The sequence below is a fragment of the Homo sapiens genome, chromosome 8 (assembly GCF_000001405.40).
Source record: "Homo sapiens chromosome 8, GRCh38.p14 Primary Assembly".
Lineage (NCBI taxonomy): Eukaryota > Metazoa > Chordata > Mammalia > Primates > Hominidae > Homo > Homo sapiens.
In genome coordinates, this window is record NC_000008.11 from 21,510,486 (window position 1) to 21,582,574 (window position 72,089).

At 44.2% G+C, this 72,089-nt stretch overlaps 4 annotated features.

Moving 5' to 3' along the window:
- Positions 19,350 to 19,519: an enhancer, noted in NCBI's record as "experimental_102756 CRE fragment used in MPRA reporter constructs". NCBI's record gives its function as "activates a minimal promoter by MPRAs in K562 erythroleukemia cells, with activity observed for the introgressed 8:21387431 variant allele {active_cell/tissue: K562}" and the evidence as "EXISTENCE:reporter gene assay evidence [ECO:0000049][PMID:34662402]".
- Positions 38,701 to 39,202: an enhancer, noted in NCBI's record as "H3K4me1 hESC enhancer chr8:21406697-21407198 (GRCh37/hg19 assembly coordinates)". NCBI's record gives its function as "activates a minimal SCP1, AML or CMV promoter by ChIP-STARR-seq in primed H9 embryonic stem cells {active_cell/tissue: H9 hESC(primed)}" and the evidence as "EXISTENCE:reporter gene assay evidence [ECO:0000049][PMID:30033119]".
- Positions 39,203 to 39,702: an enhancer, noted in NCBI's record as "H3K4me1 hESC enhancer chr8:21407199-21407698 (GRCh37/hg19 assembly coordinates)". NCBI's record gives its function as "activates a minimal SCP1, AML or CMV promoter by ChIP-STARR-seq in primed H9 embryonic stem cells {active_cell/tissue: H9 hESC(primed)}" and the evidence as "EXISTENCE:reporter gene assay evidence [ECO:0000049][PMID:30033119]".
- Positions 49,502 to 50,701: an enhancer, noted in NCBI's record as "CDK7 strongly-dependent group 2 enhancer chr8:21417498-21418697 (GRCh37/hg19 assembly coordinates)". NCBI's record gives its function as "activates an origin of replication core promoter dependent on BRD2, BRD4, P300/CBP, MED14 and CDK7 cofactors, with strong dependence on CDK7, by STARR-seq in HCT116 cells {active_cell/tissue: HCT116}" and the evidence as "EXISTENCE:reporter gene assay evidence [ECO:0000049][PMID:35650434]".

Here is a 72,089-nt window from a genome sequence, read left to right on the forward strand (position 1 = left end):
CTACCAACACAGATAATTTCCTATGGGACAAAAAATAAATAAATGCATCTTAGAGGATAGAACCAAGAGTCTAGGGAGAAGATCCAAGAGCTACAGAAAACAAGGGCCTAGGTATCCCTCTCAGGGAGCAGAACTAGACTCTCATCAAGGAACATTCTCTGACCCTTGTAAGGGAAGCCAACATCAACATGTAATCAGATAGACTTCATCATTGCTGTAGACCAGCAACTGCTTTGTTGCTCCTGGTCTCTCCATTTTAAATAGGACTGGCTCTTGGGTCTATCCAGTTCCTAAACCACTGCTGAGTTTTAGGGGTGTTGAGACAGAATGCTTGTCATTTAAATTCAAAGTCTCTGAATCAAGAGAAGCTGCACTTGGGGAGCCACACTGAGAGGTCTTATCTGTATCTGAACCTGATGCAGATCATGAGATAATACACTTCAAGCTTCATGCCGTAATGAGATGAAACTTTTGGGGGTCTTGGGAAAAGTGAATGTATTTTGCACATGACAGGGAGAGATTTGCTGAGGCTAGAGGATAGACTGTGGTACGCTGTTTCTAAAGATGGCCCATTTCTTCCATCCATGTTGCACATCCCTTTCTATGTGACTTTGAAGTTCCTCCCACTGAGAGCTGAGGCTCACTTCTTCACCCCTTTAATCTCAGATGACATTGTGACTTGCTTTGGGCAGTCAAATGTAACAAAAGTTATATGTAACTTCTGAACCCAGGCCATAAAAGGCCTAACAGCTGCCACTCTCATCTTGGAAAGCGGCCTCACCGTGTAAAAGAAAAACAGATTATTCTGCTAAAAAAGGAGAAACCATGTGGAGAAGAACCAGACACCCAGACACCCCAGACAGAACATCACTTCTGTTCTTCTCCATGTGGCCTCTCTAGTAGAAAGCCTGGGCTTTCTACAGTGTGGTGGCAGTGTTCCAAGAGGGCAAATCTCAGTGTGCAAGCATTTATAAATCTCTGGCTTGCATCATATTACATCACTCTTACCTAAAAGCCTTAGGTAAGAATGTGTAAGTGAGGCCAGACAAGCGAGTGAATCCAACCTGGGTCATCCAGCTGAGCTGCCAGATCACTGCAACCATAAAAGTGGGCCCCAGAAAAACCAGCAGAAGAACCAGCCAGCTAAGCCCAGTCAACCTTTCTGAAACTGTGAGGAAATAAATGATTATTGTTTCAAACCACTAATTTTTTGACATGGTTTGTTATGTATCAAGAAACAGACTAATAGTTCACTTAGCATCTTGTGCTATACCAAAGCCAACAATTTGGCCGGGCATGGTGGCTCACACCTGTAATCCCAGCAGTTTGGGAGGCCAAGGCAGGCAGGTCACCTGAGGTCAGGAGTTCAAGACCAGACTGACCAATATGGTGAAACCCCGACTCTACTAAAAATACAAGAATTAGCCGGAAATGGTGGCAGGCACCTGTAGTCCCAGCTACTCAAGAGGCTAAGACAAGAGAATTGCTTGAACCCAGGAGGCAGAGGTTGCAGTGAGCCAAGATTGTGCCACTGCACTCCAGCCTGGGTGACAGAGCAAGACTCCACCAAAAAAAAAAAAAAAGCCAATGATTCATAAACACTTATAAATGCACAGTCTCATCTGATTTCCTCCTTAGTGTGTGTGGTAGATGTTGCTATTATCTCCATCTATAGATACAGCATCTATAGAGATGCTATTATCTCCATCTATAGAAATAGAGGCTTAGAGAGGTTAAGTAACTATTCAGGACCACACAGCCTGTAAGTGAACCAGGATGCAAATTTTCCAACCCCAAAAGCCAAGGTACTATTTGTCTTTTAAATTCAAAGTCTCTAGATTAAGTGGAGATGCATCTGAGGAGTTATATTTGGGGAGTTTCATCTGCTGCTGAAACTGATGCAGATTGTGAGGTAATGAACCTCAAGTCTAATACTATAATGAGATATAATGTTTTTTGTCATGCCATTGGTGACTTTTAGATGCTACAGTTAGATAACATTAATGTAGTCTGGAATGCAAAACACTAGAACTTGAAGACTTTGCAAACAGAAGCTTTTCTGTGTGTAGGTAGACTAGTACAGGATGCAAAATAGACAGACTTTAATAAGAGCAGCAAGCACACCTCTACCTTCAGGCCTTTTAACTTGCTCTTTTTTCTGCATGGACCATTCTCAAAGGTATCTCTGAAACTTGCTCCTTTAACTCCTTAAAGTATCTGTTCTACATTGCCTTGTCTACAAGGCCTTCTCTAGCTGTCTCTGCCCCAGCCCATGCACAACCTATTCCTTTTCCTGCTTTGCTTTGCTCCATGGCACTTACCACCCTCTGACATGTTATTTGTTTTATTGGTTTATTTGTTAATCAATAGGATGTAAGCTCCATGAGGATAGGGATTTTTTATCTGTCTTGTTTAATAGTGCATCTCCAGTGCCTAGAGCAGTTCCTGACACGTGGTAGGTACCCCATATGCATGTGTTGAGTGAAGGAATAAATAGAACCTGGTTTTTCACAGCTTAGCAGTAACATCTTAGAGATACTTGAATTATAGAAGCCTATGTCTAAAAACTTTTATCTCCCTGGCTCTGTGGAACTATGTTTTGCGAGCCTCTGGTCAAAACAACCTCTCTTCACCCTCTGACTTCTGAAGGAAACTGCTCCCTGTCTTTGGCTTCTAACAAATGGGGCTCTTTAGTCCTGTTGCCCCCAATATCCTGAGCTCTGGACACCAGAATTTCAAGGCACTCATTTTTCTCTGTCTTTCTTTCCTGCTTTTCTGTATTTTCATCTGGCCTTGGCCACTGCCCCAGCTCTTATCTAACATGAGCTCCTGGCTGCACAAAGAAAGATGCAGGCAATGAGGTGATGAATAAGAAAAGGGGAAAACTTCTTTGCAAATTCCAAACAATGAACATCGAGAAATAAGCATTTCTGGGTGCTTTCCTCCCATGGCACAAATGGAGCTCCTGAGAAAAGAGGTGTGGACTCTTGGACAAACTCTGCCACATGTACTTGTTTCTTCCCTGTACCTTTGTTTATGTTGCACACACACATGCATGTCTACATGCACAGACACACATATGCATGCATACATGCATGCACACACGCACACCCCTACCTGAAATGCCAACCTGTAATGCCAGATCAACCCCATATCTCAAGACACATGTCTTCCTTGCTGCTTATTCTCATCACACCACCTAATATTACTTTTTCTTCCTTGAAATCTCTAACATTTATAGTCTATAACAATCTCTATCACTGAGGGTCCCAGCAGGAAACAGATGGCAACTCAGCAGGGTATTTGAAGAGATGCTTTATGGAAGGTCTGTTTACAGAGGATGGAGCAAGAGTTAAAGTGACTGGGTTATTCTGGGTGCTCTGGGAGGAAGATGCCAAGACACCATTAAACATGCAAGGGTTTTTTTTAGGGGAAATGCCTGTGACAGAAAATGGGGAGGGGCCCAGGGAAAGCTGTAAGAACAGTCAGACCATGATGCAAGTCTGACCTTGAAGGAAGGACAGAGGAATAGAAGGTTAGATGGAAGCATCCTAAAGAATGATGCAATCTAAGGCAAGTTCAGGAGTCCTCAAGCCAACACTGGTCACCAGAGGAGTCCCTTGCCTCCCAAGAATGCATCTTCCTTAGTGTACCTGCCACATTCATTCTTTAGCTGAAAGCAGCCCATGGGAAATGTAGCCTTTGTGAAAATGGGATGCTGGATCTCAGAGACACAGCAGCTGCCTTTCTTGTTTATTTATGTGCCCTATAGTTAGAATTCCTCAAGGCACATTCTCATGGCTGCTACAGTCCACCGCTTGCACTGAGCAAACCTTCTCCACACAGATTTGGGCAGCAGCTGGTTTCATAATTTCATGAGTCCAGTAGGCCTTTCTTCCTAAGTAAGAACCAGGAGAGGGAGGTTAGTAGGATGAACTATTGCCCCCTCTTTGCAATTGACCTTAGGGCCATAACTAATGCCATTCTCCCCTTTCCCCACTGTCCCTTTTAAAGTTTCCTCAACCTCAGCTATCTTGGTGGTTTACCTGGATTCCACATGTATTCTTTCCTGTTCCTATTGTGTAAAAGCAGATCTGATTCTTCCTGCTAATCAAGGACACTGCCCCTGCTAGGATCATGACTCCTCCTATGATGGTAAGTGGAGCCACTCCTGCCTCTACAGGTTTGTTCTGGGGCCCTTGCTTCCTTCTTATGGAAGACATAGTACCATAAATGCCAATGGTTTAACAAATGGACTGCATCATGAATAATGATATCTCATTCCTTCAGAATGTTTCCTTTCAGCTGGGGCTTCAACTGTGCCTCTGGAGGGCTGTCCCAGTGTTGCAAGAGCATGGCTGCCTATGAGCAGGAGTCTGTGATAAAACCATTGGTTCCCTAGTTATGGTCCCACATTATATGAGACCTACATTCCCTAGTTATGGTCCTCACACCTCATTCAAGGTGACATGGATCCTCTGGTCAGATGCTGTGCTGTTATGAGATTCCATGCCTATGAATCACGCATTCTGAAAGCCCCCAGATAAAAATGCTGACTGAGATTTTGTGGGCAGGAAAGGCAAACCCAGCCCCAGAAAAGATATCTCTCCCTGGAGAAGGATTCACTGGCTCTTCCAGAATGGAAGGGAACCAGTGTAGTCAACTTCTCACTAAGTAGCCAATTGGTTTCCTTGAGAAATAGTGCCTGGTTGAATTGGACTCTGGCTAACAATGTGGACCTTCAGAAGCAGCAGTGGCGAGATAAGCCTTGGTAAGTGGAAGTCCATGCTGTTAAGTTCACACATATCTTCCTCTCTAATGCTGTAGCCACTCCACTCATGAGTCCATCGTGTCAATGTGGGGTGGCTGATTATGAAGGCAGGCTGCAAGGAACTGAACATCTCTGCACCCCCATCCCCTCCAAAATTCTTGTTTAAATCCTAACGTCCAAGGTGAGGATATCAGAAGGTGGGGTCTTTGGGGGATAATTAGTTCATGAAGGTGGACCCCTTATGAATAGTTTAGTGCTTTTATAAAAGAAGCCCCAGACAGTTCATTCTCCTCTTCTACTCTTCTACCATGTAAGAACACAGCAAGATGGCACCATCTATGAACCAGGAAGTTGATCTTTATCAGACATGGAATCTGCTGGTTCCCAGGGCTAGGACTTCACAGCCCCCAGAACTGTGAGAAATAAATTCCTGTTGTTTATAAGCCACCCAGTTCATGGTATTTTATTATAGCAGCCTCAACAGACTAAAACACTGGCCAAGGTTAACAGGTCAAGTCCTTTTGTCTACTCAGTTACCCAGTTGATAGCAGATACTTCATGGTGAACATATGATTCAAAAATCCTTATACTTGGTACCCATTCCCATATGTCTATCACATGCTTCTACCCATGTTGCCTTGCCTCTAGTCCTTTCCTTTTCTGACCCCTAACCAGGTAATTGACCACTTTCCTTTCCATACAAAGTAGATGACCAGGTGCACTGCTCAAAACTTCACCCACTGGGAAGATTTTCCCTCCCTACTGCCTTTTGGGGTCACCCTAAATGTGGGGGAAATGCAGCCACTGCCCATTTTTGGCTTGCACCCATGTAGAGTTGATCCACCTATAAACCAAGAGTAAACTATATTGCCTTGTCTTCCAGCTGATCATACAGGATTCCTCTCTATGGCCACAGGCAAAAGCTGGGAAAGTCCAACTGTGGTGGGTGACCAGGAGGTCTAGCAGGTTAGTCATACCCTCAGGTCCTACTCAAGCTCAACATCACATGTAATATTTCCACACCACAATAGATGGCTACTGGGCCTGTCTGACTTTATAACTTGGTAGCTGTGACAGAGCCCAGCTCATAACAGGCAGTTCTGGATGCATTGTCACTTGGTGTCCATCCATGTTTTCACTAGCATCCAGTAACATGCCAAGACCTATTTCTCAAAGGATGCATGATTCTCTACTGCAGATGGCATGACATGGGTCCACGGTCTCAAGGGCCTATGCTGTGGTTCTCCCGCCAGGGCTTCCCCACCTACATTTTCACCTTTTCCTCCTCCAAACCATTACTCCCTGTCCCCTTTCATCTTTTTATTTTAATCTCAAGACTCTATTCATTGACCTATTTAACATTGTATTCATTTTCTAGGGCTTCCATAACAAAGTACGAAGTGACTTAATTAAACAACAGAAATTTATTGCCTCACAGTTCTGAAGGCTGGAATCAAAATCAAGGTGTGGACAGGGTTGGTTTTTCTGAGGACTATGCAGGAGAATCGGCTCCATGCTTCGTCTTAACTTCTGCTGGCATGCTGGCAATCTTGATGTTCATTGTCTTGCAGAAGCACTCCCTCAACTACTGCATGAAACTTCACATGGCCTTCTCCCTTTTTAGAGGGACGCCAGCCACATTCGGTTAGAGGGCCACCCTATTCCAGTATGGTCTCATCATAACTAATTACATCTGCAACAATCCTGTTTCCAAATAAGGTCACATTCTGAGGCCACGGGGGTTAGGATGGCAACCTATAAGTTTGAGGAGATGCAATGTAACCCATAAAAAGCAACTTGATGTTCTCTCATCATTGAGCACCTCCCTCTGATGCTTCCTTTGCCCTGGGATGGAGACAACTGCCTCCCAGATCAGCCAGACATTGCTTTTCTTCAAATGGGGAGCTCTCAGTTGGACTGGTGATGAGCAGGAAGCCTCAGGCGCAATGGCCTTCAGAGCCCAGGCCAGGAACTTGGCTCACCACAGGCCTTGCCCTATCCCGACCCTCTCCATCCCAGGAGAGTGGAGTGCCCTGAAGCCTCAGCTGGGCTGGACATCTAAGATCCCCTCCCAAAGCCTGTCAGTTGATGCTGGCTGCCAGGCAGCCTCTCAGGTGGGGCACTAAGCAGAGCCCCTTCATGTGACCTCTCCGTGTGTGTTGGACTTCACCCACTGAGGAGTGGGTTCTGAGAGGAAGTGTCCCCAAGGGTGAGTGTTTACAGAAGAGAAGCAGAAACCACAAAGCTCCTAGGACCTGGCCTTGGAAAACCCAGAACATCATTTCCACCACATTCTGTTGATCAGGCAAGTCACTAAAGGCAACCCAGATTCAAGGGGAGAGGAATTTGTTCCACTTTTTCATGGAGAAGTGTCAAGGTCCCATTGCAGAAGAGCGTGTCCCCTCTCAGTATCAAATTCTCCCTTTGCAAAATAGTGGCTCTAAACCAGGATCATCTCCCATCCCCTTTTATTCTTCCAAGAAATTACTCCTGCCAGTTCTTCAATCCTCAAGAGAACCCCATTCTCCCTGACTCACTTCTCTGTTCCCCTACACACCCAATATCACATGTACCCTTTCTCTCTGCCCCTTCTTAACTTGGGCCATCCCCTGGCCATAGCCTCTCCCAATGCCCCCTCATCTTGGAATAAGAGCACCAGCACCACCTCTTCCTGCCTGGGGAGGTCAGGTCAGCAAGTGACTGGACGCGAAGGTGTGGTAGGCACCTGTGACGGCCCAGGTGTGCCAGCAATGTCTGGCAAGGCCACCCTTCTGAATCAAGAGCAGAATCCAGAGAAGGAAAGCATGTATCTTGTGAACATTTATTATATGCCAAGAGTGAGTAAGCAGGAAGCTTATGGCCACCATTAGTGTACAATGAAGCAATTCCAGAGTTGATAACGTTTCAGCAATTTCGCATCTACAAAACCCTCTGCCCAAGGGAAGCCAAATCTTGCTGTGTATGTGCATGTGTGTGTGTGTGTGTGTGCTCAAGTTTCAGAAACTCCAAGTGTCTTTGGAATCTTCATATGGATCTAGGAATTCCATGGGGTCCTAAGACCTAAGCCATGTATCATGGAGCTCTCTGATCATTGCCTTCCTGGGAGGCCACAAGATATCCAATCTTGTGCACCGGATGAGCTCCCAGAGTTAGCCCTCTGGCCAAGCCCTGGGAGTGATCTGATTACATCTCAAATGTCTCAAAAGTGTCCTAATAAGAACTGAACCGCCCTGCTAGTTTCAGTAGAAAGGATCCCTGTTCCCATCACCATTCCTTTGTAAAGAGGCCAGCCCCAGAGAACACTTTCATTATCTAATCATCTTAACTTGCATAATTATTTCCCTAAAAGTACAATTAGCAGATACACATCTGGGATTTAAATATATAGATAGCACAGGCTAATAAAAATAATTGTATCACATACGGGAAAAGAAGCTGAAAAAAAAGAAGAGAGACAGTAAAAGATTTAGGAAAAGACACAGGCAGAAGTGAAACAAACAAAGCAGTCATGAGGAAAAGCGTGGGGAATTAACGGGAAGGAGAAAGGCAAAGGAGAGAGAGATGCTTAGAAGATAAGCGGTAAAACCCCATGAAAAAGCATTACTGACCTTCCATCCTAGCAGCAGGTGGGGCCAGAGCCCCATGTGCTGGTCAGAGAACCCCATGGAAAGAATCCCAGCCAGTATCTCCAACTCAGGACACTGCTCCTGCCCCATCTTCCTCTGCCTCCCCAGTGCCTTATCCTCAGTGCCTCCCTCACTGCCTCATCTCTCCAGGACGACAGCTTGTCTGATGATGAAAATGCTGCCTCCTAGGCCCCACCCTTAGTTCCAGAAACCAGAGCTTTTAGAGAAGTAACCTTTCCTACCCCGGTACCCTGGTGGGGCTTCTGGACACTGCACTGCAGGCTGAGCCCCATGTCCTGGGATCCCACGTGTCTGGGAATGGGCATCAGGCAGCCAATTGCACTCACTCCTCCTTCTTACGGCCCTAGAGGACATGAGCATGCAATTCAGAACGTCCTCGGAGGACCAGAAGACCCATGGCAGTGATGAAGTTTCTCACTTCCTACAGTCACAGAGGAGACGTGGTGAGGACTAAGCCCAGGGTCTGAGAGTAAGGGCTGCAGAGCTGTGGAGTCAGTTAACTCTCATCCCTACCAGACCTCTGATGACAAGGTAAGGGCACTGGCAAAAAAGCAGTGGCACTCAGAAATCAGATGGGGAGATTTAACTGACAGAGCAGACAAATTCCATCTGCCAAATTCCCCTAAACCTTCCTAGCTCTCCAGGGTGGGGTGTTAACAGCTCCATGCAGGTGGCCCCAGGGCCATGCACCATCCATCACATGCTGCCCACACTGTTGTCATCAGTCCCTTCGTAAATTAAGCATCTTAAAATTATCCCAGGGTGAGTATGCCAGCTGTTTTCTATGGGTGCCCTAACTGATACAGGTGTTAATAAATGTTAAGAGGGGAATGGAGTTCTATGGCCTAATACATTTGGAAAAGTCATGGCTAATGAGGTTTTCCAACTGCAGAGTTTAGTCAAATACCAAAAGTACTGATGCTTTTTATTCCTGTTTCAGTAGGAGACTGAAAATAATTGGAAACCCTAATCCAAAACTAAGAAGTTAGATGTTAGCTAATCTTCATCTCAGTCTGGTTCCCAGTGCCTGACAGTAGAGTTAAGAGTATTTTATGTTTCTGAGGAAAAACAACAACAGAAGCTGATACCAAACACATGAAAGGCAACCCCCAAATGAGATTTAGTTCAAGAGATGGAGACCAACTAAAGTGGAAGGGTAGAATTTCCCAGGCCCTTGGGTGATGTATGGGGATAGACAGAGATGGGCATCCTGGAGCAGTAGGACTTGAGCCCCAATCCCTACAGTTCCATAGGGTGGCCTGAGTTCCAATGGAAGCTCCAGTATCCTGATGCCCAAGGGAAACATACATGGAGTCAGTGGCTTGAGAACCTTGGCCAAGATCCCTGTGCCCAATGTTGGCATGGAAACAGCAGAGCCATCCACTGTGCAGGGCTCTCATCAGTGACTATAAGGGACTTGTGGCCAGAGAATCATCCCCAAACTTCCTATGGCTGTCATCTCCCCAGAGACCCTGTGAAATCCCAGACAAAGGGGAAACATAAGTCTGATTGATCTGTTGCCAGTCAGAGGGAAGCAGAGGTCATCCCTAGATGCCTGGCTATGACCCCTGTATTCCACCATGGTGCAGATGCTTTCCATCACAGTGCAGGTGCATTCCATCATGTTGCAGGTGCATTCCATCATGGTTCATGGGCTCTTTTCAGTAGGGCTTCCAATCTGCTTGTTGATTTAATGGCTTAATTCCAAGTGGTTGGAAAATAGCCCTAATGCAAGGATAACGGGCAGAAAACTTTAGGGGCGGTGTTCCTTCCTATATTAGCCAGTCACAGCTCTCACTGTGCAGTCCAAATGGCACAGCCAATTTGTCCAAAACTGATAAATTAGGTGCAAAACCAACCAAGTGTTCCAATCACTCCTCATCAACTAATATCTAGAACGAAGAGCAGTTCTTACCTACCCACCTTATGGAAATCTATTTTCTGGCCTCCTTCCCTCTCTCCCAGAGGGATCCTCTGTTCCTTGTGCCCCAGGATCAGCATTGGACTTGATAGTTCCATGTGTCAGACCTGGAATTACTAATTAAGTCAACAGGTCTTCATGGAATGCCTGCCACATTAGGCAACAATGGGCATACAACAGATTGCATAGCATTTTTTTTGTACCAAAATGTATACTAGGTTTTCTGATTAAAATGCTAAATTGAGCGTGCGAAACCCTCTAATGTGATGAAATAAATGATAAAAGCCAGCAGGGAAACAGAGAATGAGACAGGAGTCAGTAGCAGATAAGATATTTCAATCCACTTTTTCAAGGTGGGGTGGGAAAAGAGGAGCAGCAACTGTCCTTGCAGAGTTGAGAAAGCTGTGCTCTGAGAGCCTCAGAGGGTGCCTGTGAGGCAGGAGCCAATTCACCCAGCAAAGCCCGCAGAAGGCTTGGCGATGGGAGGCACTGGGTACCTCAGAGACAGTGGAGGGGCTGAGCTGAGAAGGAGATGTTGGTTGAAGTCAGTGTGTAGAACAATTAGACCCCCAGGTCTCCTCCAACCCTGAAAAGCCACCTCTCTATTTATCCTGCCCAGATGGTGGAGCAGAGGCTGATCCTGTAGTTCTATTGAACTGGAAAAGCTACAGGTACAAGTGCAGGAACACCTGAAAAAGCAGAAGACAGAGTCGAGTCTCACAGTTAGAAACAGACATGAAATTCTCTATCTTGAATAGTGAGAAACACACTCTCTAACTCTGTTTTTCCACCCAGGTCCAAGAATCAAAAAAGGTAGGTATACAAATAACAATAGAGATGAGATAAAAGAAGGAAAGAGAGAGAAAGAGACAGACAGAGAGAGACAGAGAGAGAGAGAGAAGAGAGAGAGAGATCCTGGTAAGCAGCTGACTTTTTTGAAGAAAGAATTCTCCTGTCTCCTCACACCAAAAAATAAAAAGATCTATATCCTGCTTGGTGCTTGATCACCCTACAGGAAAGCCAATAATAAGTCCTCCTCCCCTAATATGAATCATACACACACACACACACACACACACAGAGAGAGAGAGAGAGAGAGAGAGAGAGAAAGAGAGAGATAGTTTCCAGTGATTTTTTGGTGATATAGATGACAATCATGGAATATGGAAAACAACAACGAAAATTAATAGAACAAAAAACTAAAGAAAACAATGCAGAGAGCAGATTAAATTTTCCAAAAAACTTTAATTAATATCACTTAACGTAGAAGAGAAAATATTGCAGCCATTGAACAAAAAAAGGATGTAATTTTTAAAAAGAACAAAGAACAGAAAACACTCTTGGAAGATAAAAGTGTGATTGCTAAATTCAAAAATTTAATAGGATAATTGAAAGACAAAGTCAAAGAGATCACCCATAATGAAGGAAATAAGAGACAAAGATGAAAAGTAGAAAATAAATTTAGAGGACAATCCAAGAAGTTCAACAATTATCTAGTGGACATTGCAGAAACAGAGAACAGACAAAAATAGAAGAAAATAATCTAATATGTGCTACAGAAACATTTTCCAATGAACTGACATGAGTCCCCTGTTTGAAATGATTCTGATTGCCCAACATATTAAATAAAGACTTCTCATCAAGGTTCCTCATCATGAAATTTTAGAAAAACAGGGCTAAAGATAATATCTTAAATTCTTGCAGAAAAGAAAAACATAACATCAAAAGATGTGAATTAAGAATGACAACTGACTTTTCAATAACCACAGGAGAAGTCAGAAGACAAAATTCTGAGGGAAATGTATTTTCCATCTAGAATTGATTTTCCAACTAAACCACAAATTCAGTATAAGGATAGACTAAAGACATTTTTAGACCTCTAAGGTATATTCAGCATTTCAGGAAGCCCCTAGATATGTGGCAGAAGATGTGGAGAAGAAATCCAAAAAAGAGGAAAACATGGATCCCAGGAAGCAGGGCTCCAGACAGGAGAATGGAAAAGCTAAGTCCTCAGATGATAGAAAAGGAGAGTCCCAGATGGTGGCTTTGCAGCGGGCCCAGAGAGCAGTTCCAGATGGAACTGGTTCTATGGAACATCATAGAACCATAGCAATTGGAGGTCTAGTGTGATTTTCCAGTCTCCTGTGGATGCACCGCATTGTCATGAGTCTTTATGTGTGTGTGTTCCTCTCCTATTCACAGCCTTCCCTGATCTCCTTCAACTCTAACCTATTCCCTTCCTCTTCCCCTTCCCCTCACCATCGTCCTTCATAGGGTAGGCAGTGTCTAACTTCAGATCTTTCTGGTTCAAAGCCAACCCCTTCACCTCTGCTCTTGATCATCCTTTCCCATCTCAATCACTTGCACCCATTCACTTTGCATTATATAGGCATCTCTTTCCCCATTTGCTCCTTCCTTTCAAGTCTAAAAATCTATGTCACTTGAAATTATCACCTTATCTTTCCCTTTCTCTTCTATTCTGAACTTCTTGGGGGTGGGGGGAAAGGTCTGCACTCAGTGTCCCCACTTTCTTATCTCCTAGTCACTCTTTAACGTAAACTTGCTGTAATGTGTTTCTGCCCACATCTAGCCAGGGACATTATTCTTGCCAAGGACACCTCCCAACTGAAACGAATGCTTCTCAGCTTTCATCTGACTTTATTCTTTGGCGCATGTGGTTCCTGTGACTGAAAATTCTTTCCTTTCTCTCTCTCTCTGTGGGCACATCCTTTTTTGCTTCTTTCTCCTTCCTTTTGGACAATCCATCCACTCATCCAGAACACACTCATTGAGCACCTACTCTGTGCAAGGCTGGGCACAGAGCTCACAGGCTGGTGGAGGAAACAGCCATGGAAACCAGCACATTCTGTAAAGTGTTACAGATGCAGCGATGGAGGTCACAGGGGATCCAGGGGAGCACAGAGGAGACAATTGCTCCCACTTAGGGGAGAGCTTCGGAGATTGCTGAAGGATGACTGAGCACCCTCTGGAAAGACAAGGAGAGCTGTGCAGACCTGGAGGGACTGCAGAGGAAGCAAATGTTGGTAGTCCCACATGGCCTGGGACCCCAGCCCCTGGGAGATGTGTGGAGTGGCTGGACGACAAGGGTGAGAGGTCTTCTCAATCACCTGGTCCTCGTCCTCCACTAGCTCCCTGAAGACGCTGTCCCATCATGGTCCCCCTTGTCCCTCTTTTCTTCCCCGCTCACAATCCACTCCCTGGGGGTCTCTCATTCACCGCTGTCTAGATGCATGAAATTAAACCCATTCTCCTCCTGTGCTCTCTGTTATGGTTAATGGTGTCATATCTCTCAGCGACCACAGACACTTAGGAGTCATCTGGACTCCCCCGTCCTTCCCCCCACACCTTGCCCCAGCAATATCCAAGCCCCATCAATCCCCACATCCCTCTCACATCTGCCCTGTGAGGGCTGTGGCCAGGCTCTCAGCATCTCCAAGGTGAACTATTATGAAAGCCTCTTAACTGCCTCAAACCTCATCCTCCCTCTCCATGCAAGCCACCAGGGGATCTTTCTAAAGCTCAAATAGGATAAAACTCTCTCCTTCACTTCCTCTCACCACAGCAGGCCACCTCACACTTTCCCAAGGGAGCTCCCCTAACCTAGCAGAGCTGGGGGCCACACTCCCTCTGAGGGCACCAGACTGGAGCCCAGTCTGAAAGTTCTGCCAGGATCCACTCAGGCTGGTTCCAGTGTTATGATAATTCTTTAAACTACCTATTTACAGAATCACTCAACCTCCTCCCCAAAGATGTTTAAGTATAATTGATACCCCAGGAAGATTGCTCTGCATTTATTTCTCCTGGAGCTTTGCATTCTGTTTGGCACAGCACCTCATGCCACCATATCTACCCATTTCCCCCACTGAGGAGCAGGGGAATGGCAGCTTCTCAGACCAGCACACAGGCCCTTCCAGTCTGGACCATGCCTGGCCTCCCCTACCACCTCTCACCATTACCACCTCTCACCTCTCCCCACCTTGGACTCTGTTCCAGCAATACACTTCTGTACCTCAGACTCTGTTCCAGCAATACACTTCTGTACCTCAGACTCTGTTCCAGCAATACACTTCTGTATCCTCACACTCTAGAACTGGGCCTACATAGAAAAAAAATTTCAGTAATTATCCTCCGGTTTGGAAATTGTCTTCAACCAGAGGGCCCCTCTCGCTTTAAAACTTCAGGGCTCCCAGCCTGCACTGGACTTCTAGAAAACTCACCAAATTGTATTGTTACTTTTATTAAAGTAATAAATTTCTCACTTTTTATAAAGTGTACATGTTCTTGTTTTCTTACAATAGTAATACAAGAAAAAAACAAAAAATGCAACAACCCTCAACCCTCAAACTCTCATTGCTGCCAGAATAAGCCAAAGTTAACACTTGAACATCGTTTCAGACCTACTTCTATTCTCAAAGCTTTGTGATTTTCCATGTGTCCATCTGTGGCACAAAGCAGTGAGCTCCTTAGGGGCCCGGTCTTACATGCCCAGCACCCACAGAATGCCTCATGTGTGCACTGAGGGGTGGGGACTCCCTAGAAGTTATGTCTCCAGCAGCAGGAGACCCCCCCCCCAACCGTGCATGAGCCTCCCCTCCTTCATTGACCATCGGCTTTGAGCCCAAAGCCCTGGGCTCTTCCAGTCCCCCAGCTCCACCTCCCCACTGCATCACCCACCCTCCCCACCTATTCCTAAGTTCCGCTCTGGGGTACAGATTTGGCAGATGAGACTCTGGTGACCCTTCTAATTACAGGGGAATTGACAAGATTCGGTGAAGAAGTGTATATTTTTAGCCATGGTGAAGAGAAAGGAGATCAAGAGAGAATATGGTCTGTCGGAACTTTCCTCAGCTCCTGCTCCTGAGCTCAGCAGGCTCCCAGGGTCTTGAACTTGAAAAGTTTTGGAAAGCAAGCAAGCAAGAAAGAAAAAGCTCTGGGGAGGGAGGGGAGGAAAATGGTTAACATTGATGTGAGAATATCTGTTTTGGAGAAATTTGCAAAACAGTGAAATGTGTTTACTGTTCAATGTGGGAGCACTAACAAGAAATAGATACAGAGGCAACGTGACGCTAACTGCCTTTGACACTGGTGATGGCCCTTTGGTTGGAACAAATTCACCCAGTGCTGAAATGGATTATTTCACACATCTGTTGTCTTGAGAGCCACCCTTTGCAAATATTCTAATGCCCAAGTTGGCTCATCTGTCCACTTACTGATTTATTTGAAGGCAGATTGGTGCGGAGAAGTGTCAGGCAGGAAGAACCCTGCAAGGATCCAGGGGCTGGAGGCTGGGGAGGATGAGGTCAGCTGATGGGAATCACACCCAGCTCCAGGACCTTGGATCAGGTGGAGCATCGTGCTCTAGGGCCATCTTGGAGCAACGATTCCCAAGAATCATTCTGACCTGCCAGTCAGAACAATGCCATTCATTTAATCTGCCCTGCCATTGCTATTCATTTAATTTTCACAGCATACAAAGGGGAGGGAACTCTTATCCCAATTTTACAGATAAAGAACAGAGGCACACAGATATAACGTTGCCCAACATCAGTGACACTGTTTGGTGGCAGAGTTGGCATGTTGGCTGAAGTCCTGTGTCCCCCACTGCCTGACACTTTCATATGTCCTAATCCTTGAGAAAGGAAATCAAAGCCCTTCTCTCCAGTCAACAAAGCCACACTTTGTCAATACAGCTCATGAAGGCCACCCACACTCGCCATCTCTCTCTCCACCTGGGCCTGGCCTGCAGTACTCCCCCACAGGCAAGCTGGGCCCTGGGCCCAGTTTTCATACAGACACAGGGTTTCAATTTAAGGGGTTGGGAGACTAGGCTAATACTGCCTATGATATTTAGAATAATAGTGTCTAATTACATCTTTCTAGTGACTGATTTTTTTAATGCTTCAAATATATTTTTGAAAATAGGCAGCATTGATATAGTTCATGAATGACAATCAGGTACCCACATCCATGACAACTCGCAATGACTGGTTAACAGCTTCCTGGGATGGGCTCTGAGTTGAGAAGGGTTCTGAATTCCAGGTTCTGTGGGAAAGAGTCCTGGAGTAAATGCATACCATTTTCTATGAGCATGAAATGATTAAGGGATGGCTTAATGGCTGCATACAATAGAGTCACATTATAAACACATTTAACTCAGATGCATGCAATCATTCAGATTCTACAAAAAGGCAGAGAGAAAGAGCAAATTTTTTAAGTGTGAGTGATTCTACCCATCCTTACATTCAGTTATCACATCCCTTTGAGTGAGGAAAGAATGGGCTGTCAACCTCCTTACACATCTCCTGGCATGAGCATCTTACTACACTAAATGGGATTCTGGTGTTTGAAAGAAATAGCAAGCATTTTTCTAAAACACACCTGATAAAACAAAATTCTCATAAAAGAAATCAAAAACTAAATGAAGAGATGTTCCATGTTCATGGATAGGAAGACTTTATTGTCAAAAAATCAATTCTTTCCAACTTGATCTCTAGATTCGATGCCGTCTCAATCAGAATCCCATCAACTTGCTTTGTGGATATTGACAAACTGATTCTAAAGTTTATATGGAGAGGTAGAAGACCCAAAATGGCCAATGCGAAATTGGAGAAGAACAAAGTCAAAGGACTGAAACTACCTGACCTCAAGACTTACTATAAGGCTACATTAGTCAAGACGATGGGCAAATTGATCAATGGAACAGAGGGGAGAATGTAGAAATAGACCTACACAAATTTAGTCATCAGATCTTTAACAAAGGAGCAATGGCAACACAATGGAGAAAAGATAGTCTTTGCAAAGGAGTGCAAATTAAAATAATAGGATACTACTTACTACCTATTACATTGGAGATTATTTTTAATATGGAAGTTAGGACAACATGCCTTGATCACAATTTTATAAAACATACCACAACTTTTAAAATATCCATCAATTCCACTTTAATTATTGGTGATTTGCACAATGTAAAATAACAAGAGGTGAATAAAATTAAACTAATAGATATGTTCACTGCAGCAATAATAACAATAATAGGAAATTCTAAAACAACCACAATATCCAATAATGAAAAGACAATTCAATTTAGTACAATGTATACGGTCATTGAAAATGATGTTATAAGTATTTAATAATCTGAGAAAGTATTTATAATCTGGACAAGGCTATATTGCATTGTTGCTTTTGTGTAAATCCTGTAGGATTTTCTACAAAGACAGTTACATTAACTGAGAAAAAAAGTTCATATATGGTATTAAAATCATAAAAAAGCACACTTTTATGCTCTCCTCCCAATATTTGTTCATAGTTTATTTCTACATATTTGAGAAACTACACAGTACATTGTTATTACTTTTGCATTAAACAATAAATTACATTTAAAGATATTTAAATAATAAGAAAACCTACTTTTATGCTTATCACTGTAATTACCAGTTCTACTACTGTTTATTTCTTTCTGTAGATCCAGATATTGAACTGGTATCATTTGTCTTCTGCCCAAAGGATTTCCTTTAACATTTCTTGTAGTGCAGATCTGCTGATAATTAATTCCTCCAGCTGTTGTATGTCTGAAGAAGTCTTTATATTCCTTGTATTTTTGACAAATATTTTCACTTGATTTAGAATCCTAAATATGAAAGATTTTTCCCATGTACTGTAAAATAGTATTTCACTGGCTTCTGGCTTAAGTTGTCTCCAACAAGAAGTCTGCTGTCATCCTCATCTTTATTCCTCAGTATGTAATGTGTCTTTTTTGCCCTTGCCTGCTTTAAGGATTGTCTCTTTACCACTGGTTTTAATGAATTTGATTATGATGTGCTTTGCTGTAGCTTTCTTCATATTTCTGATGCTAGGATTTCATTGAGCTTCTTGGATCTATGGGTTTATAGTTTTCATCAAATTTGGGGATTTTTTGGCTATCATTGCTTCAATTTTGTTTGTCTTTTCCCTCCCACTCCTATTTTCCTTTATGGACTACAATTACATGTATATTAGACAGCTTAAAATTGTCCCACAGCTCACTGAAATGAAACTTTTTTTTCAGTTTTTTTCTCGTGTGTTTCATTTTGATATCTTCAGGTTCATAAATTTTTTATTCTGTAATGCCCATTCTGTTATTTGTATCTGGGGTGCTGTTCATATTAGACATTATAGTCTTTATCTCTAGAACTTCAATTTGGAACTCTTTTTATCTTGCATGTCTCTAATGAACATTCTGAAATTTTCTTCTACCTTGTTGAATACGTAGATAAAATATGCTAAGTGTATTAATGTCTCTATCTATTAATGCTAACACCTGTGTTGTTCAGGAGTCAATTTAGATAGATTGATATTTCTTATTATTGTAGCTTCTATTTTCCTGCTTCTTTGCATGCCTAGTAAGTCTGTATTGGGTATTAATCATTGTGAACTTTTCATGGTTGGGTGTATATTTTCACATTCCAATAAATACTATTGAGTCATTTTCTAAAATGAAGGTATGTTAAATAAAAATAGTTTGAATCTTCTAAGTATTGCCGTCAACTTTTATTAGGCAGTACCAGACCAATTTTTAGTATAGGTATAATTTTTTCCCATGAATGAATTAAAGGTCTTCTGAATATACTACCTTATGCTCAATGAATTGGGTAGAATAGTTTGTGGGGGGTGTGTGTGTGTGTGTGAGTGTGTGTGTGTGTGTGTGTGTATGTGGTGGTGTTGTTTATTTTTTACTGTTTCTGGTGGGAACAAGACTAATTCTGGCCCTGTGTGGGCTTTGATATTGCTTGTTCTGATCTCTTCGGGTCATTCCTTCTCCAGCTTCAATTGTTTTCTCATTCAGGTGTGCTGACCAGTACTCAGCTGAAGACTTATGAGTGACCTACTGAAATCCACAGAGCTTTCTCTTTCCCTCACTCCTCCCCAACTTTGAAGCACACCATCCATATGTTTGCATACATGCACGTTCATTCTCCCACTCTCCCCACAGCCCCACCCCGCCACACACACACTCTTTTCTCTCTGGAAATTGCCCCGGCCCAGCTTCCTTGATATCCCCCAGATCCCAGCTTCAAATTCTCAACTCAGGGAAAACCCTGGGTTCCATGTGGTTTTCTTCTCTCTCTGCTACGGCCTGAAATCTCTCTTCAGGTGGTAACCTGGGGAAACAATCGATATTATGTCATCTGTTTCCCATCTCTCAAGGTTTGCTGTTGCCTGATCTTATGTCCAGTCTTGAAAACTGTGGTTTTATATCACATGCACACATATGTGTAGATGTGTACGTATGTATGTATGTATACATTCCTCCATACATATATGTATGTTTCTGTGTATATATACACGTACATACACACATACATATAGTATTTTTTCCTTTTTTCCATTTGTTTCAGATAAGTGTATAAGTCAGGACCTTGTTTCTTTAGCCAGAAGCAGAGATCATGATTTGTATAATTTTATTTTCCAAGAGGTGTAAGCTCTTACAAGCCAATATAAAGAACTTTCGCCACAGAAATTTTATATGTGAACTTCTAAGAGAGAGAGACACAGAAAAATAGAGATTCTCTATGAAAAACTACTTTTTGTAGTATACAAACTAGGACTACTTAAAACAGAGGAAAAAGTTAAATGATAAAATTAAGGCAGCTGGCCTGTAATCCCAGCACTTCATGAGGGTGATGCAGGCAGATCACCTGAGATTTTTGAGGACTTATTACTACAAAAACTGGTTGGCTTTATATTAAAATGATCATATTTTACATATATTGGGGTAAATAAAATAGATTAAATAAAATATATTTTTAAAAATAATTTCACTGGTTTCTTTTTAATCTTTAAATTTTAATTTGTATGTGTGTACCTCACATTGTATTTCTTTTGGACAAAGCTAATTCAGAATATAAAAGAACTCTTGAAAATCAACAATAAAAAGATGGGAATCTCAACAGAAAAATGGGCAACAGATACAAGCAGGTAATTTATAGAAGGAAAAATGAAAAAATAATCCAAAACAAGCATATGACTATCTGCTCAAAATAATTAAGAATAAGAAAAATGCAAATTAAGAAAACAAAAAAATACAGACTGGAAAATGTAAGAAAATTGAATAATGCCAAGAGTCACTGGGGATTTAAAGAAGCAGGAACCTTCTTGCACTGCTGGTGGGAGTGTGGATGGGTGTAGCCATTGGACTGCACAATCTGCCAGTACATAGTCATATTCAATATAAACACATGTTATGGCCCCCAAATTCTACTTCTATATCTACATATCCCAGATAAATTCTTATACAGTCACAAGGGCACATATATAAAGATCTCTTTGCAGTGTTATTTGTGGTAGCCAGTAGTAGGAGTCAACCTGGGTGCACATCACTGGGAAGGAAGACATATGCTATGTTGTAATTATTCACCATAGGGTACTATGCAGCAGTTGAAAGCAGTAGGTTATACTTATATATAGCAATGTGGATGGTGAAGAATGTATGAAACAATGTGTGTGTATGTGTGTGCATAAAAAACAATACACAGTTTCAGGAACAGAGCTTAACATATATTAAATCCATTAGAATATGGCTGCCTACAGGGTAGGGGAAATAGGAATAAAAATAGAGTTTATGGATAAAGGAGGATAAATAAACATATACATACACACCTTTATGTTTACAACAGAGGGGCCTTGTCTGAACCAGTAATGATAATGTACCTGGAACTGGGAAATATAATAAATTCAACCCTCTATTATCTTCCGTTGCAAAAAAAAAAAAAGTGGGAGACAGCCATTTTTAGCTATGTTTACAAATAATAGTCAAGAAATACTGCATTTTGAGCCCCTAATTTATCTGAATTTCCTTGCATCCAAGGCAAGAAGAGAAATACATTGAGTTACAAATCTGGGTTATATCAAAATGAACACAACTATTTGTCAGATGAGACAAATCTTGTCCATGTAGTGAATTCCCAGAAAAACATCTACCTTAGACTAGCACTAGTGATTTTTATGCTATGAGACCTTTAACAAGGAATTGAGCAGGGGTGTGTGAGGTGGTGGGTAAGGAGATAAAAAAAAAATAAATGCAGAAGGAGAGAAAAGACAAGGGCCAAGGGACTCCAGTTTCCATTTAACCATATTAATCTATTACAGGTATTACGTTTCCACATAAGCTTTTATTTGAAGAACGGATTCCGTGATTAAAAAGAAAAAAATGAGAGCCATTCTCCTAGGCCTCTGTATAAGATATTGAACAACATAATGAACAGTATCTTCAACAGCAGTTATACAAAAGTTGCAGAGTACTCTTCATATCACTGCTTCTTTTATCAACACTAGATGGAAACTGAAAGCATAATATTAGATCACCGTTTTCTGAAAAGACATTTCTATGGGAAGCTAAAATAATGTAGTATAGCATATGTCTTCCTGGTAATAGAACTTGGTAGAGAGAGAGTACACTTAGAGAACCCAGAATAATTGACGGTTAATGTCCTGTGGACTAACTCCCCAAGGTCCTTGTCAGGCTGCTTTCAGAAGATTTAAATGACAGGTAAGTGCCCCAAGTTACAGATATGCTCAATTGTTGACTGAAAGGGAGCCATCTATTTTAAAGAAAATTGAAATATTAGTAAACACAAAGAACTTGCTTTGTATTCTTACCCAAATGGAGAGCTCCCTAGCTCCCCTCAATACACCTACATGCATGCACATGCACACACAAATCCCACACTCCTGCATGGAAGCGGATTGCAGAGGCACCTGTGGGTGGGGTCAAGCTTCTTATAGGTAACTGTAAGCAGCCTTCCATCTTCACAAGTACTTGAATAGTGGCCCAACTGAAGTCCCGTGAAACAACTCCCAGTAAAGGGAAAACATGGGTTTTACCTAGGCAATTCTAAGAACAGCCATAACCAATTAGCTGCTATGAGACCACAGAAGACCCTTGATGTTGTCCTAGTTCTTCTCTTAGATCATCGGAGGGTGGGACACCAGACCTTAGGGTGGTGTCTGAGATGCTGGACTGGATTCAGGGGTAAACGTAACTGGATTGCAGGCTATGTTACACCATTTTTGTGTTGCAATAAAGAAATACCTGAGGCTGGAGGCTGAGTGCAGTGGCTCATTCCTGTAATTCCAGCACTTTGGGAGGCTGAGGCGGGCGGATCACCCGAGGTCAGGAGTTCGAGATCAGCCTGGCCAACATGGCAAAACCCCATCTCTACTAAAAATACATAAATTAGCCAATAATGGTAGTATGCACCTGTGATCTCAGCTACTTGGGAGGCTAAAGCAAGAGAACAGCTTGAACCCAGGAGGTGGAAGTCTCAATGAGCCAAGATCATACCACTGCACTCCAGTCTGGGCCACAGAGCAAGACTCTGTCAAAAAAAAGAGAGAGAGAGAGAGAGAGAAAGAAAGAGAGAGAGAGAGAGAGAAAGAAAGATGGAAGGAAGGAAGGAAGAAAAGAAAAAGAAGAAAGAAAGAGAAACAAAGATGGAAGGAAGGAAGGAAGAAAAGAAAAAGGAAAGAAAGAAAGAAAGAGAAAGAAAGAAAGAAAGAAAGAAAGAAAGAAAGAAAGAAACAAATAAACAAACAAACAAACAAACAAAAACAAAGAAAGAAGGAAGGAAGGAAGGAAGGAAGAAGGAAGGAAGGAAGGAAGGAAGGAAGGAAGGAAGGAAGGAAGGAAGGAAAGAAAGAAAGAAAGAAAGAAAGAAAGAAAGAAAGAAAGAAAGAAAGAAAGAAAGAAAAATACCTGTGGCTGGGTAACTTATAAAGAGGTTTAATTGGCTTACGGTTCTGTAGGCTGTACAAGAAGGATGGTGCCAGCATGTGCCTCTGGTGAGGGCCTCAGAAAGCTTACAATCATGGCAGAAGGCAGAATGGGGAGCAGGCATCTCACAAGGTGAGAGCAGCAACAAGAGAGAGGGAGATGTGCCACACACTTTTAAACAACCAGATCTCAGGAGAACCCACTCACTATGATGAGGATGGTACCAAGTCATTCATGAGGAATCTGTCCCTATGACTTACACTCCTCCCACCAGGCCCCACCTTCAACATTAGGGGTGACATCTCTACATGAGATTTGGAGGGAGAAACATCCAAACTATATCACAGGCAGCCAAGCATTGACTCAAGAGAGACGGAAAAGTTAGCCCATGAACTTCAAGCTTGTGGTAATTAATAGAGTAGCTAATATTGGACTAACACCTATGCCCATAAAAATTATTAACTGTAGACAACATATATATTTTTTAAAACCTGTTTTAGGAACTTGGGGGTGGCCAAAGCAAGGAGAAACTAGAGAGGATATGATCTCATGAAGGAGAGTATATTGGCTTACTATAGCAGGTAGAGCAGTTTGGTAAACTGGGTATCTTAGTTCAGGCTGCCATAGCAAAGTGCCCTAGACTGGGTGGCTACAAATAACTGAAATTTATTTCTTGCTGTTCTGGGGGCTGGAAGTCTGAGATCAGGGTGCCAGCAGGGTTGGGTTCTGGTGAGGCCCTGCTTCCAGATTATAAAGTGCCAACTTCTAGTTGTATCCACACGTGGCAGAAAAGGGCATGAGAGGCCTCTAAGATCTCCTTAATAAGGGCTCTAATCCCAGTCATCCCAGTCATGAGGATCCACCCTCATGACCTAATTACCTCCCAAAGGTCCCACTTTCTAATTTCATCACACTGGGAGTTAAGATTTCAACATATACATTTGGGCAGGGGTGGGGGGACACAAATATTCAGCTCATAAAACTAGGTGACTTAAAGAGCAGAAATGTATTATGTCACAGTTTCAGAGGCTGGAAGTCCAAGATCAAGGTACTGACAGTATTGGTCCCTCTCAAGGCTGTAATGAAGTGTCTGCCCTATGCCTCTCCCCTAGCTTCTGGTGGTTTTCTGGCTTGCAGAAGCAACTCCAATTTCTGCCTTCATCTGCACATGGAGCTTTCCTTGTGCATGTGTCTCTGTGTCAAAATCTCCCACTTGTTCAGGACACCAGTCATACTGGGTTAGGTCCACCCTATGACCTCATTTTAATTTGATAACCTTGTAAAGTGTTTTTCTCCAATTAAGATCGCTTTCTGAGGTATGGGTTAAGACTTTAACATAAGAATTTTGGGGGACAAAATTCAACTCACAGCAGTAAACAAACTAGGTAAGATCCACATGTAATTGGTTTTTCCCCTGAAGGCATGCCCAGTCTGTATGACACATGGTACACAGAGATCAAGCAGAAAGCAACAGCCTTACTGGGCTGTCAATCACTGAAAGTCAGAGATCGGAATGTAGAGTTGTCTAAGTGGCTAGAAAATCACAGGTCATATCTCAGAAAAGAGTGAGCCATTTTCGGGGGAGGGACACAAAATATGCAAACACACTGCTCTCAGGATCCTGCCTCACTTCTGGACTGCTCATGGATTGAGTGAGGTACTAAGAAATCCAGAAAGCTGTAAACAGAAGGCTAAAATAGCTAAGAAGATATTTCATTAGCTGCCTCATGCTGAGGGAACAGAGTTCAGGGTTAAAACCTCACCAAAGTTAGAGATTTTTGGTAAACCCCAGAAGGCTTTCTACTGAAACGCAAGAAGGGCCAGACCTTAGGACTAGTGACAATATCTGAGCCTTAAACCTAGGGGAAAACTGAAACAGAGCCAACCCAGCAGAGCCTAAAATCAAACCTCCACAATTTGAGGTGATCTGCAGGAATTCAGTTGCTTTATAGAACAAAACCTAACACTCTTCAGAGTAAAAAAACAGAACCCAGGATCTCTAGATTATATCATCCATAATGCCCTATATATAATTAAATGTTACTGGAAATGCAAGAGAATACAAAAATATGACAAATCATCAAGAAAAAATAGTCGATAGAAATAGACCCAAAGACAACATGCATGATAGAATTAGCAGAACTTTTCAATAACTAGAAGAAAAAGCTGGGACTAAGATGAAATGAGTGAGGCACTTGCCTTGAGTGTAAAATTTAAGGAGGTGCCAGAAAAACTGGGCAATCAATATAATACAATAAGGCAGTATTTTAACAAATCAAAATTAATGCAAAAGAAATCCATGATGTACAAACTACCAAAATTTAAAATAAGGGCAAGATCAATAACGACGCTATACTAAGCCTTGCTGAAACTGGGGAAAAAAATCAATAACGCTGACCTTGTCTTCATTCAAAATTTTTGTCAGAAAAAATGACAAAATATTAGGAAAAAATTTTCCAAATACAAATAAGACAAACATAGATCCAAGAAGCTCAGCAAAACCCACCCAGAAAAGAAAATATAAAGAAAACCTCACTGAGATATATCAAAAATCAAAATGCTGAAACAATAAAGACAAAGGAAAAAAAAATCTCCAACAAAGCCCAAGAAGGCACATTCCATGGAGGAGAACAGCAACAAAAATAACAGCTGACTTCTCACCACAAACAATAGAGAACAGAAAACAACAGAAGCATATCTTTAAAATGCTGAAGGGAAAACAAAACAAAATGAAACTTCAATCTTGATTCTACATCCAGCGAAAATATCCTTCAAAACAAAAAGTAACGTAAAGGCATTTTCAGATCACTGAAAGTAGAAAGAATTCATTACCAACAGACCCACACCACAAGAAATGCTAACCGAAGTTATTTGGGCTCAATAGAAATTATGCGAGATGGAAATTTGGAAATACAGGAAGGAATGAAGAACGCTGAAAATTATCAATACATTCATGCATCACTTAATGATGGGGATATGTTTTGAGAAATGCATGAAATGGTTAGGCAATTGTGTCATTGCGAGAGCCTCAGAGAGTGTACTTACATAAACCTAGATGGTATAGCCTATTATACACCTAAGCAGTATGACATATCCTATTGCTCCTACACTACAAACCTATACGGTATGTTACTGTATTGAATACTGTAGCCAATTGTAACACAATGATAAGTGTTTGTGTATCTAAACCTATCTAAAGATAGACAAGGTACAGTAAAAATACAATATTACAATCTTATGGGACCACCATCATATATGCAATTCATAACTGTGTATGGATAAATTTTTTAATTATTTTTTTCTCAGAGTCTTTAAAAGAAAATGGACTGAAGTAATAAAAAAATATCCTGGTGTTTATAAAATATGTAGAATTAAATATGTGACAATAGAACAAAGAACATCATGTGGTAAATGGAATTATACTTTAATTTTGACATTAAACCAAGAATGGTATAACAATTTCAGAGAGACAGTGATTAAGTTAAAGAGGTACATTATAATCTCTAGTCAATAATTTTTTTTTTTTTTTAAGACAGAGTCTCACTCTGTCACCCAGGCTGGAGTGCGGTAGCATGATCTCGGCTCACTACAGTCTCTGCCTCCCAGGCTCAAGCGATTCTCATGCCTTAGCCTCCCGAGTAGCCTGTAGGCATATACCACCATGCCCGGCTAATTTCTTTTGTATTTTTAGTAGAGGTGGGGTTTCACCATGTTGGCCAGGCTGGTCTCAAACTCCTGACCTTAAGTGATCTGCCTGCCTCAACCTCCCAAAGTGCTGGACAATAAACTTTCAAAATATAGAGAGAGAGAGATGTAGCTATAATGCTAGGAGAAGATAGAATGAAATATTTTAAAATACTTTATTAACCCCAAAGGGGGCAGGAAAATGAGGCAGAAAAGCAGAGAACAAGTAAAACAAACAAACAAACAAATAACAAAAAGATGACTCTCAGTGCCCACCTAAGTAGTGGTCTGAGACAGACCAGAGTTTGAAATCTGGTTCCACCCCTTACCCTCTGAGTGAACTTTGTAAAGAGTCTGAACCTCTCAAAGCAGTTTCCTTATCAATAAATAATAGTACCTGCCTCCCAGGATTATTGTATGAAATATTTAAAACTGTGTCACTTAGCACAGCCCCTAGCCTTAATAAGCTATCAATAAGTAAACAGTGGAGACAACACAAAAGAATTCAGTAGAAAGATGAAGTCACATGAAAGATGAGGGGTAAAAATTATCTTTTTAAGACATTGCTCATTTGTTGATGGCTCTGTGAAACCTTTACCAAATTCTCCATGAAGAAATAATTGATTCATTCCCAGGACTCCCAGAGCATTTTTTATATAACTCCGTAATAGCACTTAATAAACTGAATTATATTTATTTTCTTTAATTAAACTTTTCATTTTCAGATCATTATGGATTCACATACAGTTGTAAGAATACAAAGAGATCTCAAGTACCTTTCACAAGGGAACAGTTCCTATCAATGGTAACATCTTTTATGAAACTACAGTACACTATCACAACCAGAATATTTTCATTGACACAATCAAGATACAGAACATTTCTATCCCCACAAGGATCCCTCGTGTTGCCCTGATATAGACACATCCACTTCCCTTAGCCCTTTGAACTACTCATTTGTTCTCCATTTCTGTAATTTTGTCATTACAATGATGTTGTAAAATGGACTCGTACAGTGTGTAACTTTTGGGGACTGTTTTTTATTCACTCAGCATAATTCTCTGAAGATGAATCCAAGTTGTTGCGTGTATCAGTAGATGTTCTTTTTTAGTGCTGAGTAGTATTCCATGTTGTGAATATGCCATAGTTTAATCATCTGTTGAAGGATATCTGGGTTGTTTCCAGTTTGGGACTATTACGAATAAAGTTGCTATGAACAAACATATACAGGTTTTTGCATGGACATAAATGTTCATTCTGGGATAAACGCCTAAAAGTACAAATCTTAGATTGTATAGTAGTTGCATGTTTGCTTTTTTAAGAAACTGCCATTGTGAATAGTGCCGCTATAAACATATGTGTGCATGTGTCTTTATAGCACCATGATTTATAATCCTTTGGGTATATACCCAGTAATGGGATGACTGGGTCAAATGGTGTTTCTAGTTCTAGATCCCTGAGGAATCACCACACTGACTTCCACAATGGTTGAACTAGTTTACAGTCCCACCAACAGTGTAAAAGTGTTCCTATTTCTCCACATCCTCTCCAGCACCTGTTTCCTGACTTTTTAATGATCACCATTCTAACTGGTGTGAGATGGTATTTCAATGTGGTTTTGATTTGCATTTCTCTGACGGCCAGTGATGATGAGCATTTTTTCATGTGTTTTTTGGCTGCATAAATGTCTTCTTTTGAGAAGTGTCTGTTCATATCCTTTGCCCACTTTTTGATGGGGTTGTTTGTTTTGTTCTTGTAAATTTGTTTGAGTTCATTGTAGATTCTGGATATTAGCCCTTTGTTAGATGAGTAGGTTGCAAAAATTTTCTCCCATTCTGTAGGTTGCCTGTTCACTCTGATGGTAGTTTCTTTTGCTGTGCAGAAGCTCTTTAGTTTAATTAGATCCCATTTGTCAATTTTGGCTTTTGTTGCCATTGCTTTTGGTGTTTTAGACATGAAGTCCTTGCCCATGCCTATGTCCTGAATGGTAGCAAAGACTTGGAACCAACCTAAATGTCCAAAAACGATAGACTGGATTAAGAAAATGTGGCACATATACACAATGGAATACTATGCAGCCATAAAAATGATGAGTTCATGTCCTTTCTAGGGACATGGATGAAACTGGAAAACATCATTCTCAGCAAACTATCACAAGGACAAAAAAACAAACACCGCATGTTCTCACTCATAGGTGGGAATTGAACAATGAGAACACATGGACACAGGAAGGGGAACATCACACACTGGGGACTCTTGTTGGAGGGGGAGGGGGGAGGGATAGCATTAGGAGATATACCTAATGCTAAATGATGAGTTAATGGGTGCAGCACACCAACATGGCACATGTATACATATGTAACAAACCTGCACGTTGTGCACATGTACCCTAAAACTTAAAGTATAATAATAATAAAATTTAAAAAAAAGAAACTGCCAAACATTTTTCCCAAGTGGCTGTACCATTTCACATTTCTACCAACAATGTATGAGTGAGCCAGTTTTCCTGCATTCTCATCAGCATTTGCTGTTGTCACTATTTTTTATTTTAGCCATTCTGATAAGTATGTAGTGACATCTCATCTCATTGTGGTTCTTATTTAGACTTTCCTAATGGCTAATAAAGTGGAACATCTTTTCATCTATTTTGATACGTATATCCTCCTGGTAAAACGCCTGCTCACATCTTTTGCCCATTTTTAATTGAATTGTATGGGGTTTTTTTTTACTATTGAGCTTTGAATTATTTCTGTATTATAGATACTAGTCTTTGTTATATGTATGCTTTCCATATATTTTCTCCCAGCCTGTAGCTTCTCTTTTTCATCCTTTTCATGGGGTCTGCTGCAGAGCAGTATTCCATTTTGATGAGGTTCAACTTATCAATATTTCCTTTTATAGATTGTGCTTTGGATGTCAAGTGTAAGAATTCTTTGCCTGGCTCTAGTTCCCAAATATTTTCTCCTATGATTTTTTTTAAATTTATTTGTTTTGAGATGGAATCTTGCTCTGTTGCCCAGGCTGGAGCGCAGTGGCGTGATCTCAGCTCACGGCAACCTCTGCCTCACGGGTTCCAGTGATTCTCCTGCCTCAGCCTCCTGAGTAGCTGGGATTACAGGAATGCACCATCACACTTGGCTAATTTTTGTATTTTTAGTAGAGACGGGGTTTCACCGTGTTGGTCAGGCTGGTCTCGAACTCCTGACCTCAAGATCCGCCTGCCTTGGCCTCCCAAAGTCCTAGGATTACAGGCATCAGCCACCGTGCCTGGCCTTAAGTTTTAAAATTTTAAATTTTACATTCAAATTCATAGTTCGTTTTGGGTTAATTTTTGTATAAAGGGTGAGATTTTTGTCTAGGTTTAGTTTTTTTTCCTATAGCTATCAAATTGTGCCAGCACCATTTGTTGAAAGGGTTATCCTTCCTCCATTGAATTGCTTTTGCGCTTTAGTCAAAAATCAGTTGGGCCTATTTATGGGGGTCTATTTCTGAGTTCTCTATTCTATCTATGAGTCCATCCCCCAACCAATACCACACAATCTTCATGACTGTGCCTATATAATACATCTTGAAATCAGACACATTAATTCCTCATATTTTATTCTTTTTTATTCAAACTTCTTTGGCTATTCTAGTTCTTTTGCATTTTCATATAAATTTTAGAATAATTTTGTGTATATTTACAAAACCCTTGCCAAAATTTTTATAGGAATTGCATTAAGCTTATATATCAATTTGGGGAGAATTGATATGTTTATTATGTTGAATCTTCCAATTCATGAACATGATATGTCTTTCCTTCGATTTAGATCTTTAATTAATTTCATTAGCATTTGTGCTTTTCAGCATATCAATCCTGTATATGTTTTCTTAGATTTACAACCTAAATATTACCTTTTGGGGGGATCAGAAATGGTATTTAATTTCTTATTTCAATGCCATTCCACAAATCCCTAGGGCATGGACACAATGCAGCCAAGTTTTTTGCTGTAGCATAACAAGGGTGACCTTTGTTCCAGTCCCTAGGAAATCCCTCGTTTTCATCTGAGACCTCGCCAGCATGAAACTTACTGTCCATATTTCTATCAGGATTTTGGTCACAGCCACTAAACGAATCTCCAAGAAGTTCCAAACTTTCCCTCTCTTATCTTCTTCTGAGCCCTCCAACTCTTCTAACCTCTGCACATTGTTCAGCTCCAAAGCCACTTCCACATTTTAGGTATCTTTACAGCAACACCCCACTCCTTGGCAGCAATTTTCTGTCTTAGTCCATTTTCTGTTGCTGTAAAGGAATACCAGAGGCTTGGTAATTTATAAAGAAAAGAGGTTCATTTGGCTTACAATTCTGCAGGCTGTACAAGAAGCAGAGCACCAGCATCTGCTTCTGGTGAGGGTTAAAGCCTGCTTCCAGTCATGGTGGAAGGGGAAGGAGAGCTGGTGTGTGCAGAGATCATGGGGCAGGAGAGGAAGCAAGGGAGAGCAGGGAGGTGACAGGTTCTTTTCAGCAACCAGTTCTCTCAAGAAACAATAAGAGTGATAACTCAGTCACTCCCGCTGCCCTAGGGAGGCCGTTAATCTATTCATGAGGGATCCATTACCATGACCCAAACGCCTCCCATTAGGCACCCGCACTCTGACACTGGGGATCAAATTTCAAGATGAGGTTTGGAGGGACAAACATCCAAACTATAGCAAGTAGTTGTTGTCCAAAAGTTTTCTGTCTTGTTAATTGTTCTCTTTCCCAGTCCTTTGGCTAGAATAAACAGGCTTTTGTTGGGTCTTTTTCTTTTTCTTGCACCTGTTGGCATTCTGAGTTGCCAGTTTCTTTATCTCCATGTCTGGGATATACAAGACCAAAAGAAAACCCAGGGAACTCATCATCATCCTGTCATTTCTTCTTTTCTTGATCTCTAGCAGTGTGCCTTTCTTCAACCTTTTAATGTCTCATTATTTTTCTTATGTACAGTATCCAGGATTTTTCATTGTACTTACTAGGGAGAATAGGGCAAAGTATATCTGCTCTATCCTCTCAGAAGTGTACTGAGCAAACTGCGCTTTGCTTTTTTTTTTCTTTCAGATGGCGTCTTACTCTGTCACCCAGGCTGGAGTGCAGTGGTGCAATCTCGGCTCACTGCAACCTCCGCTTCCCAGGTTCAAGGGATTCTCCTGCCTCAGCCTCCAGAGTAGCTGGGACTACAGGTGTGCTCCACCATGCCTGGCTTTTTTTTATTATTATTTTTAGTAGAGATGGGATTTCGCCATGTTAGCCATGCTGGTCTCAAACTCCTGACCTAAGGTGATACACCCACCTCAGCCTCCCAAAATGCTGGGATTACAAGCATGAGCCACTGTGTCCAGGCGGCACTTTGCTTTTAAACAATTTTCTCATCCACCAAAATGTTTTGAGAGCCAGAAGCAAACTTTATTCATTTTAATTTCTTCAGCACCTAGCAGAGAGCTTGTGTCCAATATACACCTGTTGAATGAATATTGTGCCAAAGCACGTGTGCAGAATCCTGTGTAGTACCCAGCTTCTTCCACTCTACATTATAGCCTCTCAAATACTGAGACTGTGTCTGTAATTTACTTGGACCCTGAGCTTTCCTCATTTTGTGCCCAGGGCTTGCACTCTGGTTTGACTGTGTGCTGTACTGAAGGCCTACTATGGGGGATGAAGACCATAGACAACTCAAGACCGAAGCCAACAGTTCTAAAGAGGGCTTGACACCTGGTATAGAGGTGGTAGAAAGTTCCCAGTGAAGAAAACACCAGAAAGTTTTCAGAGTGATTGTGCCTGAAAGTTTTCATTTCATCTCCCCATATGCTACCACCCCCAAAGCTGTTAGGCTGGAATCAGAGAAAACAAAGCAGAAGAGCTTTTGGGATTTGCCAAATTGAAACAAAATTGCATCTCATTAAAATGTGCACACGTACTCACACATAGCATACCCAATTCATGGGTTACATGAATTCCCAGATCACTGGGTAATTTATTTGGTTCCTATTCCTGCACTGTTGAGAGGCACTGAAGTACAAACCAGCAAACATAAATAATCAACAGCTTTAGTGCCTTTATCAATCATAAACGTTGTGCTCAGTCCCTCAGGAGAGGATTGTAATTACATTCTCCATTCACGGTTTGGGTTGCTCAGTCCCTATGTGTGGAACTTGAAGGCCAGCCTCACTCTCTCCATGATATTATTCAAAGACACAGATGCCAGACTGTGCCACTTTTTAACCAAGAGAAGTCAGTCTCACACTCTCCTGTCCTTCAGAGAAATAGATATGGCTAAACCAGGTTTGTACAATAGAAATATAATGTAGGCAATGTAGGAAATTTTTAACATTTTAGTAGTCACATTTTTAAAAAGTAAAAAGAAATAGATGAAATTAATTTTATAATACATGTTTATTACCCATATCCAAAATACTATCATTTCACTATGTAATCAATATTTTTAAAAATATTTATTATAAGTCTTCAAAATCCAGTATGTATTTTACATTTATGGCTCATCTCATTTGAGACAACCACATTTCAAGCTTTCAACAACTACACATGGCTAGTGGCTGCCATATTGGACAGTGCAGATCTAAACCATGAGCAAGGAAAGAACGAATGAGTGAATAAGAGTCAGCAAGTGAGTGAATGAATGAATGAGTGAATAAAAGATTCAGCAAGTGAGTGAATGAATGAGTGAATAAAAAAGTGAACAAGTGAGTAAATGAACGAGTGAGTGAATGACTTAGTGACCGAATGACTTAGTGACTGAGTGAATGAATGAATGAGTAAATGAGTTAGTAAGTGAATTAATGAATGAATGAGTGAATAAAAGATTCAGCGAGTGAGTGAATAAATGAGTGGGTGAGTGAATAAATGAATGAGTGAATGAATGAGAGAGTGAATAAAAGAGTCAGCAAGTAAGTAAATGAATGAGTGAGTGAGTGAATGAATTAGTGACTGAAAGAGTGAACAAATGAGTTAGTGAGTGAATGAGTCTGTGAGCGAGTGAATGAATGAGTGAATAAAAGTTAGCAAGTAAGTGAATGAATAAATAAATGAATTAGTGAGTGAATGAATAAATGAGTTAGTGAGTGAAGGAATAAGTGAATAAATGAGTGAATGAATGAATGAGTGAATAAATGTTAGTGAGTGAGTGAATTAATGAATAAATTCATGAATGAATGCATGAGTGAGTGAATAAGTAAAGGAATAAATGAGTGGAAGAATGCATGAGTGAGTGAACACATGAATGACAGAGTGAGTAAAAGACTCTGAGGCTCCTGGCCAGCCCCTCACATCAATCACATATGCCGGCTGGAGATATCAGGCAAGAGCTAGAAACTTCACAATTATTACCCGTATAAAAATGTCCTACCTTACACTTGTACAACAGCAATTTATGCCTTCCCCAAGCTCTGTCACACACACCCTTTGGTCCTCATGACACTCCTGTGAAGTGGGTAGGAGTCAGCAGCAGTCCCAGGATCCCAGCCCTGGCAGACAGCCCCACTCCCACTCTGCTGCCCTCTCAGCTATGGGCCAAGAGAAACGCACCAGAACCACACCCATGAAGACCATGTGCTGGTAAAACTCCCCGCTCGGGTCTCTTCGGCAGAAGCTGCTCACCTCCACTGACTGCATTTTAGGCTCTCCCATGTCTTTGCTTACTTGGAGAGAGACCCCTGGTCTATACTCCAAAGGCAGCCAGTTGCTATGTGTTGTGGAGGAACCACCTGCCTGGAGCAGGTAACCATTCCCAGCCCTGTGCTGCACTGTATAGTTTCCCAAGGACTTCCACACACATCTCCATCTCCTCCACTCCCAGAACCAGGCCAACCCAGCCCAGCTGTACAAGCATAAGGCTCAGTCTGGAAGGCCAATTCCAGGAAGGTTCTCAGAACCTGGGATGGAGTCAGGAAGGATGTTGTATCCAGATCATAGGTGAAGGCCAGTGAGTGTTGGCATGCACACAAGTCCATGATCCCAAAACTCATGCATTTGTAAAGAAATGGACAAAGACCAAATCAGAAGGGAGAACAGAACAAGATGCAGCTGGAGGGGAAGGCAGGCCTGGAAAGTAAAATTAGTCCTAGAAATCCTATAGAGATAAAAAGCAGATTACTGGTTGCCATGGGCTGGCGGCAGGAAGAATGGAGAGTGACTGCTTAAGGGGCATGGGGCTTCCGTTTTGGTGCTGAAAATGTTTTGAAACTAGACGGTGGTGATGATCGCACAGCACTGTGAATATAATAAGTGCCACTGAATTTTACTCTTTAATAAGGGTCAAAATAGCAGACTTTGTGTTAGGAGTATTTCAACACAATTAAAAAAGAAAAAATAGTGCTGGAACTCCAGCCAAGTCTCCTCACTCAAGCCCAGCTCTCCTTCCCCAGCAGCTGTGGCTCACACAACCCAGCACAAACTCTTCCCCAAGGGTTGAGAACATCTTTTAAGGACAGTCAAAAACAGACAACCCCAAAATGCCCCACCCTGTCTGCAGAGTAGAACACTCAATGAACATCAGTGCTGTGCGGCCAAAGAGCCTGAGAATTACAAATGGTCACATCTGGAAGATTCTATTCTGCCCAGAGCAGCAAGGAGCTTGTTTACTGGGTGAGTGTCAAATTAAGGGTAACACTCTAAAATACTGAACTCCACTCTTCAGCTCATTAGGGAACTTTAATCTTTGAAATTTGTAAACCCTTCTTGAGGTTATTTATATGTTCCACCTGTGCAATATCTATTGGAGATAGAGAGTTGCAGGAATTTAATACTACTCATTGAGTAAAGTAGGTTCCCTTCAGTTCTCCTAAAATTATCTCCTGTCAAGTTTTATGGGGATGCAGGAGAAGGAGGGATTTAGGACTAAGATGTTAGGATTTTGACATACACTCCATCTTTCATAACTGAAAATGTTTCATCCCATCCTCTGCCAGTCTTGATCTTTCCAGAGTTAAGAATCCCAATTGCTGTCCCATCACTCTTGATCATTAGTAGCCTTTCCTACCACTTGTATATGTTTCTCCTCTCTCTTTCTCTCTCTCTCTCTCTCTCTCTCTCTCTCTGCAGGGGGAGTAATTAGAATGTCTTGAGATATTAGAAAAAGAGATAGAAGCAGCAGCATCTACGATTACCGAATCTGCTCTCTGCTTGGCCAGCAGATTCATAAAGGAATTGGAGACTCACATCCTCTTCCTGGTCCTGTCAGCTCCCAGGCACCACATGACCCAGCTCCTGCCTTGCTCTCCAGCCTCATCTCCATCACTCTGCTCGTTGCTTGCAATGCTCCAGGTGTCCTGGCTTCTTTCACCTTTCAAATGTGTCCAGAATCTTTGAACCACAGAGCTCTAGACATGCTCCCCACTTCACAGAAGCAAAGCTGTGCCTGTTACAGAGAAAATGTGCACAATGTAACATCTAAAATCCTGACCACATTCTGGGCTCTGGGAATTCACAGATGAACGAAACACAGTCTCTGCCCTCAAGGAACTCTCAATCTAGTGGCAAAGACAAGAAAGTAAAGCAATGATCACAACAGCAAGCACCACTGCAGTCCAATGCTGCACTGGAAGGACAGCATATTTGGGCGGCACAGAGGAGAGTCATGGGATCCAGGTCAGGGGCATCAAGAAAGGCTTCCTAGAGGAGGTGATATCTGGCATGAGCTTTGAAGGCCGAGTAGGGGCTCTCTACTGGTGGAGGAGACCCCTTCCAGGTAGAACAAACTGCATGGGCAGAAGCACTGAGGAATGAGAGTGGTCCAGGAGCCGAGAGTAAGTGGACCAAGATGAGTTTAGGGGGAATGGAATGAGGGAACTCAAGCAGCCAGGTCTTTTCAGAGCTTCCCCAGTGCCAAGACAAGAGCAAGTGGGAACACCAGGGCACCTGCCTCCAAGAGTCTGGAGCTGACAAATGGAGCTGCTGCTATTAACACTGTGGGCTGAGATGCCTTCTCTCATCTCCTTCCTGTGGAGCAAATATGCCTTTGTCATCCAGGTCCTGAAGGCAGTCAACACTAAATACCCACTTATTAGAGACCTGCAATGTGCCAGACATGAAGCTGAGTGCTGGAGAAGATAAAAAGAAAATATTTCATGGCAGCTTACATGCGACACATTCACACACATGCACACACACATGCACATGCACACTCACGTTCAGGTTCACACACACGCACACTTACATCATACCGGAGAGCAGCCTCAACCTCACCTTCAAAACTGACAAGCTGTCCCCTGCTAATGAGAGCCAAAAGCCACAACTCCTCCTGCTCCAAGTCCCCCACTCACTCCAATACCTCCTTAAAGATGCCTCAAGATCCATTAACCCAGACAGAAATTTCCATTTTACTATGAGAAGAAAGGTTTCAACTACAACCACGTGGGAGAGTCAACATCTCACCTGAACACCTCTCACCCTGTGGTGTCAGTGAGCAAATAAATAACTTTATGGTTAAGTGTGGGTCCAACTCTCTAATCAGGCTGTACATACCTGGAAGGCAAATCCTCTTAGCCCCCAGTTCCAATTTTAGACACTGTCACCCATGTGTCTTGGATAAGTGAGACTGTGGTTCGGTGTGCCCCACTCTGCCTTTCTCATTGTCTTCCTGGGTTGCTGGCAGCCCTCAGTGTCAGACCCCCATGGTCACCACCACTGTGAAGGCTCTCTCAGACTCCCTTGATGGTACCAGAGCACCTTGCACAGGCCCCTGCATAGCAGAGGTCCCATCTTATCACTCTTGCTGATGTTTCCCTCCTAGACAGGGCACTCCTCAAAGGCAGGGGCTCTGTTTCATTCATTTCTCTCTCCCCACAACATCAAACACCATGCCAGGTGCATTAGTACATTTTCACGCTGCTGATAAAGACTGGAGAATTTATAAAGAAAATGAGGCTTAATGGACTCACAGTTCCACGGGGCGGGGGAGGCCTCACAGTCATGTAAGGGAAACCCATTATAAAACCATCAGATCTCATGAGACTTATTCACAACCACAAGAACAGTATGGGGAAAACCACCCCCATGATTCAGTTACCTCCACGGGGGTCCCTCCAACACATGGGAATTATGAGAGCTACAATTCAAGATGAGATTTGGGTGGGGACAGAGCCAAACCATATCACCAGGCACATGGCAAAAACTAGATTTTACAATGTAAGATAAATGAATCACGGAAGTCAAAGGCGTATGGTTTCTAGCTCATGGAAAAGTTGCTGTAATGTATAGTCCAGTTCCCCAATTGCCCCTGCGCCCGTAAATCACAGTCGGCACTTTTGTTGTAGCTCTGTTAGACAGCACGATTCCTAAAGATGGTAATCTCTGGTGACAGATGGGTTGGTTCACTGAACTGCCTCATACAATGCCACCTTCCTCCAGCAGCAACGAGACCCTGGGCATGACCACATTGCATCAGACCCTGGAGCATGTAGCCCACTGCTATCTCCAGCAATAGCCTCAAGGGCTGGTGCCACATAGAGAAGCACATGGGGCAATTTGCTGCATTATCCAGAGGGCAGGGCCCCTGCCTGTGCTGCCACCAACAGCCACAAGCATCTGCTGTTCTCCTGCATTAGACCAAGGACCAGCACCTGCTAATTCCCCATCTGGCCATCCCAGGACAGAGCTTAAAAGTAAGACAAAGAGTGCAAGTTCAACAGCAAGATGTCATTAGCCCACTTTTCCTGTTTTCTTCTTCAAAGTAAAACTAAATACTCCGCAAATAATTCAACAGACAATCACAAAAGAACGCTTAAAGGTGGGGAGAGGGTCACATAAGGACCTCAAGACCTAAAAAATGATACTGCAGCAAGTCCCCTGAGTTTTTTTATCCCCTGCACATGCCAGCCTGGGTACTGGAGAGCCCTGCAAGCGGAACCACCAAGTATGGACAGAAGATTTAAAAAGAAAGGAAACAGGGGCCAGGCATGGTGCCTCACGCCTGTAATCCCAGCACTGTGGGGGCCAAGGCAGGCAGATCACTTAAGATCAGGAGTTAAAGACCAGCCTGGCCAACATGGTGAAATCCTGTGTCTACTAAAAATACAAAAATTAGCTGATCATAGTGGTGCATGCCTGTAATCCCAGCTACTCGGGAGGCTGAGGCAGGAGAATCACTTGAACCCAGGAGGCGGAGATTGTGATGAGCCGAGATTGCACCACTGTACTCCAGCCTGGGCTACAGAGTGAGATTCCATCAAGAAAGAAAGAAAGGAAGAAAGAGAGAAAGAAAGAGAGGAGGGAAGGAAGGAAAGAAGGAAGGAAGGAAGGAAGGAAGGAAGGAAGGAAGGAAGGAAGGAAGAAGGGAAGGAAGGAAGGAAGGAAGGAAGGGAAACAAACAGGAGCTGTGAGGGGGGAAGCCCCAGGAGACTTGTCAGGAAAACCCACATCACGTGGCAATGGTGCCCAACCTACCCACAGCAGCTTCATCAGCACGGCCCAAGCAGCCCAGCCCATCACTCCCCCATTGGGCAAGCTTGGTCACTGTCTACCCACCTCCCACCCCACTGAAATGCTGCACCTCAATCCCCTTGCAGGCCTGTGCTGCCCTCTACTACCTGCTGGAGTTCCAGGGTTCGTTCCACACTCCTCTCGGGTCAGAGTCCAGGCTGTTCCAACTGCTCTGCTGCAATGCACCTCCCTGCTCTGGGTACCTCTTGGAGCCTTTGGGAGTGCCCATGCTGCAGCTGCCACCTACTCTTATTCCATCCCAGATTATCAAGATATTAGGTTGATGCAAAAGTAATTACAGTTTTGCCATTACTTTTAATGGTAAAAACAGCAATTACTTTTGCACCAACCCAATACCTTTCTTCTTAGTGACACTCTTTTGCAGGGGTCCCCCAATTAGAGAATTTGAGGAAACACCCCAAAGCTGCTCCCTCCCCAACATATACACATACCACCCCCCCGCCCAATATGGTTTGACTACGTCTCCACCCAAATGTCGAATTGTAGCTCCCATAATTCCCATGTGTCGTGGGAGGGACCCGGTGGGAGGTAATTGAATCATGGGGGCGGGTCTTTCCTGTGCTGTTCTTATGATAGTAAATAAGTCTCATGAGATCTGATGGGTTTATAAAGGGGAGTTCCCCTGCACATGCGCTCTTGCCTGCCACCATGTGAGTCATGACTTTCATCTTCCCCCATGATTGTGAGGCCTCTTCAGCCACATGGAACTGTGAGTCCATTAAACCTCTTTTTCTTTATAAATTACTCCGTCTTGGGTATGTCTTTTTAGCAGCATGAGAACAGACTAATACAGAAATAGGGTTGAGGGCTCACAAATAATAGCTCCTACACTCACCAAATCACTCCACAGGTCCCTGAGCCTTGAGTCTGCCTCTGAGTGCCTTCCTGGGATTCTGCCAGCCAGGGTCTCTTTTACGCAGCTTCACTTCCCACCTGGTAGTTTGGCCTCTGCTTCCCAATGCCCGCTTTCAGTTTACCTGACATATCTGATCATGTCTAAACCCCAAATTTAGACATGGCTGGAGCGTCTTCCCCCACAGGAAGTTTTTAGCCACCATTCACGTCAGTGGATGCACATTTGATTTGCAGGGTTGTCCTGCAAATAGTCCACATGCAAAAATAAATCACAATATCACCTACTGGCTACCCTGGACTTCTGCTACACATTTTGCTTAGATGAGTTTCTTCATATATAACTCCCACGTTTCCCATAGAAAATTAGTCTGGCCCTTTAAAAAGGAAACTTGCAAAGTCAATTCACCAGTCCCAGCTTAAGGAACTCTTTGGAATCAATAGGAACAGAGTAGCACCAGCCCGGGATGGCAGGGCAGAGGGGATCCAGAGAAGATGCCTGCCCTCCGCAGGAAGCCACAGGGGGAGATTTGCTCCAGCTCACAATTTGAAAGTCTTCGTTCTGAGGAATTTAATTATAGCTAATAGCGAGGATTAATTGCTTTGTACTGTCTTAGTATAAATAAATACTTTCTTCATTTGTCTTTATGCTGCTGTTTCAATCCCAAGGCCCAAGTTCACATGAGTGTATTAGATAGATATGCTCTACCCAGTTCACCCCAGGTGGCTTAAACTAGATAAAGCAAGACCAGAAAACTCAAGGAGGCTGCTCCTGCCCCTGAATGCTGATGGGTAGCCAGTGACCTCATGTGGAAAGGTCTTGGACTGCTTACACATATTGTCGTAGGCTTACGGGTTTCACAAACATCACTAAACCCTGTGTGTGGTAGAATCTCCTTTTGTTTGTCCTACAACTATAAGGCAATGTTTCCCAATGTGCAATCCACAGTCTTCCTGCAACAAAAATCATCCTGGGTTCTTGTTAAAAAGGAATATTTCTGGGTGCTACTGAGACCTTCTGAATCAGCATCTCTGGGGGTGTGGCCAGGATGTGACATTTTAAATAAGCTCCCCCAGATATTCTAAGTGTTGGTCTATACTCTTAGTAATTTTTGACTTATGCTGTCCTTCTTACAAGATCATGATGGTGATGATGATGTTGATGATGATGGAGGAAATGGGGAGGATGATGGTGGTGGTGGTGATGGAAGATACAATAAAATTCCTTCGTATGTCCTTGGTTCTCGACCATTTACAGAGCTCTTTATTGCATTTAGTTCTCACAGAGATTTCATTGTTACAATCCCATTTACAGATGAGGGAGGAGCTGAGATTTACAGAGAGGTTAGAAGACTTCTGAAGCTCAGCAAAGCATTTACTCTGGGTTGTTTTCCTGAAATGACAGACTTATAGGAATCAACTTACTCTTATCCTGTCCCACCCCCTAAAAACCACAAGCTAGAGGTGCCAGGCCAGACCTGACTGGGTCTCAGGTTAGGCCCAGAGAATCATTCTTCTGAAGGACTACACACATGACCCTCAGGCATGTTCTATGCAGCCTGGAAGACTCCAAACTCCTGAGCCAACTGCTACTTACCTGGTAAAGGCCTGTAAGCCTCCTCACCCCACATACTCATCAGAAAAACTGCATGACAGTCAGAACTGGTGTTATTTGTGACTGTGCCTCTGCCACCTAATGTGTGTCCCTGGCAAGTCACCTAACTAAACCTCATCTCCTGTAAAATGATAGGTTAATAAGATTAAGTGGAAATAATGCTATTGAACGTTCTTTGCAATTGTAAAGTGCATAAACGTGACTCTTATTGTTAATATCATTACAATCTTTTGAGTTTCATGTTCAGACCTCCTTCCATGTTCTTCCTCCTTCCATCTCTCTCCACCCTCTCCCTGGCCTGGTCATCACCATGTTTGCCCAAGCTGGGAGCCAAGGGTCCAGCACCTCAGCAAAGAATGGCTCACAGTAATTCAAAAGCTGTTTTTCCTCCGCATGTTTTAGCAGTCCAGAAAGGCAAGTCACAGCCATAAATTGTGTACAGAAAGGACAGCATGTCACCAAAGGGGCCATTACCTCCTTAGAAGTCAAGCAACATAGATTAGAATGAAAATTATTTGGGATCTTCATCAGTCGGCTGAAATTGTTCAAGGCTCAGCAATTCACTGAGGTTTGCCACTGGGTCATTGATTTTAGTAGTGTGTGTATATGTGTGTGTTTGTGTGTGTGTGTGCGTGCGTATGCACATGCTCCATCTTTCATTGTGGCTCAAAACAGGAAAGAACAACAGAGACCATTACAAGTTCTGTGGGCCTGAGATTGCTCTGAAGATCTGGGTCTGGTGGTTCTCAGCCTGATTTAGTCTAGCAGAGTCCTCCTGGGGACACAAGGAGGTCTCCACAAGGCAGAAGGCCATGGAGGGAGAAGGCTCCATATGAGACTTCTGAGAAACACCTGCTCAGAACACAGAAAAACTATAGGCAAGGACAGGACAACCTAGAAGCCAAGGACACCATTACAGATGAGGCTTCAGATTCAGCACCACGGAGCTCAGTGTACTCACCCCAGGTCTCAGTGGAACCCGGAAGCACAAGAGCAGCCATGGCCCTACCTGACCCAAGATCTAGTTGTCCAGTCCTGTGTGTTGGACTCCTGGGTCAGAACAGTCATGTAAAAGGAAGAACAAGAATAAAACCACATGCTGATCAAGTGCTCACTATGTGCCAGGCACTGTGCTAAGTATTTCACGTGCATTATCTCATTTGATCCTACAAAACCCCTAGGAACTAAATTCTAGTATTAATATTATCCCCAGTTAATAGATAAGCAAACTGATTAAGTGCCCACTGGTTAAGGGCCTTACTCAAGATCACAGAACCCATCATGGGGAAGCCACAATGCATACTCAAGTCTTCCTCCAGAACCACACACTTCACTGAGTTCTGCACTCAGCCCTTTACGCAGGCCCTGGCCCAGAGGTTAAAAACTCAAGTTCTGGGGCTGGACTACCTGGTTCAATGCTCTGCTCTGCTATTCACTACCTATGCACTTTCACCTCTTTGGACTCTGTTTTTCTAGTTATAAAATAGGTATAATCCATATCATAGAGCTTTGAATGAATCAATATATGCAAAGTCCTTCTTAGAGAACGTACAAGTGTTCAGTAAGTGAGCATTTAAAACTGAGTTGATTTTAAGGAGGCCAAAAAGCCAAACAGGAGCAATGAGGCAACCCAGAGATTAGCAATGGCAAACTACCACTTACATCCCTATGCTGCTGGGACAAAGGAGGCCTCTGGATTGAGGGACCCAGGAGCCTGGTCACCTGGCAGACCTGCTTACTGGGTGCCAGAAACCTAGAATTGCAGCCAGTTCTGGAAATGCTGTCCAAGGCAGAGAAGGAGAAATGCCCTGGCTTCTTCCTCCCAGCTCCCAGCTCCTGCCAGTCTCCCATAGGCTGAGACCAGCTGGAAACCTGCTGACCCAGGGGCTGGAAGACACAGCCTATGAGAGTTAGGCCCTGCCAAGCAGAGCAGCGTGGGGCCAGGGCATAGAGTGAGTCAGAAAACAGCAGGCTTGGAATGGGCATGACCTGTCTTAAGGACAAAATCCAAACTCCTTAGCATGGCCTGTACAGCCCGGGCTGTGGCACCCCGCCAACCGTGCCTCTCTATGCTGTGGCATCCCAGAGCCCAGTTCCTGCCTGCCTCGGGGGCTCCATGCATGCCTCTACCTATCCTGTTTCTCGCACTCCTAGTTCCACTCATCCCTACTCATTCTTCAAGTCTTTAAATGTCACTTCCTCTGAGGGGCCTGTTCTCTGCTATCTAGAATAGGACCCCCCTCTCAGTAATTTCAAACTCAGCACTCTCTTTTTTCCCTTCATAGCATTTTTACCCTTCACTTTTCCCAAAACCTAGCACAGGGCCTGGTACAGAACAGGCGTCAACACCTGCTTGTTGAGTGAGTGCATGAATATGCTGATCAGCCTTCATTCACCAGGCCAGACGAATGCTCAGAAGAGCCAGCCACAGGGCCAGCTTCCCAGAGGTCCCAGGCCCCTGGACTCCTCACTGCCTCTTCTAAATGCCCAAGAGCACAGCTCTACCTTGGGTCACTCAAAAACTGCTGCCACTCCCAAGAAATTCTGGCTGTAGGCCAAGGGCAGGATCACCTGGGTAGGACCTTCCCCCTCGGCTCATTCCACCCCTCACTCCCTCATTTACCCCCAACCACTCACCACGGTCCAAAGGAAAACCCTTGGATCCATCACCTCGGGAGTGCCCCCAGGCCTTCTCTCTTACCTTATATAGAATGTACCCTGGGTCTTCTTGTGGTCAGGATCATATTCAGCTTTGGAATCTCTTGTGGTCATTTGAAATCTTTGGGGTTCCTAGGGGTACAGACTAGAGCTCTTGGGGTCCCCAGGGTCTCTTTTCCCATAAAAATAGGAGGAGAGAGTAAGAAGAGAGAAAGGCAGGTGAGGGCAGCTGCCAGCTTACAGAGGAGAAGGAGGGATGGGGAGGGAGAGCGCGTACAGGCCAGGGAAAGTTGGAACAGCCTGTAAGTAGGCCAGAAGGGTCTGGGCTGAGCCTGTGATTAGCACCACTAATCATTTCACCAGCTCAAAATAAGTTCTCTCCTCTGAGACCATCCTCCCAGGGTCAGCCCAAGCTCCTGATTAACCCAGGTTGCTGCTGTTCTGCTGCGAGAGAAAATAACCCATGGGAGGGCTGGAGGAGTCCGGGAATCTGAGGTCCCCAAAGGTCATTCCCCCAGCCTCCCAGCACACCACCCCTAACCCCCAGCATAGGAGCACGCTCTCAGGGCCACCAAGCCTCCTACTCTCTGGTGGGGTGCCCGGCCACAGGGTTAGTTCAGGCCCCCTCCCACACAGAGGAGCCCAGCCAGCAAGATAGGTAATTGGCAGGGCTTGGGGCCAGCCCCGGGGGGATAGTGATCTGGGAGAATATCCTGTCTTCCGGATTGTCACCCTCACTTATCCTCAGGGTGCTGCAACCCCCAGAGTGCTCTCTGGGACTGATCTCACATCTGCTCCCAGAACAGTATCTGAAGTGATTAAAACCACACAGCCCCTCCATTCACACTCCTGTCGTCTCTCAGCTGGCCACCTGTCGGGCCACCAGACCAGATAGCCACTTTCCCTTCTCCTCTAAGGACTCTTGTTCGACATGGTTGTTTGGAAAGGGGGGCCTGTGGGTGCAGAGACCCGGAATTACAGCAGCAGTTAATTGCCTAGGTAGCAGCCTGGCCGAGGCAGGGGACGTGTCTGCTCAGAAGCCAACTCAGGTTCTCTGCTGAAGGTCATTAGGAGGAGGTAGAACTTCAACGTCTTCATCCCACAAGGCCACATGGAAGATGACAAGTTGGCTGGCCTGAGCATAGCACAGCTTCAGATGCAGCAGTGGGCCTCTGCGGGGACCTTGGGGCACACTCCTCTCTCTGAGTGCCATCTTCACCTGACAGGCACTATTAATTGGCAGCTGTGAGAATGCAGTGGAAGGACCAGTTCCAAAGACATGTTCCTTAACCTGGAAGCCCCACACACCCTCCTGCCACTCAGCCTTATCCTGCCTGGACTTCAGGGCCCATGTCCAGTCCCACCCTCTCCACAGACCCTGTCCTGACTATACTACACAAGCCTACAGGGCCATTTATCCACCAGGAGGTAGGCTGTGCCTTTAAAAATGTGGGTAAGGGAGGTAGTTATATGCTGGAGAAATGGCAGACAGTGTCAAGCAAGTTTATGGCAAGGACCAAACAGAGTGTCCGAATTGCCTCTGCCCCAAAGAGGTGATAAGTACATGGCCCAGGCCTTCAGTGGGAGTGGGGGTTGATGCTTCTAACATGCAGCTGGGGAATAGGGATGTGGGAAAGTGCTACAGGCAGGTCCATGGTCCCAAAGGAGCCATCCACAGGCAGGTTACAAAATTCCTACAAGGCCAATAAAGGAAAAGCCAGCAGGAACCCTAGGGACTTCAGGGAGCTGCTTTATGAGGCCCTTTAGAGTGGGCCACCCAAAAGCCAGGCCTAGAGGAAAGGCCAGGGCAAAAAAGCAGGCAACAGAACCACTTCCCCATCTGCTTCTGTGGCCCCAGGTGAGGTCATGCTCTGAACCCTTAAAGGATATGCAGAGAAGACGCGAAAGAGCCCAAAATCGGGTGGGCTAGAAATTGACAGGCCAGAAGACCCCAAAGCCAGGCAGAGTGGATCCTGGCTGTGGGCAAGAGCCAATGCCCTCTGTCCCCTTCTCCCAACCCACCCCAGGGAACTTGGGCAGAGAGCATCAGCCAGGCAGTCCTACCCATCTCCTGGGGAGATGCTGCTAGCCACAGAGCCTGTATCGGCATCCACCCAGAGCTAGCGGCAGCTGCTTCCCAGTCCCACCCAGGCAAGGTGCAAGAATGCCCTCGCAGCTCATCAGGTGGCCAGCAGCAAGTGTGTGCCTGGGGGGTTCCATGAGGGCCGGTTGCTCTATCTAGCTAAGCCTCCATCTCCCATGGCCTTCATGCAGCAGCGTGACTCTTGCCCCCTAAGATCATTGTGGGGAGGCTGGCCAGGCCAGCTGCTGGTAGTTCACAATAGGGTTCATGCTCCTGTGAACCCTCTAACAGCTCTAACAACTGTTTCAGCCAGAGAACAATGAAGCAACTGACTGTCAGCTAGCTGCCCCAGGGCACACTGCACAACCATGGGGCACAGGCATGTGTTTTTGCAGACACATACAACACACCACACACACACACACACACACACACACACACACACACACAATGTGTAATACAGGTCCCTGTCCTATTCCACAGCCACAACTCTCAACAATGTCTGTCCACACACAGGACAATGTGTACCCTGCTGACCAGCCCTAATTTCTAGATATTCCATCCTGATTATTTTAGGAATTTTGGTTTCCCTATGAACTTTATGCCCAATATAAGAGTACCCTTTCAGAATGCAGCCTCCCTTCCACAATGGCCTCTGTTTATAGATGAGTAAATTGGATGAGGAAGCTCGTCCAACACCACAAAAGCCTTTATGTAACCAAGCAAATATGAATGGCCCAAGCCACTCATCTCTGAGGCATGGCTGGGAGCAGGGGGTGCCTAACATTGAAAACTGTGTCAGATTCTAAGAGCTACATCACAAATAGTGTCCATTGTTCTTGTAGATGCAGACAAACACACAAAATTACACTCTAAGCAGCAAAAGTGGTAAAATTAAGTCTGTCTGGAAGGTCTGGAACACCTTCATGGAGCACGTGACATTGGACCTTAGTCCAGTGTGGGGAGGGCCACTGTGCAGGAAGGACTTCTAATGCACCAAACATGGTGGCAGACGCTTTACAGAGAGCCTTAGTGCAGCAGCCCCCAGTGTTTTTGGCACCAGGTTTGATGGAAGACCATTTTTCCATGGACCAGGGTTAGGGGCCAGATGGTTTTACAATGAAACTGTTCCACTTCAGATCATCAGGCATTAGTTGGATTCTCATAAGAAACGTGCAGTCTAGATCTCTCACATGTGCAGTTCACAATAGGGTTCATGCTCCTATGAGAATCTAATGCCGCTGATGATCTGACAGGAGGCGGAGCTCAGGGAGTAATGCAAGTGCTGGGAGTGTGTTTAAATACAGATGAAGCTTCACTTGCTTGCCCTTGCTCACCTCTTGCTGTGCAGCCCCGTTCCTAACAGACCATGGACCAGTACCCATCCATAGCCCTGAGGTTGAGGACCCTTATCTTAGTGAATCTTCACATCCATGCTGTGAGGTGGGTGCTTTCCTCATTTCTACTTCACAGGTGAGGACAGGAAGCCTTAGGGTGTTTGACCCAAGTGATATTGCTAGAAGGAGTAGACCAGGATTTAAACCTAGTCAGGGTGACTCCAGAACCAGCACTCTCAGTTGCCACGTTGTGTTGCATCTCAGAATGGGAAGCAAAAGCATTGGCAGGAACAGCTGCCAGGTGGGAAACATGGGGAAGGGTCTTGAGGCAGAGGTATGGCATGTGCAAAGGCAAAGAGTGGGGACATCATGGTGGCCTTGAGGGCCTACAATTTTGCATCTTGGCAAGATCAGCTCTGGATTAACAGGAGGCAAGGTTAGAAACAGGGAAATTAATGAAGAGCTTATGACCATGAACAAAGACAGTTACTCCACAATCAGATATAGGGAAAGAGAGTAATGTGTGGGAGTCTAACATAATTCCTAGGGGCTGGCCCACAGAAGGAGGGGCAAGTTGAAGGAGGGCAATAAAATGAGTCCAGGTTGCGTGGGAGGAGAAGCATTCAGGTGAAGCTATCTAGTGGGAAGTTCAATATAAGGTGTGTGGTACAGGAGAGAGCTCTGGCCAGGACAGATGTGTATGAATGGGTAGACGTGAAGTCACGGACAACCTTGGTCTGGTGCAGGAAGAATGAGAAGAAAGGGAAAGAGGACCCTAGGAAAGGAAGCTGAGATATGACAGATGTGTAAGTTCTGGGCAGAAGAAGAGGAAGCAGCAAAGACACTGGGAGATGCTGGTCAGGGAGCTCAGGGGAGAAGCAAGGCAGAGAAATGGCTCAGGTCTACAGGGTTCTAAGAGAAGAGGAGTGGCTGACTGGTTAATGCCTCAGGAAAGTCAGGTGAGTTGTGGGCTGTAAAAGGACACATTAGGAAGTAGGGAGAACCAAAGCAGAGAAAAGGCTCAGGTCTACAGGGTTTTAAGAGAAGAGGAGTGGTAGATCGATTAATGCCTCAGAAAAGTAAGGTAAGGTGTGGGCTGCAAATTGACATATTAGGGGTCACTGGGGGCTTTTGTCATTAAAATAGTAGATTAAGGAGAGAACAAAAAACAAAGTTGAAGATGATGATCTTCAAGGAACTGTCTTCAAAAGGAAGAACAAAATGTTGCTAGCATGGTTGAAGAAGAGATATTTTTATGTAAGTTGATTTTTTAATTACTTAGTGATGGATACATGTGATAGAATATATGTAAAGTATCCATGAATGCTTCACTTAACCTAAGAGCTCCACTTAACCTAAGAACCAGAACATCGCCAGTACAGCGGTACCATACTCCATCACCTCCCTAGTAACTGTCCTCCAGGAAGAGCTTTTGAAGATGGGCTGAACTGAAGCATGTTCAAGGACTATGAGGAAGGGACAATAGAGTGGGAAGATCTTGTGGAGTCCCTGAAGGAAGAACGGGATAGACTGTAAGTACAGGAGAGAAGAGTGAACAGAAAAATCATTCCTTGCCCTGAGCCAGGAGGAGAGGAGTGAGAGTTGATGTACATTTGGATGAATTGAGAGAGAATGAGGATAGGAAGCTGGGACAGCACTTTCCAGATGACCCCCATCTGTTCCTCAATAGGACGATGATGATGAAGATGATGACGATGATGATGATGATGATGATGATGACATAATGATGATAAATGAGGCAGTAATGTTGTTAGGACCTTGAGGGGAATAAGCTGACCAGAGACACATAATGGATTCTTGCCAAGCAGCACCAAGAGCCTGCCCAATGGATCTGCAGTGGCTCCTTCCAGCCAAGTATATGATCTCCTCCAGTGGTTCTCAACAAACCCAGTGAGTAGAGGAATTGACAGATAGCTGGATGGACCCAAGGTGCACAACTTACCTGCGTGGGTCTAGTCCAAATAGAACAAATCCAGATTGATAAAGCAGCTTGTAAGAACTGGGTTGGAGGACGCACCCTAGGATATTGGCTACCCAGAAAAGAATAGGAAAGGAGATGGGGCTGGCCTGTGGGCAAGAGAAGCATCAAGGGAAATGTACCTCTAAATGAGGTGGGAGAACAGAGGACACAGTAAAGCACTGAGGTAAGTGTCAATGAGCGCTGTAAAGTGCTAACTAAGTTTGCATCTGGCTGTGACACCTATCAGCTATGTAGCCTTGGGCAGATTTTTAACATCTTTGAACCCCCATGATCTTACTCATAACAATTCCTCTCTTAAGGGGTTGTCACCCTAAGCTCAAAGGAGGGAGCTGTGAAAGTTCATTGTAAGCTGTGTGCAAATGTCAGCAGTGATGAATCAGGCAAGGAGGTCAAGACAGTCTTCAGGTTTCCAGCAGGACTGGGACTCAGTAAGTCATTCCTCCCCATCATTTGGTAATGATGTCATTTGGTAAGTAAGTCATTCCTCCCCGTCATTTGGGTGGCTGCTTTTCCCTTACTCTGCCCTTGTCCTTCCCAAATCTCATTTGGTTGGTTTCTGACCAATCTCTAAAACCTACTCGAGTCAATTTGAATTCTAATCTGATCCTCCAAGGTGCCCCTCCAGCCTCAGCTGGGTGTCATCTATGAAATTAATGAGTGTGCTCTCTGTTTCATCATCTAGTCCATTGCTGGAAACATTAAATAGCCCAGGGCTCCAGACTTTGAATTGCTCCAAATGGACTCTCACAAGTCTCCAGTTTTTTTTGTCGTTTGGAGACATACAGTGGGAAGCCAAGCACTTCCTCTCCTGGATTTCAGCCATAACCCCACCACCACCACCACCACCCTCACCTGCAAACGTGGTCTTTCCATGAGGTGCCAAAAAAAGACATCGATAGTTAGCAATCAAAATAAGGCTCTCTGCCCTTCCCTGAAGATCACACCACTTCTATCTCCTGAAGCATTCTTTAGGAGACCCTGGGCTTACTGCCTTGACTCTGGCTCCTGCCAGTGCCCTTGCCTTAGGGGCCTCTGAGCCATCATCCACTCAGTCCATGATGTTTAGTGTATATCTTAGTCCATCTGGGCTGCTATGACAAAATACTTTCCACTGCATAATTTATAAACAACAGAAATGTATTGCTCATAGTTCTGGAGGCTGGGAAATCCAAGATTAAACTGCCGATAGAGGAAGGCCTCTATAGATGATGCCATCTATGTGTCCTCACATGGCTGAAGAGGCAAATAGCTCCCTGGGGCCTCTTTTACAAGGACACTAATCCCATTCATGACGACAAAGCCCTCATGACCTAATCACATCCCAAAGACTCCACTTCTTGATACTATTGCACTGGGGATTAGGTTTTGACATATGAATTTTTGGGAACAACAAGCAGTCAGACCATAGTAGTGTATTAGCAATAATTTACTACTGAGGAAGAATTCTTGGGGTACCACTTGGGAATGTGTTGAACATAATCCAGTCCCACTGATCTGCCTCCACTCTGCCAGTTCTAAGATACAGGTCCTGAAGACAGCACATTTCTCCTACCCCCTGGCATCCCTCTTTCCTTAACCTTCCTCTACATGATTTTTTCTTTTTTTAGACAGAGTCTCACTCTGTTGCCCAGGCTGGAGCGCAGTGGCGTGATCTTGGCTCACTGCAAGCTCCGCCTCCCAGGTTCATGCCATTCTCCTGCCTCAGCCTCCCGAGTAGCTGGGACTACAGGTGCCCGCCACCATGACCAGCTAATTTTTTTTTTTTTTTTTCAGTAGAGCACGGGGTTTCACCATGTTAGCCAGGATGGTCTCAATCTCCTGACCTTGTGATCCACCCGCCTCAGCTTGCCCAAAGTGCTGAGATTACAGGCGTGAGCCACCACACCCAGCCTCCTCTACATGATTCTTGAAGGACAACACCCAGGATTCATTCATTTTTTATTGTCTATCTATGAAGTGTCAGCCTCAGTCATTGGTGCACAGCCATTAACAAAGCAAACATGATCTCCTCTCTCCATATGAATACTGCAGTCTAAACTCTGCCCTGCTGTCCGTCTCCCCTGATGTCTCGAAATAGTCATTTTCCACACACCCCCAACCCCCTGGATCCTATTTGACATATCCTACACTGATTCTTCCCCCACGTGTTTGGTGAAAGTCACCTTCCACAGTTGATCTTCTGTCCAAATTCTGGCTCCTGGCTCATGCTCAGTTTTCCACATCATCTTTGTCACCTTTTTTGTCCCTTTGTATGTCTCACCAGTTCTCTATCCTGTGCCTAAGCAGGCATTCCTTCTTTCATAGCTGCTATCTTCTGTAGGTAGGTTGAGCCCTAACCAACCCTACTTCTACTTTCCCCTCCGTCCCCTTCTTGCCCACCTTCTGCTAATGGGTTGGCCAACATTAACGTACATTTGCAAAGCAACTACTTTGGACCTCTTGTCTTTGGTCCCACAGGTATCTGGCTTTGGCAATTCCCTAATTGGGAAGGAGGTTTTCCATCAACTTCTAGTGCTTTCCTGCCTCATACCTAGACAGATCCAGGTTTCTTCTGGGGGAGGTTGGTGAGCACACCCCAGAATTCCCTTCATGAGGAATGAGACCCAGTGCCCTTGGGGTCTATTTGCTCATCCATCACTCGACAGTCCTGGCTATAGCTGTGCCTGACACAGTGCTAGGCACCAGGAATCCAGAGATGATTAAGACATACTATATTGTGTGAAAGCAAAAGAAAGGAATTCTTTTTTTTTTTCAATTGAGGATGTTGGAATGTTTCATAGAGTTGACATGCAGAGACAAAAAAACAAATGGAGAAACTATAATCAATGACACTGGTTTTAACTTAGCAATCTGTCATCTCTGCAGAGAAATATTTTTTAGCTACCCTGCTGGCCTCACTGAGCAGCTGAGACACATGTGTGTGCAGGTGTCTGACATAGTTGACTCCATCTTGCTTCTAACCTCCAAGCTGTCCTTGGTCATTCCTGGGCATAGGCCAAGATAACTTGGGGAGGAATTTAGTTTATACTTTAACCTTAAAGCAAGGATAGTAATAATCCTTTCCAAAACTAAACCACCTTTGTAAAACGAATGAAAGGCCACAAGTTAGGATTATGAGAGGGGTCTGAATTCTACTAAGATGTAGGCATAGTTAATCAATAATCAGCCATTGTTCCAAAGGACCATACTTCCCCAATTATTCCTGTAGATAACATCACTATTGTAGAACCTAAGACTAGCCTTTTGAGATATTTGTTCAGACTTTTGCATTTCTGACAACCTGCTGACTCCACTCAGATCTGTGACTCATGACTCAATGGGTCCAGCTGTGTGATCCCACCCAGAGGCTGAGTCTGTGCACAAGACCCACTTTCTATACCCTTATGATTTCGTCTCCAACCCATCAACATTCTCCACTCCCTAGCCTCCCTTTCACCAAACTATACTTGAAAAACTCTAACTTTTGAGGAGACTGATTTGAGTGTCCATCTCCTCTATGGCCAGCCTCACGTTAGTAATACTCTTTCTCTACCACAATAGCACAATTCCAGTGGATTGGTGTTGTCTGTGCAGGAGGCAGGAAAAACCCATCGGGTGATTACACAAGTGTGTGTCAGCCATGGAAGAAGGGGTTTGTGTGAGAGTTTCCTCTTAAACAATAGAAAAGCCAAAGAGGGAAGAACTCAAAGGGTAAAGAGCAACCTCAGAGACCTCTGCTGGTCCAACCTTCAGCACCTCCCTCTCTGTTTTGCCCCCATCTAACCAAGAGCCTAATGGAGACCTCATCAGTTCCACCTTCTGAGCACCTCCTATGTCTTCTGTCTACATTACTGTCTCTACCTAACACAGACCCTGCTGTCTCCCATCTTGTTGACTGCAGCAGTCTCCTAATTGGTCTCTCTGCCTTCAACTTGACCCTTCCAGATGGTTCTTCCCATGGCAGCCATAGCATCCTTTCTAAAACACAAATAATCCCTTATCTTCTTCAGTGGCTCCCCAAGTGCCTTTTGCTTAGCAAAACTCCCCAAGTCTGCCATATATGGCCCCCTGCTGATGGCTCCAGCCTCATATCTCACCACTCCCTCCCCAAACCTAGATGGAATGTCCAATCCATGCTGTGTTGCTCTCTCCTACCCCCATCTCCCCACACTTTCCACATGCTCTTAATTCCTGAAACACCTTGGCCCTTCCCATTCTTTCACCTCCTCTTTGCATGGCTGATCCGTAGTCAATATCAAGGTATCAGCCTGGGCTTACCTTCCTCTTTCCTGGCCCCAGTCTAGGGTGGGTACATGCCTTTTATCATCACAGGATATCATGATTGCCTGTTTAGTCATCTGATTCTCATTAGATCATAGGCTTGGAGAAGGCAGAAACCACTCCTGTCTTGGAGACTGTTGCATCTGCTGTTCTAAATCAGTACTTGTTGAGTTAGCAGTGCTTGGTATTTACTGAACAACTGAATACGCTGTGATTCCTTATAAGGCTCCACATTCAGCATTGTCTTCTCAACTAAAATGAAGCATTTTGGTGATTTCTCCTGAAAAATAGATAGAATCCCAAACTACCAAAGGTGGGAGAACTTTAGAAGTCCTCAAACTCAAATCTCAGGTGTCAGCTGAACAAATGGAGTAAGAAATGGAGTAACAAATGGAGAAGTGAGTCACCTGGAGCTGTGAGGAAAGTGGTCATGAACATTGCTCTGATGTCATCTGTAGTGATTAGTGGTACCTGCCCATACCCTACACAACCCAGCCTCCAAAGAAACCTGTCTGTTAGTGATTGCAAAGCACGTTCCCACCCATTTCCTCGTTTGAGCCACACAACAATCCTACAACATTGATTGGAAAGGTGTTATCAATGCCCCCATTGTACTGATCGGGGAATTGAGGCTTAAAAAAGCCCAAGTCACAAAAGTCACAACTCCCAGGGAAAGAGGAAGGTCCCTCTGAATCCAGACTTCATGCTCATCCCCACTCACCACACAGAATCTGGCTCTTTTCCATCTCCCCACAATAGGGTGGGAAGCCAGCAAGGAGCAAGACGATGCAGTCACGGCCTTGTTGCCTGGCAGCACATCTCCATCATGCTGGAGATTATCCAGCAGGTCCACAGGATGAAAGACAAAGAATCTCCTGTTTGTAGCTGGGGCTGACCCTACACTGTGTCCAGAGCTGCCACGGTAGAGGGGCAGGCAGCAGCTGTCAAACTAGCCAGTGTTCAGCTAGGTGCTTGACTTTATTTAAGAAAATTATTTTTCATCCAGTCTCACAGGCAATGGACTATGCCCTGACTTTTTTCAATGAGATTGGGAAGCTCGAGCTGACCTGACACATCCCTCCACTTTCCCTGTGCACACTTAAACATTCTGCCAAAACTAATAACTTTATTCCTAAAACCTTCAATTCACATAGGGCAAGCAGTGTCTGCCTGTGCTGTACAGAGCATGCACTTCAGTCTTTATATTACCCAGAGGAATGAGCTGCTATTATGAAATCATTAAATTAATAACTTGGTAATATAGGCAGATATATAAAACAATCTGTTCATAGAACAAAAGAAATTACTACGTTCCAAACATTCATAATTTAATTTAACAGAGAATTAAAGTAGCATACCTAATTTTAGCCTCAAAATGTCAATAGAATTATGTAAATACAGCACCGAGTCCCATGGCTGTGTGTGTGTGTGTGTGCACGTGCACGTGGGTCGTTGTGGGTGTGAACAGAGGGTGGAGTGCGGGCTTGACTTTTCCCTCCTGTAGGCCTCTCTTCTTCACAACGGAGAAGCAATTGACAGGAATAGATGAGGTGCCCAGCTTTTAATTAAGAATTTATTAAACATTCATAGAGCTGTAGAGAAAGCAGCGAGCAAGGCATGCTGCTTTCTGCCAGGGTTGGGTGCTGAGCAAACAGAAAGAGTCACAGAAGGAAGGGGATCCCACAGGGCTCCAGCAGGCCTCCCTGGGGAATAGCAAGCATCAGAGGCCACTGGGCCTGGACCACAGAATCTAAGAGGCTCTAAAGTATTTTATGAGTATGGACATGAGACGATGAAGAGGAGGGCTGCTGGCTCGTGTGGCATTATCTTGATGGAAAGACAAGAACAGGGGAACTATCTGCCCACCCCAGCATATGGCAAAAGCTAGCCTTGTTTGCGGGTAGGCAAAGGAGTGAAGTAACCTGGCAGGGCCCTGGCCCATTTCAGTCAACTCTACAAACCACCTGCCCCATATGAAGTGAAGGGAATGCAGCCAGATGCAATTCTGTGCCAGGGATGAGTCACTTCATTGCAGAAGTTTTTGACTCCCCCTCCCTGGAAGCTGGGCACTGGTTCCTATTAAAGCAGGAAGAGTACAAAGGGCATCCTATGTGGGCAGACTTTGCCTCCACCTCTATCTTTTCTTGCTTCTGAGGTATTACATCCATTGCTGCTTTCATGAATGTTTTTTTAAAGACAATGGGTATACCAGTCTTATGCACGTTCCACATTGGAAGGAACTTGCGAAGTCTAAGTCCACCCCTTTAAAAAAAAATACATACACGCACAAAGAATTTGGCAGCAATTTCAAGGGCCTCACGTATTGCACTGATGAACCCAATGTCAGAAATCTCTGGTTCAGCTGAAGACACTTAGCATGGAACCACATATATGAAGAGCAATGTATGTCTGGTGCCAAGGATATAAGATAAACAAGTAAGACAGGAGTTGACAGAGGGCTCCCGGAGGAAGGGGAACAAGGGAACTTGAGCTTGAAGAAGATAGGGGGAGAAGGAGAGATGGAGCCAAGGTAAAAAAGTAGGCATGCATAACGGATGGCGAGTATTTCTGTAGGGGAGCACTAAAAGAGTGAAGAAGCCATTCTATCAGGAAAATCTCTAATAACAAAAGTTTTGAAACCAAAGCATATAAACCTGTTATCCTCTTAGAAATATTTATTTTCCATATATTCATTCTGTTATGCATGAATGATAAACTAGAGGAGGAAAGATTTGGACTAGGAAACCCAGTAGGTAAACCATTATAGTGGTTTAGGGATGTGGGGAGCTGCAAGGAGACTAAAATACTATAAATATGCATGGGAAGGAGGAGGCAAGGAGACATATTGTTTGGCTATCTCTGAGAGGACTTCTAAATTGTTGGTGGATTCATCTGCACAGACTAATTGCTGTAACAAACAACCACAAATCTAACTGGCTTAACACAGTAAAGGTTTATTTCTCACTCATATCACAGGACCATGTGAGTGAATAGAGAGGCTTGATCCATGCAGTCATTCAGGGCCCAGACTCCTTCTGCCTTGTGGCTCCAACACAATCCACATAGTCCTCAGTGAGATCCTCTGCATATGACCAGCAAATGAGGGCAGACAGACAGAATGGAAGGTTGCAAAAGAGCTTCTGCTGCAGGCCAGAAGATAAAAACACCTCTTTTACCTACATTTTGTTGGCCAGAACTCGTTCATCTAACTGCTAGAAGGCTGGGATCTATAGCCTAGCTGCCCAGGAGGATAAAGGAAAGTTCCCCAGCTTCTATAGCTGATTAGGAGGGAGAGGGATAGGAAGACAAGAATGCCTATTCTCTGTCCTGGGGACTAGAAGATTGATGGGAACAATGACACAAAAAAAGAAAATTTAGAGAGGAAGATATGAGAATTGCAAGAATGGCATTGTATATCCCTATGTCTAGTATTTACAATAACCCAAGAAAGTTATAAAACAGATTTTGCTAAGACATTAGTCACACCATTATCCAAGAAGCTTGGCATCACAATTTGGCTTTTTCTTATGTGATACAGGAAGTGATGTGATTAGATATGACACCAAAAGCAGAGGCAACAAAAGATAAAAAAAAAAAATGGGTAATGTGGAGGACATCATCAAAATTAAAGACTTTTGTGCATCAAAAGACAGTATCAAGAGAGTGAAAAGGCAACACACACAATGGGAGAATGAGAGAAAATATTTTACACATAGCATAAGGGATTAATATCCAGAATACATAAAGAACTCCTAAACTCTACAACAACAAAAAATCCAAACAACCCAATTCAAAAATGGACAAATGACTTGAATCGACATTTATCCAAAGATGTAGAAATAGCCAGTAAGCCCATGAAAAGATGTATAATGTCACTAATCATTACAGAAGCATAAATCAAAACTATAATGAGATATCACTTAACACCCACTAAGATGGCTATTATCAACAACAACAAAGAAAGCAAGAGAAAATAACAAGCATGGGTAAGGACATGGAGAACTCAGAACCCTTGTGCATTGCTGGTGAGAATGTAACATGGTGCAGCTGCTGTGGAAAAGAGTATGGCTGTTCCTCAAAAAATTAAACATTGACTTACCATATAATCCAGGAATTCCACTTCTGGGTGTATACACAGAAGAAATGAAAATAGGGACTTGAACAGATATTTGCACACAAATGTTCACAGCAGCTTTATTTATAATAGGCAAAATGTGGAAGAAAGCCAAGTGTCTGTCAGAGGAATGGAAGGACAAAATACGGTTTACACACACAATAGACACTATTCAGCTTTAAAAGGAAGAATATTTGGACAAATTTGACAACATGGGTGATTCTTGAAAACGTTAAGCTATATGAAATAAGCCAGTCACAAAAGGACAAATATTGTCTGATTCCACTTATATGAGGCACATAGAGTAGTCAAATTTATAGACAGAAAGTGGAATAAAGGTTGTAAGGGGCTGTGGGGAGGAAAAAATGGGGAGTGATCATTGATTGGGCACAGAGTTTCAATGTGGGAGACAAAAGAGTTCTAGAGATGGATGGTGGTGATGGTTGCACAACCATGTGAATGCACTAATGCCACTGAACCGTACAATCAGAAATGGTTAAAACTAGTGTAAATGTATGTTGAGTATACTTTACCATAATATAAGAAGTAATGTGAGTAAGTTCATCTCCCTAAAAATGCAGAATATATGGAGAATACCTGATCAAACACAATTAACTAATGAAATGCTCTCCGAACCCTCTCAACCACACATCTGCTGCACAGTAAATCTGTCAATGTTATCAGTTCTTCATCCTAACCCTGCTTCTCCTGAGTCCTTCATCTCAGTCAATATATAGTCATTCTCCCAGCACTGGGTGAGAAGCCTTGTCCTTATCTTTGCTTCCCACAAGCCCTGACCCTTCCCTGTAAACCTTCAAGCCAACAGTCAAGTTTCTCAGCTCGCCCTTCCCTTTTCTCTCACAGCCCCAGACACCTTTCTGTTTGGCTTCCCAAAACCTTAGCTCACTGCCTGTCACACTGACAATCCAAACAGCCTCCATGCAAGGCCCCCACTTCTGTGTCTCATCAGGCTTCCTCTCACCATGGAGCCATCTTCCTACACTCAAGGCAAAGTTTGGTTTTTTACTGGAAAGGGGTCCTGATCCAGTCCCCCAAGAGAGGGTTCTTGGATCTCATGCTAGAAAGAATTCTGGGCAAGTCCAAAGAGTAAAGTGAAAGCAAATTTATGTGGAAAGTAAAGGAATAAAAGAACAGCTACTCCATAGGCAGAACAGCCCTAGGGCTGCTGTTTGGCTATTTTTATGGCTATTTCTTGATTACATGCTAAACAAGGGGTGGATTATTTGTGAGTCGGAAAGGGCAAGGAATTCCCGGTACAGAGGGTTTCTGTTTTCCTTTTAGACTAGAGGTCCCCAACCTTTATGGCACCAGGGACCGGTTTCATGGGTTGGTGGTGGCGGGGGGAGGGTGGATCATTTCAGATGAAACTATTCCACCTTAGATCATCAGGCATTAGATTCTCATAAAGAGTGAGCAACCTAGATCCCTCAAATGCGCCATTCACAATAGGGTTTGCATTCCTATGAGAATTTAATGCTGCTGCTGATCTGAGAGGAGGCGGAGCTCAGGCAGTAATGCTTGCTCACCTGCCACTCACCTCCTGCTGTGCAGCCCATTCTTAACAGGCCAAGGACTGGTACTGGTACTGGTACTTGGCCTGGGGGGCAGGGACCCCTGTTTTAGACCATATAGGGTAACTTCCAGATGTTGCCATGGCATTTGTAAACTGTCATGGCACTGGTGGGTGTGTCTTTAGCATGCTAATTCATTATAATTAGCATATCATGAGCAATGAGGACAATCAGAGGTCACTTTTGTCACCATCTTGGTTTGGGTGGGTTTTGGCTGGCTTCTTTACTGAATCTTTTTTTATCAGTGGGGTCTTTGTGACCTGTATCTTGTGACCGCCTATCTCACCCTGTGACTAAGAATGCCTAACCTTCTGGGAATGCAGCCCAGCAGCTCTCAGCCTTGTTTTACTCAGCTTCTGTTCAAGATGGAATTGCTCTGGTTTTAACGTCTCTGACAATTTGACTCTCAGGTAGATGCTGTGCAAAGTGTTGTGCAAGCGTTAGTGTTGGATGAGGGTCATCTAGCCCTCACCCTATGCAGAGGCGCTTCCGCTGCGCTGCTTACAAGAAGCAAAATGAGGATTGGAGAGCTCCACTCATCATCTCAAGGTGACAGAGCTGGTAAGTGACAAAGCTCGGATTCCCATGGAGGCCACTGAACATCCACCAGTCATCTCAGCTAGCACTAGCTCAGGGATACCATGTGCCTGGTATAGTTCTCGGTGCTCTACTAACAACAGTTCCTGAAAACCTCACAACAACTCCATGAGTAAGGCTGTTACCATGTCCATTTTACACTCAAGGACATCAAGGTAGAGAGGTTAAATAACTTGCCCAAGTTCACCCAGCTGGCAGAGTGGAGCACAGATTCAAGGCCCAGGCAGTCAGTTTCCAGAGTTAGCCTCCTAGTCATTACACTGTTCTGGCTCTGGCTCTCAGGTCAACTGTGATAGCCAATCTCCTAGGCTTAGGCCACTCTCCTCCAAAACCTACAGCATAAAGTCTACCTTCTGTAGCCTGAGAATCACCCTCTTCTCCTAACACTGCAATCTCTGCACCGGTCATCTCAGCTACACCCAACTATTCATGCAGCCCTAAACACCTCACTCTGTTCCTCCATCCTGGGATGCCACCCATAAACACCTGATTAATTTTTACAAGGCTCAATAAACTGTCATCCACTCTGCAATGCTGTGATATTGTGATGTAAAATGGCATACACAATTTGTCTTCATCCCCTGTTCCACTTGTAATGTCCTGAGGGGTAGGGATGATAGAAGCACCTTTTAATACAACATTTTGTTTTTGTCCCTGCTTCCTGAAACTGAGCTTCTGAAACCCTTGAATTTCCTGAGTGGTACAGGCAATGGGAGGTTTTTTGGTTATTCATAACAAGCCCCTTTCACCTGGACCTGGGTTTATGTTAATGAGATGATGAATGGCTGAAAGCCATGAGATACATGGCTCCAGGATGAGGCTGGTTGCTAGAGGAACTAACTCTGTGATTAAAGGGTTAGAACTTTCAACCCCTTCCCTCAACCTCCCGGAAGGGGAGATGGGCTGGAGATTGAGTTAATTGCCAAGAATGTAATCAATCCTGCTTGCATAATGGAACCTCCATTATAAACCCTAAACACTAAGGGATTAGGACAGTTTCTGGGCTGGGGAACACACCCATGTGCTGGAGAGTGGCACACTCCAAACTCCATGGGGACAGAAGCTCCTGCACTTGGGAACTTTCTGGACCTCACCAGAAAGGTAATTAGGATATCTCTTCAACTAGTTATTCAGTTTTATCCTTTATAATAAGGTAAACAAAAATAAATTGTTTTTCTGAGTTTTCTGAACAAATTATGATTTTGTGAGCAAATTATGAAACCTGAGGATGGGGTTGTGGGAACCCCTGATTTATAGCCAGTTGGTCAAAAGTGCAGGTCACCTGGATCTACTATTGGTGTCTAAAGTAGGGGGCCTTCTTGTTGGACTTGTTACCAGATAAAACCTGGGTCTGCTCACCTAGCATATTAAAGCCAAATATTTACACTGAGTTTTCGTAGCCAGAGAAAGGAGAGCACTTATTTGCAGGGTGCCGAGCAAGGAGAATCGGGCTGCTTACTTTTTTGTTTTTCTTTATTTTTTATTTTTTTTGAGACAGCATTGCACTCTGTCACCCAGGCTGGAGTGCAGTGGTGCAATCATAGCTTACTACAAACTCCAGTTCCTGGGCTCAAGAAATCCTTGTGCCTCAGCCTCCCAAACTGCTGAGATTACAGGCGTGAGCCACCGTACCCAGCCAGGCATGTCACATGTAAGACTCAACCTCCCCGATGGCTTACAAGCAAGTGTTTTTAAAGGCAGGGGCAAATTTCAGGAAAGCAGAAGTTACAAGCAAAATTGTAAATTAATACATAGAGGTTAGACATTGCTGTGGCCTTAAAAGGCAGGATATCTTGAAGCAGGGGCTTACTATACCTTACAGGTTATAGGAGGATTTAAAGAGTCTCTAATCTAAGTTTTAGATATTTCCAGTAAAGCTTCTATGAACACTCACGTACAGGTTTTCGTGTGGACTTAAGTTTTCATTTCTCTGAGATAAATGCACAAATGTGCAAATGGTAAGTGCATGCTTACTTTTATAAGAAACCGGCAAGCTATTTTCCAGGGTGATGCTACCATTTGACATTTCCACCAGCAGTGTGTAAGTGATCCAGTTTCTTTATTATTATTATTATTATTATTATTATTATTATTATTATTCTTTAAGTTTTAGGGTACATGTGCACAATGTGCAGGTTAGTAAAATTTCATATAACCATACACACAGATGGGCACACACACACATACAATAAGTGCACGTAAAACCTGTAAAATCTGAATAAACTCTGTGGATTTCACCAATGTTAAAAAAAAAAAAAGTCTCTGATCCGTGATTGGTCAAGGAAGCAAAGTTTTGTCTAAAAACTTAGGGCTAATAGAAGGGAATGCTAAGGTGGCCTGTAGGCATGACTCTTTCTAGGCCCTTCAGGAAGACATTTAGAACTCAGAATGGCAGTCAGAGCTCATTCAGTCCTCAGTTTACCCCAATCTCAGGTTTATATGCCAGCAAATGGTTTTTTCTATTTGGTGGGTTCCAGGGGTTTTTTTGTTTTGTTTTTTGAGACAGAGTCTCATTCTGCCACCCAGGCTGGAGTACAGTGGCACCATCTCAGCTCACTGCAACCTCCACCTCCCGGGTTCAAGCAGTTCTCCTGCCTCACCCTCTGGAGTAGCTGGGATTACAGGTGCACACCACCATGCCCAGCTAAGTTTTGTATTTTTAGCAGAGGTGGGATTTCACTACGTTAGCCAGACTAGTCTCAAACTCCTGACCTCAAGTGATCTACCCACCTCAGCCTCCCAAAATTCTGGGATTGCAGGCTTGAGCCACTGCGCCCTGCCCGGTGGAGTCCAGGTTTTTTAAACACAGGGACCTATGTCAGGATGTTACCTTTTGTTTTTATAGGAGACAAAATATCTTGTGGCTCTAGCTTTTTTGGCTATTGTTTTAAGCCATTAATATCTTCTTTCTTATCAAGTTGCTCACTTACTTTTTAAGGATAGTAAGGTGTCTGAAATTTTTCTTGAAGAAACTCAAGAGGTTCCTTTATTTCTATGTTTGAGAGGCCTGGCCGGCCCCCAAAAGGAGTCCCTGCTCCATCTCAGATTGATCCCTTACCCTGTGAGGACTGCACTAAGTCTGGGTAGTAAATGTCAGAATTGAGTTGACTCATTGGACACCCAGGTAGTGTCTAGAGAGTTGGAGAATTAGTTATTAGTAGGATACACCCCACATATTTGGTGTCAGAAGCGTTGTGAATGGAGGGAAACTTTTCACTTAGATGCTCACCCTGATATCCAAGACTCCTTTAAAATGCATTCATTCAACCAAATGTATGAAGTACTTTCTGTAGCCGGGCTCTGTGTCAAGTCCTGGGGATGCACTGGTAACATACTTCCCATCCTTAAAACAGTGTCAAGAAAATGCTACTTTTTGTTCTTATTCAGTGGCTCCTTGGATTATCATGAACAATTTATATGTCTTTGTCACTACATCATGGGCTCCCAGAGGTCAAGATGACATCTTGTTAAACCCTGTGTTGCTTTTCTCATACCTTGATCTTGGTAGATAAAAAAATGCATTCAATGAATCAATGTTTGAATGACTCAGTGGGCCCTACTGAAGTACAAATCTCATGAAATAAAACTTAGCCTCCAGTGATGAGTCATGAGCTGGAGGAATTGTCTTTCTGCAAAACTGGCCTCCGCATCGTCTCCTAGATTTGCTGCCTTAGTTTTACTACCGTTCATTTGCATAGCAGTCAACATTTCACATAATATTTTCACATCCATCTTCTCACTTGATTCTCTGTGGTTGGGAAATGTAATCCTTTGCATTGGCTTGAAATTAATTTTCTATATGTTTCATAAGCATATTTTGATTGCCTCTGATTAGGTTGTCAAATCAAAGTCTTCTGAAATTAAACACAATATCCCTAGAGTAGTCTTCTGGAGTGAGAGTGCCTGGGCTCAACGTGTCTTGGAGCTGAGTCTGCATCTGTGAAACGGGAGCACCAACCTCCTAGCGCCCTCATCAGGTGTAAGGTAGACAACAGGAGTGCACACAGAACCTGGCTGAGAGTACATTCAATAAAGATGATAAAGGTAAGCTGTCTCTTTACTAATCAAAGTAGCAAGGCAAGAGCTATGTTGCTGAACAGATCAGGACACTGAAGCCCCAAGAATCTAAGTTTAAGTGACCTTCCCAAGTCCACAGAGTGAGTTTCCCTTAAAGCCAAACATGAAGGTTATTCTTAGGCCTTCAGTCTTCCCTACAAGCATAATTCCTTATGGAATCATGCGCATTTCCCACCCTGATCCTAACTCAAGCTCTAAACTACCCTTCCACATTCAAAAACTTACCGCTTCCTAGATCTGAGTGATTCAATCAGAAGTTCCAGTTCAACATTCCAATTTGAAAGACAAGATGTTTTCCACTGGTTTGCAATTAATTTGCTGTAATTTACACCAGTGTATTTTGATTGCTTTTGATTAACTTTAACAAACTAAAGAAGTTTGCTGAAATTAAACATCAAAGTACACAATCCTTTTTCTGAGGCACCTCGTGCATAATTATCAGCCTTGTCATTCTTGCTAAATATATGCATTATGTGGCAGCCCCTGTGCCTGGGTAGTGGTAATTAATATAGAATCCCAAAATCAATTCCAGAGAAATCCTCTAAGATCAAGGGAAGCTCATTTGCATAACTTCTAAAATGCATGAATGAATTGTTTTGAAGCCGGGATGAAAAGAAAGAGGTCTTTACAGGTCAGGGTTTCTTTGTAAAAATAGATAAATAAAACTGGCTGCATACTTAATGTTGGGTTGGTTGCAAAGAAAAATAGGTCTTTGGTGGAAAGTATGAATAAACAGGTAAATGGCTCTTTGGAGCCGTCACTTTACAGAAAGCCTCACCAAAATTAAGGGCTAAGAATTAACCGCCGAAGCAACTAATGTGCTGAGAAAAGTTCACAGGCAGCTTTGTAGCATTGCCGAAAATGATGAAATTAAAGTTAATATCATTTTATTGAAAGGTGGGAAAATCATTTAAATATTTTTAAAGGGGAAAAAAGACCTCCCCATGCATCCAATTATTTGTTTATTTTCATCTAGGGAAATAGAGGGAAAAACCCAGAGTCGGAACACAGCAGTCTGGCTGCAAAACTCTCTCTGCTGCTTAGAAGCGGAGCGACTCTGGGCGTAGGACCTAATCTGTTGAAGCTCCATGTCCTCATTGAACAACAGGGCAAGCTGGCTGTATGCCCAGCTCATTCTGAGGGGTGGAAGACACCGAGCATGTGAAAACATCATGGCAGGGCCAGGTGCAAGGTGAGCACACAGCTAGTGCTCCTGCCCCGTAGTGCTCAGTCCCTCTAGCTGCAGCTCCTCTCCATGCACATCAATTATTCATGATAATAATAAGAAACAGAATAACTAATATTTATCAAGAGCTTATCAGACCCTGTGCTAAGCACTTTTCTTGCATTATCATCTTTAATCCTCCCAATAACCCTATGAGAAAGTTACTGTAAGTATCATCCTTTTCTAAAAGTTTAAACAACTTTTCGAATGAGGAAACGAAACCCCAGAGAGAGCAGCCAGCTAAGTGACAAAGCTGGTTTCTGAACACACGGGCCCGTGTATTTGTTCATTGCATTACGTGGTGGCCCAGGGGGATGGATTTCCAACCTGGGTGTGCATAGATGAGCTTCGGGAGGCAATAAAATCTCTGGAACAATATAGAAAAGTATTAGTATGTGTGCATTTTGTGGGGAAGTGTCCAAAAACATTCATCTGCTTCTCAAAGGAGTTCTTGACCCTCAAAAGGTTAAGAGGTCCTATACTCAATGTTTTCCACTGAACCAGACCCCATGGCCCAGACTGCTTTGCTATTTGAATTGTGGTCCACGGACCAGCAGCATCAGCATCATCTGGGAGCAAAGGCAAATCTTGGGCTTCATTGCAGACCCACTGAATCAGAATCTTCTGAGGAGATTCCCTGCCCCTAATCCAGCCTGTGGAGCAAGGAGGGCTGCCTGGAGGAAATGACATATGAAATAAGTCCCAAAAGATGAGACAGAATCAGCCAAATGGCAAGGAGCTAGGTGAGGACTATTCAAGCAGAGGAAAATGCCCAGCCACAGGCATAATGAATGCAGTCTCACTCTGTTGCCCAGGCTAGAATGCAGTGGTATGAACACAGCTCACTGCAACCTTGACCTCCTGGGCTCAAGAGATCCTCCCTCCTCAGCCTCCCAAGTATCTGTGCCACCGTGGCAGGCTAATTTTTTTTACTTTTGGTAGAGACGGGGTCTCACTGTGTTGCTCAGGCTGGACTCAAACTTCTGCCCTCAAGTGATCCTCCCACCTCGGCCTCCCAAAGTGCCACGATTACAGGTGTGAGCCACCACGCCCAGCAGAGAAAATATAAAGAGAACAAAGCGGAAGTCCCTCTTCTCAAGGAGCCTGCATTCACAGTGAGGATGGTGGAATATGCATGAAAAGAGAACAGTGCCTCTCTCCCTCTGGAGGATTCTGAACATAAGCCCCTTTGCCAAAGTTCTCCTTTGAAGCCAGCCTTGTGGCTCACCTACCAATCATTGCCACCACAAGAACTGGGGATGTTTAACACGAGGTTGGCTGCCTTCCTCCCTCACCTATGAGGCCGCTGCCCAACCAGGGTGGGGAACGGGCCTGGGACTCCCTCCCTCTGCAAAGCTCCATTTGCCCCCATGTGGTGTCCTGCTCCACCCAGAGGGAGCGTCCTTCTCTGATTCTCAGGAAGGCACCTCACAGGTTCGTGGCTGCCCCGGCTCACACAGAAGCTTCAGGAAAGATCAGCTCAGGACTCTGCTTGGGAAATAGAAATGAGAAGGAGAAATTTCGTTTTGTGAGCACCTAGCATGGGCCATGCACTGTGCTGCATACCATACAAGCATTCTCTAATTTAATACCCACAACAACTCAGTGTACTCAGGGTTTTTAAATCTCTACGCATGAGAAAAACTGAGGCATAGAGAGGTGGGATGGATTCCCAAGTTGTGGGTGGCTGAAGGGTGCAAATGTGATGGAATCTGGATCCCCCCACTCCAGCCCAGCTCCCGTCTCCCCGACCTGGCAAGGCCAGGTCTCACACAGCCACTTCCTGTTTCCTCTTTTATAGCAAATGCTAAACGAGAAAGTAAAATCAATGAGAAATAATAAGCGTTAAAAAATGGCTTCATGAAAAGGCAAACTTAAAAACAGTAAAAACAAGAGTATGGCTTCAAAAAATGATTGGGAAGAATCAGCACTGGGGGCCAGGAGAGAAGATTCGCCTGAATTTTTAAATCTCAAACAAGGAAACTGAGCTGAGAGGCAAGTCAGAGGCCCAGGGCAGGAAGCACATGTTTTGAAAGATGGAGGAGGTTTTTTTCAGAGGTTGTAACACAGTTCCTACCTTCCCTTCATCTTAGTGGGCAAAGTTAGTGTTCATTGAAGTAGTACAGGAAGCCTCCTGGAGGAGGTGGCCTTTTAGCTGAACTTTGAAGTTGGGCTTTGGTTTTGAAGGGAAGTCTCCTCAGAAGAAGAGAATTATAAAGAACAAAGACATAAAGGCAAGAGATGATGTAAACTTTTAGAGGGATTAAGTACCAATCAGCCTGATTGGGGCAAGGTATTCCCCTAGGGAAGGGGTGATATGGAGGGGTCAAGAGTTGGTTTGGGACGAGCAGAGGAGAACCTCAAGCCCAATCCAGGAGTTAGGATCAAGGTCAGGCAACTGTTCCCCACGGGACAAGGATGGAGCGCTAAAGGGCCACTCCAAGAAGTCTCGGGGGCACCTGTGGCTTTGTCCCAGCTGACAGGGCTGAAGGACAGCCTCGCTGACTCAAGGTCATAAACCATGTGAGAGGCTTAAGCAGTGCCAGGCCCTGAGGGAGCTGAGTCCTTTGCTGCATAAGGACTTGGCCCAATTTTGCTCCCCTGGAGTGACTGTGTGTCACAAGGATGCAAAGCTCCTTTACGGAGGGACAATTCTTCTTGGCAGGAAGTGAGAAGTCTGGCGGGGTTGCTGACTGGCTTCTCCTCTGACTAGGGGATGGGCCTGGGGTGTCAGCTCCCTGATGGCAATGGGAGTGGGAGAAGAAGGGAGGGAAAGCATACGAGGGTGATGGCAGAGAAGGGACAGAGGGAGGAACATCGCTAGGAACTGGGGAAGGGCTTCCAGCAGGTGAAGGTCCTATGGGTAATGTCCCTCTCTTCCACCCCCACCACTCACACAAACCTACGGACACACTCATTCATACACTCAAAACACACACACAGACACATGCACACTCACACGTGTTATCAGCCAAGCTTCAGCTCAGATTAGTGAGGTTTACATCAGCCTCAGCAAAATTAGTTCCCCAAAAAAAGTCAATGCAGTGACTTTTTCACAAAGCTACATTTATTCAATTTAAAGGACTATATATGTCATTCTGAGATTATGTTGTTTCTCTCTTCTTTGATTTGGGGTGGAGGGAGGTGTTAAAGTATTCGTTCTTTTTGGGAAGGGTGGTAATAATAGATAGCAAGGGTTTTTTTTTTTCTTTGTGTCCTTTCTTGGCAAAACACAAAGCTTGTAACCCTGTATTGATTTCCAACTTTGATTGTTTCTTACGGTCTGTGAACTCCAAAGCCAGGAAATCATTGCCCTAGGTGAAACCACAGTTTCTGGAACACACCAAAGCCCATCCTGCCTCCAGGCCTTTGTGCTAGAAGCACCTTTCCCCTTCGTCTCCCTCAACATGGACTGGGCTGGTACCCTCTGACTGTTAATTCCTTCCAATGTCCCCAGCTCAGAGTCTCTTCTCTGGCAAGCCCCTCCGGGCTCTGTGCCCCAGGAGCCCAGCCCTCTGAGCCCATGTCAGCAACACCACCTAAGGGGTGGACGGTCCAGCAGAGTCCACTGGTGATGGAAAGTTTTTCTGATAGTGAAGGACTTAGTCTCTCACAGTGATAGAACGGGCTTATTAGCAATCTGACCTCCACACGGTGCTAAATCCAGTCTCCCTTGGTGCATAGCAGATCTCTTAATGGCACCTTAGACAGATTTTATAACTTTCTGGTCAATTATGATTATTAAAACCTCAGTTCATCTTAAGCTTCAATCTGGGTCCATTTTAAAGCTCCTTCCCTCCCCAGCCCTGGACAGCTTTCAGCCCAGGACCTGAAGGAGCCAGAGGCTGTGGCTGTCCTTCCTTTTCCTCTCCCTGGAGTCCTGGATAGAGAGGTGAGGACCATCTGAAGATTCCCTCTCCCTCTTCTCCTGTGTTGGGGTGGGGAGGCAGAATGAGAGGCAGCGTCTTTCTAACTGGCTGCCTTCCAAGGGCAGGGAGGTTGTTATGAACCAAACTGAATCCCTACCAAAATTTGTTTGTTGAAACCCTAACCCCCAATGTGACTGTATTTAGAGATAGGGCCTGTAATGTGGTGGATTAAAGTTAAATATGGTCATAAGGATGGAGCCCTCATCCTATGGGACTGATGTTCTTTTAAGGAGAAAAAGAGACAACAGAGATCTCTCTCTTTCTCTCCCTCTCTCTCTGAACACAGGAAAAACCAGGTGAGGACGTACTCAGAAGGCAGCTGTCTGCAAGCCAGGAAGGGAGGCCTCACCAAAAACCAACCCTGCCAGCACCTTGATCTTAGACTTCCAGCCTCCAGAACCATGAGAAAATAAATGCCTGTTTTTTAAGCCACGCAGTCTGTGTTATCTTGTTAGGGCAGCCTGAGCTAAGAAGGGGTTCTTCTGGGTCTCTCTCGCTGCCTCAGCCTGGCTCCGTGGACTGTGGGCCACCTTTGTCTGAGTGCATAGTTTATTTCAGGGCATTTCACGCCAGTTAGGTCCTTTCTGGGTCATGACCAGGTGTGCTGAGGTTAGGGACAATTGTATAACATCACGTGGCATGAAGTAAGGAAACAGCTTTTTTGGAGAAAGGGAAAACTTAGCAAGTCGAAGTTGACCAGAGAAGGGAAGGAAGGTACAGACCTCCTTCCCATCGCCCCACCGAGATGCCCAGCCTGGACCTGGAAGTGTGTCCCATTGCAGTGGACACAGTCCTCCCAGTCTGCTCTCTCTTTGAATTGAGCAGATGTGGAGCAACGTGGTTGGTGGTAAAAGAGATTGCTCTGGTGCCAAGTAGGTTGAGGGGTGCCTACTGTTTGCAGAACTGACTGGGGAAGCCAGACACCCGGCACCCAGAGAGTTCCTGGAATCACTTTCTTGACAATCTTGCTTGTTGTGCCACGGGTGGTGTCCAGACTGGACTGGCCCTCCATTGGTGATGACAGGGAGGGCAAGGGAGTCTCCCTCCCACCCTCCTGAGGTCCATGTCCTCAACCCTTCCCCTGCCAGGACTCCCCTCCTTAAGCTCCTGCCTCCTGCTCTACCCTCCAGGGTCCTTCGCCTGAACCCCGGGACCTCGGGAGAGCAGCCACCACACCCACCGTCCGGAAGAACTCTGTCCCACTATGTAGACTCTCCCAGCTGCCACCCAAGGCTGCTGCAGCCAATCCCCCTCTACCAGAGACTCCAAGGAAGAAGCAGGCATCAGGGTCCAGGCTCTTTTTCACCTCTAACTCCCGCAACATGCACCAGCTGCCTCACACCCCGTTCCAATGGTCCCCCAGGGTGAGCCTGGCAGCGCCCCAGCTCCACAGGAATCCAATGGGGGAGACAGCATGTACAGACCCAGTTTCTAGGAGTGCTGTCTTATCCCCCATCACTGCCTCTAGAAGAGGATTCTCTCCTACTCAGACAAAAAAGGAAGACAGAGCTCCCTGCAGACCAATGAGCCACAACTGCCAGGTCCTCCTCTCGGCACACAGGTGGAGGAGACGGAGGCTGGGGCCATGATTGGTAACAGCTCAGCCAGTTCTATTACCTCTGAGTAGGCCTCAGGGGACGTGTGGACAGAGCTGGGCCTGAGCCATCCATTCTGAGCCACAGTAGAAGCCCCATGGACACATGGACATCCCATTGCAGGGGAGGCCTGGCAGGAAGATGGGCCACTAATGGGAGGAGGCTTAGCAGAAGACACTCAGTTCCTACCCATTCCCATCCCCTAAGGGCTGGCCCAGACCCCAAAACCCTCTGGAACCTGCTCTCCATCCTCCCATCTGCCAGGGATGAAAACGCTCTCATCACTTGGACACACCCTAAATCCAGGGAGGACTGATGAGAATACAAACACAAGTTGCCATGTGCTATGGGCTGAACTGAATCCCTCCCAAATTCCTGCGTTGAAGCCCTAATCCCCTGTACCTCAGAATGTGACTAGATTTGGAGATCAGCCCTCTAAAGAGGTAATTAAGGTAAAATGAGGTCACTAGGCTGGGCCGTGATCCAATGTGACTGGTGTCCTCAAAAGGAGGCAATGAGGACGACACACACAGAGGGCAGACCACATGAGGACACAGCAACAGGAGACATCTGCCAGACAAGGAGAGAGGCCTCAGAAGGAACCGACCCTGCCAGCACCTTGATCTTGGACTTCCAGCCCTCACAACTGTGAGTAAATAAGTTTCTGTTGTTTAAGGCCCCCAGTCTGTGACTTCATTACAGTGTTCTTGTGAACCGACATGCCACACCTCTTGGTGAGAGAGAGAGATGTGAAGCCCTTTACCTCACTTGACCTCATTTGAGTGTCATTAGCACTCAATATTGAATCAGGGTGAAGATACGCATGCAGAGCCAGGGTCATTGTACCCATTTCAAAGTTGGAAATGTTGAGTCTCAAAGCCATTCCGGG